At 42.3% G+C, this 72,089-nt stretch overlaps 3 protein-coding genes across 3 annotated transcripts in view; all 3 read right to left on the bottom strand.

Annotated features, from left to right (window-relative positions):
- The window catches only part of LOC139322720 (putative P2Y purinoceptor 10), an 8,114-nt gene extending 1,061 nt beyond the window's left edge, over nt 1-7,053 (bottom strand). The window contains exons 1-3 of the mRNA XM_070951921.1: nt 6,862-7,053; nt 1,450-1,498; nt 1-103 (exon numbers count right to left, since the gene is read on the bottom strand). The exon at nt 1-103 is cut by the window's left edge and continues 1,061 nt beyond it. Of these exons, the coding sequence (XP_070808022.1) occupies nt 1-103; nt 1,450-1,498; nt 6,862-6,983 (274 nt within the window). The 5' untranslated portion in view covers nt 6,984-7,053. The remainder of the gene's footprint in view (nt 104-1,449; nt 1,499-6,861) is intronic.
- A 5,890-nt stretch (nt 7,054-12,943) lies between these two features.
- Nucleotides 12,944-22,211, bottom strand: LOC139322752 (putative P2Y purinoceptor 10). The gene is made up of 2 exons (XM_070951958.1): nt 22,198-22,211; nt 12,944-13,973 (listed from the first exon to the last, which is right to left on the bottom strand). Exons 1-2 carry the CDS (start codon nt 22,209-22,211, stop codon nt 12,944-12,946), a joined length of 1,044 nt encoding a protein of 347 aa, XP_070808059.1.
- A 24,443-nt stretch (nt 22,212-46,654) lies between these two features.
- On the bottom strand, nt 46,655-64,323 carry LPAR4 (lysophosphatidic acid receptor 4). The gene is made up of 2 exons (XM_070951802.1): nt 63,987-64,323; nt 46,655-48,040 (listed from the first exon to the last, which is right to left on the bottom strand). Exon 2 carries the CDS (start codon nt 47,904-47,906, stop codon nt 46,860-46,862), a length of 1,047 nt encoding a protein of 348 aa, XP_070807903.1. The 5' UTR covers nt 47,907-48,040; nt 63,987-64,323; the 3' UTR covers nt 46,655-46,859.
- Nucleotides 64,324-72,089: the final 7,766 nt, after the last annotated feature.

Raw genomic sequence — 72,089 nt, 5'->3', positions numbered from 1 at the left:
GGAAACCCATGGAAGGATCAGAACAATTTTCAGAAGAATTGTCAGCCGGCATCTTGGTCCGGTCACTGGACTTCTTGAACACAGTGGGTGGAAGAGAAGATCCCTGTGGAGGGCAGGAAAAAGAGGAGCAAACATTTTATTTCCTTCTACAGAAAGACGGGTGAGAAGGGAAGGCGGTAGCCTTGAACACACGTGCCAAGTTTATTGGTCAAATCGTATTGTTACCTAAAAGAAACATAGAATCCTAGGACTGGAAGGGACTTTGGAGGTCTTCTAGTCTAACCCCCTGTCAAAGGCAGGAATCTGTCAGACCTATTCACAACTTAAACTTCTGAAATTTGTTGAAAAAGGTATGGTTTCAGGGGTGGGCTTCAGATCCTTTAGCAATGGGTTTGCTGCCCCGTTGCTAGGTGGACGTGGCCATAGTGGGCATGGCCTAGTCAGGTGCCTGAACCACGGTGGGGGAGGGCATTTTTTGCCCTCCCCAGGCTCCAGAGGCTTTTCTTGAGCCTCCGGGAGGGCAAAAACAGTTTCCCCCGGGCTCCGGAGGACAGAAACAATCCCATTTCTAGACTTTCAGAACTTCTGGGAGGCCCGTTTTTCACCCTCCCCGGGCTCCGGAGGCTTTTCTTGAGCCTCTGGGAGGGCAAAAACAGCTTCCCCTGGGCTCCGGAGGCCAGAAACAGGCCCATTTTTGGACTTTCAGAACCTCCAGTAGGCTCATTTTTTGCCCTCCCAGATCCTCCGCGCGGCCCCTGCATTTACCTAGAATGATGAATGGGCCATGTGGAGACTCCCGGGAAGGGAGGGGCAGGTTGGGAGGGGCGGGGTGAGGTGGAAGAGGTGGGGTGGGGTGGGCGGAGCGGGGCAGGAGGGGCTAGCCAGGGGTAGCATTTGGGGGTTCACTGAACCCCGGCAATCCTTGGCTAGAGGATCGCCCGAACCCTGCCGAACCCCCAGGAGCCCAACCCCTGTATGTTTTATTAGAGGTCCAGTGTATTACAGTATTGCAAAGCCAGAAGTGAGAATGGCATGCCAAAATTCACAAGTTCTACTTTCCCTCCCTTTACTATCTATCATTGTCCACCCCATTGTAACCAATCAGATTCAGGCAAGATGTTTTCATAACAGACAGTCCAAATGTGGTTTGGTATGTGGCTCCCTCCTTCTTCCAGCTGGGTGACCTTGAGGCAGCGTCTCAAGGAGATACAGCATTTACTTTCATTTTCCCCAAGCCTTCCCACCTTCATTCCCCTCCCTACGGTTGATGGCAGTCTGTCACTGCACAGCAGTGAAGCACAAGGAAGCATAAGGTGGCAGCTGACATTGCCCTTACACCGTCAGCGAGACGTACCTTACTGCAACTTCCCAAATTAACTGGGATCCCCATATTAGATTGCAACTTTGAAATCCAAGATATCTGGAAATCGAGAAAGCTATAATGCTTACCCAATTTTGTTTTGAAGGCGCAGTTTTCTGGCTTCTTTGCTTCTGCGAGCTCCATGGATTAAATCACACAGAGGAAGGGAAAGAGTGACCAACGTAGGAAAAGGAACCTAAGTTATAATTATTTTTAACCAGGGAGTTAAAATCCTGCTCTGTCAAGGGGTGGGTTGAGATGAATGGGAGGCATGGCCATTCATTTCCAGATGAGCCAGCTTTAAATGAGTTTTCTTCCTTCCTGTCTGCTGATTTTAAGCTGCTGTAATGATATTTCCTCCTGAGGATACTTTGCTGTGAGTAATGAAGCAGAAGTCTCAAGCTCTCATCAGAAACCAGCAGTAATTTCTCAAACCTTCACTTGCCACTGAGAAGCTCCAATTTCTTCCTGCTTTCCTGCTTAAATGAGATTATTATTATATATCGTATGACTAAGATGCTGAGCTTGTCGATCGAAAGGTCAGCAGTTCAGCGGTTCGAATCCCTAGTGCCGCATAATGGTGCTTATCCCGTTACTTGTCCCAGCTCCTGCCAACCTAGCAGTTAGAAAGCACATAAAAAATGCAAGTAGAAAAATAGGGACCACCTTTGGTGGGAAGGTAACAGCGTTCTGTGTGCCTTTGGCGTTGAATCATGTCGGCCACATGACCACGGAGACGTCTTCGGACAGCGCTGGCTCTTCGGCTTTGAAACAGAGATGAGCACTGCTCCCTAGAGTCGGGAACGACTAGCACATATGTGCGAGGGGAACCTTTACCTTTACCTATGGCATGTTCACATCATATTTCAATAAAAACATGAGATAAAAATACAAAATATAAAATATCAATGTATGCCTAGATTTACCTGTTTCATTCCAGGCAGGCTACATTGCTCAATATTGGCAGCTGGGAATTATCAATCATCTTCAGGTCACGAAATGAATGGTTATAAGTCAAGGACTGCCTGTATTTCAGTGCCTGCCTCTAGAATACAGGATAACAGATTTGGAAGGGACCTTGGAGGTCTTCTAGTCCAACCCCCTGCTCAGAATACAGGATAACAGAGTTGAAGGGACCCCGGAGGTCTTCTAAGGCTTCTCCCCAATGACATTTTGCCCTTCCCATCAGGCCTGGCTGAAGGGCAAGTTGTAGTTCCCATTGGTCAAGGAACTTCATTTGAGCCTTGGTAGTACAGGGGTTTAAGGCACCCTGTTATTAAGCTTATTAAGACCAGCTGCCTGCAATTACTGCAGGGTTCGAATCTCGCCAAGGCTCAAGGTTGACTCAGCCTTCCATCCTTTCTAAGGTAGGTGAAATGAGGACCCAGTTTGTGGGGGCAATAAGCTGACTTTGTATAAATATACAAAAGTATGAAGGCTATTGCTGAGCACATTGTAAGCCGCCCTGAGTCTCCGGAGAAGGGCGGCATATAAATCAAATTAAAAAAAAAAAAAATTGGCATGATTCGGAAAGAGAAACTTTTCTGGCATGGCCTCTGCTCTCTGGCACATTATTCCCCCCAGATTGTGATTGGTGGTCCCTACCCTGCCAGCACATGGACAGCATCTGGCCATGATGAAAACTGGGAAATTTGGAAATCGCTAAATAGATTGTGCACAGGCACAGCAAGATCAAGATATTCCTTGAATAAATGGGGAACATTTGGTGACTTCTGCCTACTGTGAATATGGAGATCATACACACACATATACTTGTCCTCTGTGCCCTGCTCAATGGACTTCTCCAAAGCCCCTGTGGGCAGGACAAGAAGCAATGGGTGGAAACTAATCAAGGAGAGAAGCAACTTAGAACTAAGGAGAAATTTCCTGACAGTTAGAACAATTAATCAGCGGAACAACTTGCCTCCAGAAGTTGGGAATGCTCCAACACTGGAAGTTTTTAAGAAGATATTGGATAACCACTTGTCTGAAGTGGTGTAGGGTTTCCTGCCTAGGCAGGGGGTTTCCTGCCTAGGCAGGGGGTTTCCTGCCTAGGACCTCCAAGGTCCCTTCCAACTCTCTTATTCTGTTATTCTCTTACTCTTGAGAACCTCATGACAACACAACAGAATGCAATCAATGTTGCACGTTTCTGAGGGAAAAAGTCTAAATTAGGCTTTTACACATTTTAAATTGTATATTCTTATTATTTGTATTTATAAAGGCAAAGGTTTCACCTGTCCTGTCATGTCCACCTTTAGAGGGTAGTGCTCATCTCTATTTCCTAGCTAAGGGAGTCAGCATTGTCCGAACATACTTTCTGTGGTCATGCATCCAGCACAACTGTATTCCCAAGTGCACAGGACGCTGTTCCCTTCCCACTGAAATGGTACCTATTTATCTACTCACATTTGCATGCTTTCAAACTGCTAGGTGGGCAGGAGCTGGAGCAAGGAACAGGAGCTCACCCCGTCATGCAACACTCGGGTCTCAAACTTTTCCAGCTAACAAGCTCAGCGTCTCTAATTACTGAGCCAACGCTCGCTTCTGTTTGTATTTATATGCATAAAATTTTAATAATGATGCTTCCGACACAAACAAACAAATAAAAAACCCTGCCAGCCCTTCAGAAGACCTTCAGAACTCATCAGATCTGGGAATATGAAGGAAGTATGGAGACTATGAAATGTTTACATTATATATAGTTAGAGTGCACCTTCCTCTGTCTTTTCATTATTGCGATTTTAAATGCAGCTTTTGATATATATTTTTTTGAAACTTGCTTTTTAATGGTCAAAAACTTGGGTTTTATTTGTGTTTTAACAATGCACGCCGCCCAGAGTCCCAGGCAAGTGAGACGGGTGGCCATATAAATTCAATAAATAAAATAAAATAAAATGCAACTAGAAACAGAGGTACTTCGTATAGTATTTGCTGAAATCATCTAAGTCAACCCATTTCTATTTTGGGTCTGTTTGTTTGCAGACTATTTTTATACCTTCATGTCTCAGTTGCTGTGTGTGAGAATGGGGAGAGGGGGAAATCTAATGGTTTAGTATTGCTTGAAACTTTCTACCCTGTTCCTTTTCTTCCTCTGGCTGCTGATTCATCCAAACCCTTCTAGAGCAAAATAGCCACAGTTGGGTGTTGGCTTAATGATTATTTAACTTCAAAGGGTCATCCACCCCTTGCCTGGTTGATTGTCCAACATTCTGATATTCCCAAGCTGCTGTTTTAGAGTTCTATGGATGGTTTTCATTTGTTTATATTTTTAGCAATGGGATGTTTTCCATTGTACCATTTGTAGAGACTTTTCCCCTACAGGCCTGCTCTGGGAGAGAACTTCTCTTCTGCAATGTGGGGTTATGATCTTTTCCAAAAATGTGTAAATAAACAGTCACGTACCCCTTCCTCCCCCTCCCAAAAAAAAATTACGACTCTCCATCCAGGAAACCGATGGGAAGTTGGTGGACCTTGACCTAAACTCAGAACTTATGAAACAGTACAATTTCAAACCGAAGTAAGCATGCAGGGAAAGATTCTTGTGTCTAAAACTACAATTATTAGAACAAATGTTGATGGGGATTTTCAATCATCTGGTTCATGGCTGTCCCGAAGGTGATTTTCCAAAAGGCAACTGAATTTTCTTGGGGGGGGGGTTTCCCCCTCCTTAAAAACATTTCACTTCTCCTCCAAGAATATTCTTCAGTTTCAGAATGGATGAGAAATGAAAGGTTTTCAAGGAAAAAACCCAAGAAAGTTCAGTTGCCTTTTAGAAAAGCACCTTTGGGTTTGGGGTTTATCAGAATAACTATAGTAACAACATCTTGTAGGTCTGAATGTGCCTTCCTTCCTCTTTCTTTCATCTAGATGAGAATTAAGAGGAATGGGGTGCTTTCCAAAGCACAAACCACTTTCTTGGTCTGCAGCCAAGCCACATTTATCTGATGATTGCCTTGGAAATAGATCTTGCCTCTGTCATTCTTCACGCTCTGTTTATTTACTTACTTACTTACTTACTTACTTACTTACTTACTTACTTACTTACTTATTTACTTACTTACTGGTTCGATTTATATGCCGTCCTTCTCTGGAGACTCAGGGCGGTTTACAATACATTAAGCAATAGCCTTCATACTTTTTGTATATACCTGCTTAGTAGAGCTTTCGGGGCCCCCTAAGCGGTGTTCTTTTTTATACAAAGTCAGTTTATTGCCACCACAATCCGGGTCCTCATTTTATCTACCTCGAAAGGATGGACGGCTGAGTCAACCTTGAGCCTGGTGAGATTCGAATCTGCAGTAATTGCAGGCAGCTGGTGTTACTTAACAGCACTTTAATCTGCTGCACCACCAAGGCTCTACAGCTTATTACGGAGGCAAAATGAGGAACAGCAGTGAAGATGCCCCAAATTATACCACAGAATTTTTTGCTGGTCCACAGGAGAAAAGTCCTAACTCTGTAGGATCTCTGGGTATTTTCAGACTCCTTGATCACCCCAGAGCAAAAGAAACTCAGAAGAAGAAAAAAAATAAGCATACTCAGAAATGTCATTTTGCACACTTGAGGAAGAAGCAAGCTGTGGGAGATATTCCAATGATACAGTAGTTCCTGGAGCATTTGAATTTAGGGGACCAAAGTATGGATTGTAGTAGCTTTTCCTTAAGGCTGTTATCCTCAGGGATCAACCCTGCAAGGATCAGATGTCTTGGGGCAGACACCACATCTGGATTACAAAAATTCAGACAGCCACTAAAGGAGAAGGGGAGAAGAGAATTCTTATTATCTGTTTCTTTTTAGAGCTGTCTAATAATTTCTTCTGCATTTTTGCATCCCAAATCTGGTAGACCTTAGATGCTCAGAGACACACATGCCCACAGGTTAAATTAACACTGACTGCCAAGAAAAGAATAAACCGTAATTTGACCCTAATTGTTTCTAGAATAGATGTCATTTTTCCTTTGTCATTTTCCTTTCAGAAGTCACAATTAGCTATTCAGTCCAACAAGGAAAGGACGGAAATCTTTCTAAAGATTTGGTAAACGTTCCTCTTTTAACGCATTGTAAGCTGCCCTGAGTCTCTGGAGAAGGGCGGCATATAAATCAAATTAAAAAAAAAATTGGTTAAACGCTGTTTAAACCTGAAAGAGATCTTAATGATTATAGCAATATAAAGCAGGACATTGTAAAGTTAAAGAGTGAAATGTGGCCGTTACTAAAACAGGCAGTCTTTCTGAAGAAAAGAACAGAGCCTTGCTGCTGAATTGATTTCCTTGGCAGGAAAACCTTGTTTTTCACTTTTAAATCTATGATATGGGTGTAGTTATTTAAGGGTGGGGCTTTACCGCTGATTCGCAAAGCATTCAGAAGTGCTGAAACCCTTTTCTGTAGATCCAATAACGGAATTTCTTTCCTGCAAATTCACTTTGAAATCTGGATATAAGGATGCCCCAGTGTGAAGCTTTTTATCCCTGCTTCAGATTTTAGGAGAACAGCCTTACCTCATAGCAGTTTGCGTTCCTTCAAGAGATGCTGACCGCAGAAAGGAATAAGCCATGAAAAGCAACAGAGGCTTCCTTTGAACGTTGATGTTTTCCTCATTTCGGTCACAAGGTTTTCCCATGCAGTTTCAACCTCTTCGTGGTAATCTCGAAGGCTGAGGAGGGTCTCGAAAAGTTTTTCAGAAAGACGAGTGAAGGTCCAGCGCTGTGGGCTGTACGGAAGGAAATCCTGGCTCTCCGTTTCTCTGTCCCACTTAAAATACAGCCACAGCTTTCTGGAGAGATGCCAAAACAACAGATGACATCACAATGATAGCGTGGCCTTGAAAAATTGCCCATTTCATCACAACCCCATGTCCAAATTTGCTGTATCCGCCTGTTTGCTTTATTTTTTTTAACTTTTTAGACATGAATTGTATTAAAAGGGAACATAAAAATGAACACAGTTATTTAATGCAAAATAACAGAAGTGCAGAAAGAAACCATAACAAGAAATAGTTTATTGATTGATTAGCGTTATGACCATGTCAAAAATATAACACAAAAGTAAAATACAGATATTTCTTAACCTGTGATCACCACTGAGCCCAAAAATTCTGTCGCTAAGCGAGACAGTTGTTAAGTGAATTTTGCCCCATTTTACACTCTTCCTTTCCAAGGCTGTTAAGGGAAGCACTGCAGTTGTTAAGTTAGTGACACGGTTGTTAAGTGAATCTGGCTTCCCCATTGACTTTGCTTGTCAGACGGTCACAAAAGGGGATCACAAGACCTCCCCTCAGGACACAGCAACCGTCATAAATATGAATCAGTTGCCAAGCATCTGAAATTTTGATCATGTGACTATGGGGATGCTGCAACGGACATAAGTGTGAAAAATGGTCATAAATCAGTTTTTTCAACTCTGTTGTAACTTTGAACTGTTGTAAATCGAGGACTACCTGTACAGGATGTAAGTCCAGGGTAAAATAGATAAAAGAAAAACACAGTGACAAAAGACATTAGTGTTAAGTACGAAGAATCAGCATTCAGGTAAATACGCTGTCTTTACAGAATACCTCATTCTCTTCGCTACAATGGGCCCTTTGGTGATTAATGTAATTAATCTCAAAGCTCCACGATAAAAAATACAGAAGAAATTGTCTTCCACGTGGACAGCACTTTTTCGACAACATAGGGGTCTATATCACTGAAACTATTTTATTATATTGCTATATTTAGCTATAGAATAATAGCAGAAACTATAGGAACAAGGGACGTGGTGGCTCAGTGGCTAAGATGCTGAGTTTGTCGATCGAAAGGTCGGCAGTTCAGCGGTTTGAATCCCTAGTGCCGCATAACGGGGTGAGCTCCCGTTACTTGTCCCACCTTCTGCCAACCTAGCAGTTTGAAAGCACGTAAAAAATGCAAATAGAATAATAGGGACCACCTTTGGTGGGAAGGGAACAGCGTTCCGTACACCTTTGGTGTTGAGTCATGCCGGCCACATACCATGGAGACGTCTTTGGACAGCGCTGGCTCTTCAGCTTTGAAACGGAGATGAGCACCGCCCCCTAGAGTCAGGAACAACTAGCACAAATGTGCGAGGGGAACTTTTACCTTTATAGGAACAAAAAAACGTAACCTGACATAAGACTAAAGTAAAATAAGAGATTATTTTGAAAGCTGAAACGTTTCTCGGTCTGTTGAAATGACTATTTTAATCAGAATGTCAAAACAGAAACTGAACAAGGAGAGATTCAACCTGGAAAGAAGGAGAAATTTTCTGACAGTGAGAACAATCAACCCATGGAACAGAAGTTGCCTTCGGAAGTTGTGGGAGCTTCATCACTGGAAGCTTTCAAGAAGAGACTGGACTGCCATTGTCAGCAATGGAGTAGGGTCTCCTGCTTGGGCGGGGGGTTGGACTAGATGACCTCAAAGGTCCCTTCCAACTCTGCTAATCTGTAATTTTTTTTAAAAAATGAAATCTTAACGTTCTGTAAGATGTGTTTTGATCCCGGGCTTGCTGTAAGTGGTTAGATTTAAAGAGGGACAGAGAAAGATGCTTCTGACTTTTTGCTTTTGCGCATATTGTCATATTAGGATTAATTGATTGCTGGAGAAAATTTATCTTTGCTAAGGATCAACGCTGACCGGATGGCACATAATCAACAAACCAGTCCATGCTTAATTTATATCTATAAGTTTGATTTATACATTTCTTGTAACTGTGGAATAGTAAGAAGGATATCATCAGTATTTTTGAAACTTTCCCAAACTTCTTTGGGAAAGAATTTTGTGGTGGACATGCCCCAAAGCCAAAAAATACTGGAAGAAAATACACACATGGCTGGAAAATATGATAGGACAACGAATAGATCTGAAACCTGAAACATTTTTGTTGGGCATGCTTCCAGGAAATTATAATAAGGGGAACACATATTTGGTTCTACACATCCTAACAGCAACTAGGATCGCATATGCACAATGTTGGAAAAACTCAGAAACCCCTGCAGACAATATTATAATTTAAAAAATTCTGGAATGTGCAGAGATGGATAGGTTAACCCTAAAAATTAAAGGAAAAGAAGATTCGGACTATTTCATAACATGGGAACTATTCTATAAATGGTTAAATGACAAATGCCTGGATAGCTCTGCAGACAAGGCACTGTAATTTAACACCAGCTGTCTGCCATTACTGTAAGTTCGAATCTCACCAGGCTCAAGGTTGACTCAGCCTTCCATCCTTTCTAAGGTAGGTAAATTGAGGACCCAGTTTGTAGGGGCAATAAGCTGACTTTGCATAAAATATACAAAAGTATGAAGGCTATTGTTTAACACACTGTAAGCTGCCCTGAGTCTCCGGAGAAGGGCGGCATATAAATCAAATTTAAAAAAAATATATTGAGGTTAGAGGATAAGATAAGGCCAATATTCTGTTCAAAAAAAAGATGTGGGTGAATGTGGGGGGGAGGGGGAAATCAATAAAACTTGTTTTTTTTTAAAAAAAAATATTGAGGTTAGAGGAGTGGAATTGGGTGAAATATGGTTTATAGGAGAAAGAAAAACAGGTGAGTAAATATGACGGTTGTATAATCAATACTATAATGGAAGATAATATATGTTATAATATGATTGATGTTATCACATACAGTATTTGTTTATATATTACCACATATTAGTAAGTATGTATGTATGTATGTATGTATGTATGTATGTATGTATATCTATATCTGATCATAATGACGATGATCATTGTATACTTGTATGTTAACACCTTGGACACCTGGAGAGCACACTGTTCAACATAGAAAGTTAGTGTATGATATAAAACAATAAAAATATATTTTTTAAAAAACAATTGGTGTATATTAATAATATTAAACCATTGTCACTCGTTAGATTTGCTTGCTTTTTAAAAATGTTTTGGCCACAGATAGGCAGCAGGAGGCATAAAATGTGCCTCTTTCCCTTTGTAAAAGTAAAATGGCAAGTATTTCCTGTCGATGGCTGGCTGTAAAAAAAAGATAAAAATAACCCACAGGATGCACCTGACTGAAAAAGAAAAAAAGAAATAACAAAGGGAAAGAACCAAACACCCCCACATAAACCTATGGAAACCAGAACGTAGCTATATATTTGGAAGTGCATAGTTACCCAGATCACACGATTAAGATAGGGATGAGTTGATGCAGTATGGACTGTTCTCTTTGAAAAGCAGTGAACATAACTGACAGAGAGAAGCCTTATTTTCTTTCTCTTTCAGAGCAGTTCTTTTATTTACTTTACTATTCAGAGCAATTATTTTGTTTACTTGCAGAGTATGTACATATTTACAAAGATGTGCGCAATCAACTCACTAATGAAATTATACTTTTGAACAGGACTAAACAGTTAATTTTTATGACCAATAAACTGAAAGTTGTTGATCAAGAGAAGCCTGGAGAATTCCTGTTCCTGTCTATGGAATGTATTTCAATGTATTCCAATTGTTATTTTTTTGCAAATGTTTAGTATGCTAAAACTATCTGAAGGCTTAATGCAAGTTATACCTTTGATTCTCGCTTGAAATCAGTCAGGAATTGCATTCCCAAAGTAATTTCCCATTGCACATTAATGAGATCAAGATGTCACCAGGTCAAAGGTGTCTAAAGGTTGAAACATGGTAACTGGATCAAACTTTGTTAATCTGAGATGTTTCGTTGCTCATCCGAGCAACTACATCAGTCAGAGTAAAATTATTTAGGCAGAGAATTTTGCTCTGATTGATGAAGCTTTGGATAAGCAACAAAACATCTCAGATTAACAACGTTTGATCCAGTTACCATGATTCAACCTTTAGACACATTAGTGCAGTGATGGCAAACTTTTTTGGCACCAAGTGCCGAAAAGGTCACGCGGAAACATTGCGTGCACGCGCTCGGCTGGGCTGCATTCCAGAAAAGCCGAACTTCCGGGTTTTGGCACTCATGCACACCTGACCATCAGCTGGCTGGCGCACATGCGCACACTGGTTTTTGGCATTACCGCACATGTGAAGAACAGCTGATCATCACGTGCGCATGTGCGCCAGAAACCCAGAAGACAAACAGGCAAGGCCGTGCTTGCCGGGTGACATGGCTTCGTGTGCCACTTTGGGCACATGTGCCATAAATTTGCCATCATGGCATTAGTGGGATCAGCAAAAAGCGTGAGTACTTCCAAAACTATCAAAGGATGTGATAAAGCAAAACAAAGCAGGTTCAAGCCATTTGCCTTTCTTAGGCAGGTCTGGGAGAAAGAAATTCATGTCTCTGAAGCGCTGTTTTGGGTTTGTGTAGCTTAACATTTGGTCATCCCCACCCAGTTTGAAATTCTTGATTGGAAATTATGAGCGTCAGGCTAAGGTCATAGAAAAAAAATAATAAAACAAAACAGATCATCCAATGGTTTAGCTATGTGAATCTCATCCTTGAGATTTGTAAACCACGGTGCTACAGATCCCAACTTTTCTCTTCATGAGGACTTCTAGATTGTCATTGAACATTTTTGAAGACCACAATGTTAACTTAGAGCCAGCAATGTATCATCTACAGCTGCTTTGACTCCTGCAACTTCCCGTTAAATGGTTTCCGTAAAACAGATTAGGAACCACTGATCTATCATGTTGTATGAACCAGGGGTGAAATGTAAAATTTGTTACTACCGGTTCGGTGGGCGTGGCTTGGTGGTGGGGGTAGTGGGGGTAATGTGACTGGGTGGGCATGGCCAACTTTTTTAAAAAAAAACTTTTCAAAGCATTTTTTCTAATGCTTTGAAAAACCTCTGCCGATCAGGCAACTCAGCTGGCATCATCAGAGACTTTTCAAAGCATTTTTTTTACCACCTCTTCAAGCCAAGACATTGCAAAAAAAAAAAAAAATGCTTTGAAAAGCCTCTGATGATCCCAGCTGAGCTGCGCGATCATCAGAGGCTTTTTTTTTACCTTTAAAAGCATTTTTTCATCGGAAGAGGTTATAGAAAAAATGCTTTTAAAAGTTTTTTTAAAAAAAGCCTCTGATGATCGTGCAGCTCAGCTGGGCATCGGGGTGGGGGCTGCAGGGATTTTTGCTACCAGTTCTCCGAACCACCCGCCGCCATCGCTACCGGATTGGGAAATCTGGTCCAAACTGGGAGCATTTCACCCCTGGTCTGAACCCAACCAACTATTCAGGGGTGAAATCCAGCAGGTTCTGACAGGTTCTGGAGAACCAGTAGCGGAAATTTTGAGCAGTTCAGAGAACCGGCAAATACCACCTCTGGCTGACCCCAGAATGGGGTGGGAATGGAGATTTTGCAATATCCTTCCCCCAGGAGTGTGGAGGAAATGGGGATTTTGCAGTATCCTTCCCCTGCCACGCCACCAAGCCAGAGCATGCCCACAGAACAGATAATAAAAAAAATTGGAGTTTCACCACTGCAACTATTGCTCCATCAATAGTTGCACCAAAACTAAGCAAACTTTTCTCTGACGTGGTATGTGAGCGCATTCTTATGCTACAGGATATCTGGAGGCGCAGTCTGAACTAGGGCACCTCCTGTAGACCCTCCAATCCTCTGTCCAACTTGAAGTCCAGCTAATTTATTCCTTCATCGAAGAAGCGCTTTCCTTGCTTAACAAACGATTTCTGAAGGACAAGCTCCTGTAGGTTGGTATCCGATCATTGAATTCCCTTGTCACAAAAAAGTACAAGAATGGATCCAAGCAGCAGTTGAAGCTGGCAAGGCTTAAGAAAAAAGGGTGCAGATACAAGACACTTTGTTTTACAGCACAGCCCTTCACCACATCTTCTTTGACCAACATGAAGAAGAAAAACATGAGGTGATAGGGGGCGAAGCACACAAAAAACACGACGGCACACATGGACACCATCCGTAACGCCTTCTGTTTTTCGGCGGTGTTTTGTAAAGGCATTTGATATTCCTGGAGGGAAGCTCTGGTCTTGGCAGTGCAGTAGACGATGATGGCCAGAGGGAACAAAAACCCAACCAGTTCGGCCACGATCAGCATCCCAATCAAAGCCGCCGTGTTCTGGATCTTTTCAATGCTGAGATCGGAGAAGCAAGCTTCCGAACTCAGGGTCTTTCTCAGCAATGGGAAGGTCAGACAAGCTACGCCAACCACCAACCAGACGGTAGCCGAGATGGCAACATCGTAGCCCTTCTTCCAGTTTTTGGCCATGAAGGGATGGAGCAGGAAGAGGTATCTTTGCACGCTGATACAGGTGAGGAAACAAATGCTAGCGTACATGTTCAGGTACTTCAAGTAGAAGCAAAGCTGGCAGAGGAAGAGTCCAAAGGGCCACTTGTAGTTGACATAATAATAAATCCGCAGAGGTAAGGAGAGGACGTGAATGAAGTCCGCGGTGGCCAGATTCAGCAGGAAGATGATGGCTTTGTTCTGCTTTCGGATAAAGAGGCATAGCATCCAGAGAGCGATGCTGTTGGTGAGGAGGCCTGGGATGAAAATGATGGAGTAGGTGGCAGCATAAAAGGTGTGTTGGAAATCTCGTCCAGGTTCCGAGCAATTCATCCCTGGGCTTCCCAGCATCTCAGTTCCATTGCCGGTGAAAGGACTTGGAGAAGTCCCACCTATGGAGAGATTCTGGTCCCTGTAAGGAAAAGATGGCACATTTATAAAGCAATGGGAGTAGCACTTAGACTTATATACCACTCCATAGTGCTTTACAGGACTCTCTCGGTGGTTTACAATGTCAGCATCTTGCCCCCCCCAAAATCTGGGTCCTCATTTTACCGATCTCGGAAGGATGGAAGGCTGAGTCAACCTTGAGCCCCATCAGGATCGAACTCCAGACTGTGGGCAGAGTTTGCCTGCAATACTGCACTTTAACCACTGCACCACCAGGGCTCCCAATAGCACTAGTAATAGCAGTTAGACTTATATACCGCTTCATAATGCCTTACAGCACACACTAAGCGGTTTACAGAGGCAGCAATTTCCTCCAACAATCTGGGTTCTCATTTTACTGACCTCAGAAGGATGGAAGGCTGAGTCAATCTTGAGCCGGTTAGGATTGAACTCCTGGCTGTGGGCAGAGTTAGCCTACAATCCTGCACCACCAGGGCTCATAATGCTAATAAATTTGTAGTTCAGGGTTGAAATGAGGGGTCCTTGGTGCTCTCTGAGCTTGTTCTGAGTAGCACCGATGATATTACCTGGTTTGGGTTATCTATCTATCTATCTATCTATCTATCTATCTATCTATCTATCTATATCTTTATTTATTGATTAGCCCTTGGGCCATATCAAAGTGCAGAGTTCCAGAAAAATAATTATGAAAAAATTTGGTAAAACAATTTAAATGAAATTGGAATAACACACAATTTAAAATGAAATTAGAATAAAATACGATCTAAAATGAAATTGGAATAAAGTACAATAATTTGAGATACAAATTAAATATGATTAGAGTTATATTATAATGTCACCCCTGCATCTACCCAATCAGTCTTAAAACTACTTTTGAAATTACATTATTAAATCAAATGATCTTTCCTACAATCTACCACATTCTGCTGCACCAACTTTGTCCTTTTTTCCATCAACTTTACCGCAAATTTGGCAATCCATTTCACCAGCTGCAAGTTAGAACCTAACAGACAATGTTGCAAGAAGCGCTCTTTAGACTTAGGGGTGCTGGGTATACAAGATCCTGCCCAGCTGATGTTCCCTCAAATCTGAGTACAGGGGGCAATCAAAAATTACATGGGATATTGTTTCAACTTCCCCCGTCCCACATAAACAGACTTTTTCACTTACAGGGATACCCTTATACCTACCCCAAAGCATGTTTGTTTGAAGTTGGTCTAATCTCAATTTGGTAAAAAATCTCCTTATGACAGGAAATAAAGGCACAATTAAATATATTTCTTTCAAATTTAGAAAGAAGTTGGACTAGATGATCTCCAAGGTCTCTTCCTGTTCTGTCCCCAACCACACGCACACACACCAACAGACGTTCAGGAGTTAAAGACCAAACCAGCCGGCAAAATCCTTTTCCTTATGATAACGGAACTTGGCAACAACCTAGTGGCTGCCTGCCAAGAGTTTATTATTTACAAAGAGGAGAGATAACTTCTCCCCACTTCTGATACATCAAAAGAAACAGCTCAATAATTACGGAGGTAATCAAGTCCAGAGATAGTCCAGCTAAGTCTTATAGCAAAAGTCCGGCAATGCAGAATGGCGTGGAAGCTTTCAGCTTTGTTCGTCACAAGGTTTGACTGGCCACCACGCTCCCTTTTATATCCTGTGGGGTGTGGTCCAGTGACTCAGCCTAATCTCGGGCACACCTTTTCTTCTGTTGCGCACGCTTATCTCTGCGACGCTGGTGTGGATCCAGCCAAGACACATTACCCTCATAACTGTCCATCTGTGGCTGCGTGGACGTGCTTGGCCCCGGCCCTATCTCTTGCCCTTTGGCGGACACCGAAGGCATTGCCAGAGAGGAGGGTCCTGGAGAGGGAGGCCTTGCCAACTCCTCTTCTTCACTCTTGGAGTCCTCTCCTGCCGATGACACAGGCTCAGGTAACAGAGCCACAACACTTCCACCTCTGTTACTGTTACTGAAAGGTGAGAGGAAAATGGGGAAGGGGAAGAAAGAGGGAAGAGAAGTGTAGGTATAGAGCAGGGGTGTCAAACTTGATTTCATTGAGGGCCGCATCAGGATTGTGTTTGACCTTGGGGGACCAGGTGGGCGTGGCCAGGGTAGGTATGGCCAGCTCAACATCACTTGTGTTGAAGGCGCTAATGGTGTCCATTTTGCTCTGCCAGCAAAAATGGGCTCCCGAGCTCCGTTTTCAGCTGTGATGGCTTCCTGCAACCCTCTGCCAGTAAAAACAGAGCTTGGAAGGGCCACCTGTGGCCCTCGTGAGCTCCGTTTTTGCCAGCAGAGGCACCATGGGACAGTCCTTCATTGTTTCCAAGGCAGCCCTACAGGCCAGATCTAAGCACCCCATGGGCAGGATCCCATGGCACAGGTAGCACCATCACGGATCTACCCTATTAGCCTAACCTATGGGAAACACACTTCCTTGAAAAACGTTGTTAATTTTAATAAAGTTCTTTCCAAAAAAGAAAAGGAAACCTCTTTTGCTGCTTGAGAATGGTGGAGCCATTTTGCCCAGCCTGTAAATTGTTGTAACTCTCCTTCCACCTACCTGTTCGTTCATGCATTTGCTATTTGCTAAATTGCTCATGCATACTATTCAAGAGTTTCCTGTTTAGCATCTTTGCCAATTAATTCTTATTAAGTCAGCAGCTTCAACTCCATCATGCAGGCGGGAAGTCAATAAAAATCAAATTTCCAGCTTCTGCTTTCCATAATGACACCTCTGGGGGAAAGCTATTCGTATTGCATGTTGGTGAAAGGGCTTCTGTGATTTCTCTCTCCCCAGAGCATTAAATTATAATGAATACACTCAAGATTGTCACTGACCACAAATGTATTCTGCTTGAGTTACTTTTTAAGCTGGCTCTACTGACAGCTGGCTGAATGCAAGCTCTATTATACAGCTAAGAGCTTAATAGAAGAGAATATTTGTATCTCAGGATACTTGATGCTCTCTGAGCTTGGTTGTTTGCTTGCAGACATCTCATTACTCAACGAGGTAACAGCATAAATGCTGGAAGGGAGTGAGGTTTGCCAGGAGGAGGAGGAGGAGGACTGTGGGGTGAGGTCAGAAGCTGGGGAGACTGACTTGGAAGATGGCCAATGAGAAGATGAGAATTGGGGAATGGAAAGGGAAGGGTTTGGGGGGTCAGAGGGTTAGTATCGGCTACGACGAAGTCGGGGCCAGATCTGTCGTACTCAATAAATGGAATATTTCAGCAAAGATTAATTGTTTGGGAGTGCAATTTATTTGAGATGACATCGAAACCTGACATCTGGGAAATCCCGAATCTGAAAAACCCGGGCTTTCCTTCAGTAATTCAAAGCTCCCCAAACCACCCCCTTACTCCTCAATCAATCACATGCTCCAGTCATCGTCCGTTCCACCTCAAGCCAGCCCCTGACCACTCCTCCTCCAGATGCTGGCTCACCCTGACCTTGACAAGATCGCTATTATGTCTACTAACTCCCCTCTCCTAAATCCCCCCTCCTACTATCCGACACATGAAGAGGTGGCAGCATTGAAGCTTCCGGCCTAATATGGCTTCCAAGGCTGACAGATGTTTCATTACCCAACTAGGTAACATCAGTGCTAGGAGTGGGTTTGCTTTCTCTTCATATACTAGTGCAGGGGTGTGAAACTCAAGGCCCAGAGCCAGATCCGGCCCACGGGATGCTTAGATCTGACCTGCAGGGCCACCCTGCAAACAGCGAAGGACCGGCCCGCGGTGCCTCTGCCAGGGAAAACGGAGCTTGGGAGGGCCACTGGAAGCCCTCCCGAGCTCCGTTTTCACTGGCAAAGGGTTGCAGGAAGCTGTCGCAGTCAAAAACGGAGCTCGAGATCCCGTTTTCACTTGCAGAGTGCTCGGCCCACCACAGGCGCCCCCGACACGAGTGATGTCGAGCTGGCCATGCCCCCTGGCCACCTCCTACCCCCCCCCATAAGTCAAACACAACTCTGATGCGGCCCTCAATGAAATTGAGTTTGACACTCCTGTACCAGAGGTTAAATCCAGCAGGTTCTGACAGAGAACCGGTAGTGGAAATTTTGAGCAGTTCGGAGAACCGGCAAATACCACCTCTGGCTGGCTGGCTGCCTGCCTGGCTGCCTGGCTGGGGATTTTGCAGTATCCTTCCCCTGCCATGCCCACCAAGCCACGCCCACTTTCCCTGTTGTTGGCAGCAGTATTTTTGGTGGTTCCTTGTTTCGGTTGTTCTTTACTGTTCTCTTGCTTGTCTGAGATGGTAGTTCCTTGATTGGGAGTATTGTTTGCTGCTTGATTGTTGGCCTTGTGTTAATCTGGGATGATGCCTTTCTTGAATAGCATGCAGGCAGCGATGGCCTTTCCTCACAAAAACAACCCACAGAGATTTTTTCATAAAATGTGACTTACAGGCAGGACATGTACCCAAGAGATGCTTGGATTTCAAAACAGGAACAAACAAGAAACTGAAGCTGCACCTTAATTTCAAAAACTCTCTTTAGACCAGTTCATGCCTTAAAAGGAGGGGCAGTAGAGCAACGAAGCTATCTCTGTGTGTAACTTTTTTAGTTTTATTTCGCACATTGTCAGGAAATTACATTAACATGAATCCAAAATACATATAATGAGGAAAAATAAAAAAAATATAAAAAGTCTATATTAAACCCTGAATAAAGAGAGGGGTACTATACATGTAAATTTTATCATATTTAAAGTGTGTCAAATTATAAACTATTGTTATTAGATTAAAAAGCCAGTTTGTGTAGTGATGAAGGCCTCTGGCTGGAAACTGGGAGAAGATGAGTTCCAGTCCCGCCTTAGAAACAAAGCCAGCTGAGTGACTTTGAGCCAGTCACTTTCTCTCAGCCCCAAGAAGGAGAGAATGGCAAACCACTGCTGAAAAACCTCGCTAAGAAAACTTTCAGGACTTCGCCAGGCAGTTTTTAAAAATCAGACACGGTTGAACAGAAGAAGAAAAAAATTAAACCATAATATCCAACCAAGTTTGATAAAATTGTGGTTCCTGCTTCTGACATTTAATTTCCTTAACTCAACCTGTGATTTTTTTCCCCCCAATGTGGCAATCGAAGAGGCCTTGCTAATCGCAACTGAATTGTTATATTACCTAGAGTTCGCCAATGTTACACAATTATTGTTTGGGTTGCTAAAATTAAATAGATAAATCAATTCTTTATTTTTAACCTCATGGTTTAGTCTTGTAAATAACCTTAACTCTGGAGGACATTCTATATTTTGTTTAATGATGTTATGTCTTCAAAAAAAATTCACCAGAAGGGTATATACCTTTATGAGGTGACCACCACAAATGAAAAAACAAACAAAAAAATAAACCTTTATGTTCTTTAGGCAACCTCTCCAGCATTTGGGAAAATAATTTTAATATATATGAGCCAGCCTAACAGGAGTCAACAACAATGTTTAATTTTCCACTTCACTTTTTCACTTCACTTCACTTCACTGAAACTGAAGTGAAGTGAAGTGAAACTGGTTTCCATAAGTGCTGCCAATTTGTCTCCTGTGTGGGATTACCAAGATCAGTCACCCAAGCTTCCATCCGATAGCTTTCCCTTTTTAAATTACAACAATAAACTATAATCTTTTGAAATTCCTTTTGGATGTTCTGAATAATGAAGTATTCTCAAAATTTGTATAAGGCTGTATTGCCAAAAGTTCTAATATTTCTATTGCCCAGAATTCAATTCAATTTATTACAGACATGGACCAGAGACCAGAACATATAAAAAACACTCAATAAACACACAGTTAGAAATTTTTAGAATAAAATAATAAATAACAACTAAAATCTATGATAAAATCCAGTCTGTCAATTGTACATGGTCTAACTATACTAAAATTGCAATCCATAAACTGTGAGGCCAGTAGTTGGTTTAATACTACAAGGGAAAGGATTAAGCAGTGCAAAGGGTTTGCCACATTTGTTCTATAAAATAGCTATGGTGGGTTTGACACATGTTTCCAATGAATTCCCAGTGCTGCTGTGCAGAATATAACCACCTGCGCTGTAGTTTCGGACTGTTCATCCTTAAGCTGCCACTGGAGATAAGCATTGTCAGAATGGACAAGACATCTAGCAATTATTGGCAGAGTATGTTTTTTCCCCGAATCCCACTGTAAAAGGAACATTTAAGGAGTATGTGACCCACAGTTTCCACCTCTGCCTAGAATTCTATTATCTATTTTACCCTGGAATTAGAGCCTGTATTTTGTTTTATATTTTTGATATAGTCATAAGACTAATCGGTTAATAAACTACCTAGCTAGCTATTACCTAGAAGAGGTTTGAGCTAATACTGAAAAGGCTTCACCTCTTTGTTGTGATATCTGATCTTTATTGAGGGGCTCACCCTGGCTATAAAAATCTTTTAATCTGTAAAGATTATGTGCTCTCAGAGAGTTCATGTTAGTCAAAGGTGCATGTAACTTTTGCAGATCTCTGGTTGGGAATACAGGAAAGTCTGCATGCAGCTTTTGGAGAAAACCGATTTTGTGCCACATGTGACGCGCCTTCCTTCTGTGGTCTAATAAATAGGTTTTTCCTAATTTATGCCGTTGAAATGCAAAGCACAATCCTGGTGAGCATCTATTCCAAAAAAAACCCTAGATTTCTCGAAGGAACAAATTGGAACAAATTTTAAATTGGGAGGCCGATTAATTTAATTTATTTTTAATTATCTTAACTTTTATATTTTATGTTATTTTAATTCTCGGCTGTTCACCGCCCTGAGTCCCTTCGGGGAGAAGGGCGGGATATAAATTCAATTAATAATAATAATAATAATAATAATAATAATAATAATAATAACAACAACAATAACAATAACAACAACAACAACAACAACAACAACAATAATAATAACAAGGATAGCTGTGGGTGACGGCCGTATCTTTGCCCAGGTGTATCTTGTGTGCCAATGGCACCCATTCCTGAACTGGCAGCCCCTGTTCACAGTCAATCCTTGCTCATTTCTTAGTGGGATTATTGCAATGTACACTATGTGGGGCTAGAAGTTACAAGTGGTCCAGAAATGCGGTAACTCATGCAGCGGTGAGTGCCCCTTGGTTTCTCCATATTACACCATTGTTGTATGAATGGCTCCTAATTTATTTCTGGGTGCAATTCAAGTCACCAGTTATCATCTTTAAAGACCTATATCAGTGTTCCTCAGCTTTGGCAGTTTGAAGATGTGTGGGCTTCAACTCCCAGAATTCCCCAGCCAGCTATTCTGGGAGATGAAGTCCACATATCTGCTGCCAAGATTGAGAAATACTGCCTTACATGGTTCAGGACTATGTTATTTGCAGAACTGCCTCTCCCGACTAGGATGGACATTCTCCAGGTCTCTTACCTTAAAATGTTATCAGTGGGACTTCAGAAACAGGCCTTTTCTACCCTGTTTCCCCAAAAATAAGACACAACCGGAAAATAAGTCTTAGCATGATTTTTCAGGATGCTCCTATGGTAGGTTGCCCCCAGTTCTCACCAGTTCTATAGAACCGGTAGTAAAACCAGCGGGAGATCCTGCCCACCGACCCCGATGTCACCAAAACGCTTCTGTGCATGCGCAGAAGAGCGCACGCGTGCACACATGAAGCAAGCATGTGCGCACAGCCCCACTGCGAGCCGGTAGTAAAGGTAAGTAGAACCCACCTCTGAGATGCTCGTAACATAAGCCCTACCTCCAAAATAAGCCCCAGTTACTGTAAGACTGTCAGCCAAATGGGTGCGTTTAGTACCATATTTTCCCCAAAATAAGACCTAACCAGAAAATAAGACCTAATGCATCTTTTGGAGCAAAAATTAATATAAGACCCACTCTTATTTTCAGGGAAACACGGTATAAAATAACCCCACCAGACCTATGAAATCAGATTCTCTCTTCCATATTTTTATCTTTTTGTTACTACCTCAAACAGCAGTTTCACTCATTGTGTTTATCGGGCGACAGTCTCCCCAAATTTTCAGGAGGCATAAATCGATATATCTGCTCATTCCAACTTTCACAAGTGCAGTCATCTGGTAGAGACTAACTTGATCGTAGGAAAACAAGATCTTTATTGCAATTTTTTTTTGTGCTAACTAAAGAGAACCATTCTTCCAAAACTGCAAAAGGGGTGGGGGTGGGGGGATAAAATCTACCTTGTCTAGAATGCCACACTTCAAATTCTGAAAATCTTACCCCATCTGGAGCATCAGTAAAAGCGAGGAGTGTAGAAAAGGCAACCTTTGGATAGCAAATTCTTCCCCGGTTCTCTTTTTGGAGAGTGACTCAAAGAGGAAAGAAAGACTGTTGACTGAATCTTGTTATTGCAACTGTCTAAACAAGGTTCTCTTCGCAGGAAGTTATGAACAAGAGAAGTTTGCATTTTACTAACCACTAACCACCATCAAACAATGAAGTGTTCTGATCATTGAGAAGATACAAAGCCTGAATGGACACCTGGTTATAGTCATTTTTGTAACTGCAAGACACAGCAATCTGAATTGAGAAGGCTTATCCAAACAATAGAGTTTCTGCTGGAGGCAGAAGTTCACTCAGGAAATCAGGCAATGTAATACTTAACATGTAGATAGAACTCTTTTTATTTTCAAATAACCTTCAGGAAGAAAAGGCATTAAAGTGTTTGGGGCAAATGAATCAAGTCCTCTTTGAACTTTAGGACTGTTTTGGAAAACTAGATTTGGATGTCTAAATCAGTTTGAACTGATGCTTCAAATTCCTTCAATTCAGAGAGATTTGAGATATGAAGCCATCTCAATAAATTTGGACGTGTTCAGTTCAAAGCGATACTTCCACAAGATTGTAACACACAAACGATTACCACCAGCACAAAAAAATAATTCTTTGTCAGATGTAAATGCCTTATTCTCTAATGTGTAAATAGTATATGAACGGGGTATCAAGGGTTAATTTATTCTTCACTTCTTAATGTATTCATAATTCACCACTCCCATATCTAGCTCCACCCATTGTATATATAAGGAGCTGTATGCACCCATTTTCCTTGCTTCTATCTGTGAATATTCAGTGAATATAGAATGCCTTATGTAAATAAAGAGAGATATATTTGAACTCTTAATTCTCAAATTATTTATTGAGTCTGATCCTGAAAATATTGCAACAATCTGGTAGCAGAGGATGGTTGAATTGACTCAATAAAAATTTAAATATGTCTAAAAGAGATAGGCCCAACACCAGGGCGTACAGCAAAGAAATGGAAACGGATCAAGAAATAATCGATGAGTCCACGAATGCAATTTCAAGAGAATCTGAAGAATACACCACAGAAGACGAAGAAATAATAAATGAAGATGATGACCAGGAGGAAAACGAAATAGAAAACAACGAACTCAGGTCAGAGATACTAAAGCTTTTAAAAAGCCAAAAGAGCGATGAAATTCTCATTGCGAACCTCCAAGATATACTAAAAAACAACGGAGCAGCGAGAGAAAAGCACATCGCTACAGAAAAGCTAAAAGACTCAAAAATAGTGAGTGAAATGCTTACAGACAAAAACACAGCGAAGAAGAAAGGCAGTGATCCCGCGCAAAATTTCGAATGGCAGCCATCTTGGTTTCAACAGACACCCAAGGTGAGCGAAGCAGAGCCAATCAGAAAGCAAGATTCAAAATTTCTGGCGCGAAAGACCTTACTCGATGAAGAAAATAAAGAAGAAAAAATGTATACCCCAGAAGAATCAGAGTCAGAGAACGAAGAAGATTCAACAGACTTACAAATAAAGTCAGCAATGAAAACGCTTTTTGCTGCATTTGGACCGAAACTGAAGATTACTAAAAAATCCACCAAAAAACAAGCAAGCAAGCCAGAGCCTCAAAATCCACCCGCTCCTATCCAGACGAAGAGAGCACCGACACCGGAACCCAGAGAGCCCTGCAGATATCACCCCACGCCGCAGATTGATCCAAGGACCAGCGTCTTCAGCAAAAGGAAAAGAGCATCCGCTATCACCAGGACTCCCAAGATCGAGCCGGAGACTGATTCATCGGAAGAAGAACAAAGCGAACGAGCTGCAGCAGCGAGAACCTCTCACGACGACTCCAGGAACGAAATGAGCAACGCGCATGCGCAGGACTACGAGGACGACCCAGGAAGACATGAGATGCGGAGAGAATCATGCAGACTCGTTGCGAGCATTCCCACGCCGTTTTGCCATTTCCAGCATTTACGAGACCACGGACTACCCCCGATTGTAAGTAATGGACCCAACAATGTTGGGAATTTACCCAGTGACTTCCCAAAGCTGAGAATAGATGGCATTAATTTGCAAGAGTGGTATCAGCAGCTCCAGGTTGTCTTTATGAAGGAAAACTTATTGTTTTTTATCACTAATCCCCCAAAAAGACCTTGGACTCTAAAGTTAGATTGCCTACACCATAGAGCATTTTTCTTATTAATTTCCAGTGTGTCTCCTGCCATGTATCACAGCATTAAGCAGAATCTGACTGTATCAGAAATTATTCAATGCATGTTCAATTTATTTCACAGTGATAGTGTAGCTACCACCACAAGAATGTCTAAAGATTTTTTCTCTTCTAGGATAAAGCCAGGAGTTACCATAAGTGAACATTTAATATATTTAAACAAAATTAGAGCAGAACTGCATTTGAGGGGGGAGGTGATTTCAGATCAAACGATGAAAAGTGTTATCATCAACTCACTTGACCCATCATGGGATAATTATATGTCACATTTGGACACAATCAATCTAGGATACTTATCCATAGAAAGTCTATCCAATAAGCTAATAGCTGAAGACAATTCAAGGAGGAGTCGCTCTGACAACCATATAGAACACAAACAGTATAGAAAGGTAACATTGCAAGAAAGATATCATGAAACATTTAGATGTCACAATTGTGGATCCAAAGAACATAGTAGGAGGGATTGCCCTAAAATTACAAAAGAAAGACATAGATCAGAATACAGAAGTAAGTGCAACAGCAGACAGTCTTCCATTGATAGACATAGGTATAGAAGTCCACCTAATTATAAAGAACATAGAGGGGGCAGAGGTAATTCAAAGGATAGGAAATCTGGTTCACTGAATGGACTAAACAAACAAGACAACACTAACATACACCAAACAGAAAACAATAATTGGCTCATTGATTCAGGAGCAACTAATCACACTACAAATAATAGAAATATATTGTCTTCATTTGTGGAAGATAAATTTGTGATCAAAGTAGCTAATCAAGAAAAAGTCCAAGTAATAGGTAGAGGGAATGTAACTCTACCTGGTATAGGAAAAATAGAGGGGGTATTACTAATACCTGAAATACCTCATAACATACTTAGTGCCATAAAACTAAGCAGAGAATCTGACACTAATATTGTGTTCTCAAAGGGAAAAGCAACATTAGAGAAAAATGGAGTAGATATAGGTACAGTAATAATCAAAGGAGGTCTACCTTATTTAATGACAAAGGAAAAATGGTTACACAACATTGATTCAAATATGGAAGATAGCATTGAAATAGATAATGGGAACAATAGTAACAGTGACAATGATGAATGTGAAGTTACTCATAATCACAAAGATACAAACAATGAAAAAAAACCTAAAATAGGTAAACCAATTCACGATGAGTGTGCTCATGTCTTACATAGGAAGTTAGGACATGCCAGTTTTCCTGTTGTACAAAAGATGACTGAACACGCAGAAGGTGTCAAAATAAAAAATTGTGAAAATTATTTGGAATGCTCAGTATGTAAGTCCACAAAACTGAAAACTAGTCCCAGACCTAAAAGATCAACAAGGTCAACTAACAAAATTTTTGATTTGGTACACATGGACCTAGTTGGCCCACTAACACCATCAATTACTTACAAAAAACATTACTTTCTAACCATTGTAGATGATTATAGTCGTTATGGATTTGTTTACACATTAAAACATAAAGATGAAACCTTCCAGAAATTTAAAGAGTTCTACAAACGTATAGAAACACAGCACAATATTAAAATAAAGCAAATCATGACAGATAGGGGATGTGAATTCATGTCTAAGGAATTTTCCCAATGGCTAAAGGATAAAGGGATGTTACATTACACATCAAGTCCTTTTTCAGCCTTCCAGAACGGAGTGGCAGAGAGAAAGAACTCAACGTTACAAACCATGATTAGATGCACATTAGAAGATGCTGGCTTAGGCAAACAATTCTGGTCAGAAGCACTACAATATTCAAATTACACACAAAATAGAACCTGGTCCAACATCGTAAATAAGACACCATATGAAGTAATGTATAATAGGAAACCAAAATTAGCACACATGCACATATTTGGAGTCACTGCAGACGTACACATACCTAAACAATTAAGGCGTAAAGGAGAGAACGTATCCAGAAGACTTAGATTTATGGGATACAAAACAGGCACAAAAGGATACAGATTCATCGATAACAATAATAAATTTATAGTTTCCAGAACAGCTGTGTTTCATGAACAGGCCAACTGGTCTAAAATACATCTTAATGAAATATTCACAAACGCCAAATCAGATACCAAGCCCCAAAGAAAAGGGACTATAGAAGAACACAGTAACAACATACATAGAAACAAAACCAAAACATGGACAAACAGTCAACACAAAATAAAGACAGACACTTTAACAAAAAAAGAAGCAAGATATTTACATGACAATGATAGTAAGCCTGAAAGAACAATCAGAAGTAATAGAAATCAAGTACCAAACAAATACAAAGATTATGTAATGTATATGGATGGAGAATCAACAACACCTAATACATATGAGGAAGTGTTAAAACTTCCTCCTGAAGAAAAAGAAAAATGGGAATCAGCAATGACCAAAGAGATGAATAGTTTACGAGGGCTAAATGTATTTACACCTGCAATTGCACCAAAGGACAAAACCATCATTGGCACTAGATGGATATATAAAATTAAAAATTTAGAGGGAGGCAATACACTATACAAAGATAGATTAGTTGCGCAAGGATATGCACAGAAATATCCCGAGGATTATACAGACACATACTCTCCCACAGTAAGAACAGAGAGTGTCAAAACAGCTCTAGTTATAGCATCAGCACTCAATCTCAACGTGTTTCAATATGACATACAGACTGCCTATTTACATGCAGAATTAGATAAAGAAATATATGTAAGAGCGCCTCACAGTCAATACACAAACAAAAATGAGACTTGGTTATTAAACAAAAGTTTATACGGGTTGAAACAATCTGGTAAACGATGGTATGATTGTTTAGTAAAAGTACTTAAAACTATGAATTTTAGTGCCACTACTGCTGACAATTGTTTCTTTGTAAAAAAGGATGGTGATTCCATAGAATTTGTATTAATCTATGTGGATGATATTTTGTATATAGGTAAACATAAAGAGAGGAGAGAAACATTTGTAACAAAACTAAGTGAACATTTTTCATTGAAATCTTTGGGTAAAGTTAATAAGTATCTTGGTGTTCAAATCAGTAAGACCAGAAGGGGATTCAAACTTTCACAAAGAGATAAAATCATAGAGCTCTTGAATAAATGTAATTTAAGTAATGCTAAGCCCTGTGACACTCCCATGCAAACTGATTTTCTAAGGAATACAGACGAATCATCCCCTGAATTCAAAGACAATACATTTTATAGATCAATCATAGGTTCCCTTCTTTACATTTCCAATTGGACTAGACCTGATATTGCTTTGCCTCTCAACTTACTGTCAAGACATGTCAGCAAACCAACACTATACCATTGGGAAGCTGTCAAAAGGATATTAAGGTATTTGAAGAATAGTTTAGACTTTTGTTTGTTATTGGAACCTGATAATATCAAGGAGCCCATCCTCACATGTTACGCCGATGCGGATTGGGCTGGCGATACCTCATGTAGGAAAAGCACATCTGGTTATATATTTCTACTTAACGGCTGTCCAGTTTACTGGTACACTGGCAAACAAGATTTAGTAGCTACTTCAACAACGGAAGCAGAATATGTTTGTCTATCTAAAGCAGCAAATAACCTTGTATGGTTTAATGACTTACTTTCAGACATCTGGAAAAAACCCACCTTACCATTTATCATGCATTAAGATAACAAAGCTGCTATCGAAATATCTAGATCTGATGCCATTGGACAAAGGTCCAGACATATAGATATAAAATTTAAACATGTGAGACAGTTGTCTCAAGATGGATTTATCAAAGCAGTTCATTGTGAAACATCAGAGCAAATAGCAGACATATTAACAAAGCCATTACCGTCCAAACAACATAAGTACTTGACTTCTAAGTTGCATGTTTTGTATTGTTCTGAATCTGAATGTAATTGGTGTGGTATATCGAATTGGCATTTAGAGGGGGATTTGTCAGATGTAAATGCCTTATTCTCTAATGTGTAAATAGTATATGAACGGGGTATCAAGGGTTAATTTATTCTTCACTTCTTAATGTATTCATAATTCACCACTCCCATATCTAGCTCCACCCATTGTATATATAAGGAGCTGTATGCACCCATTTTCCTTGCTTCTATCTGTGAATATTCAGTGAATATAGAATGCCTTATGTAAATAAAGAGAGATATATTTGAACTCTTAATTCTCAAATTATTTATTGAGTCTGATCCTGAAAATATTGCAACATTCTTGATACCAGCTATTAAGGAAGATGGGTCTGCCTAAATCTAAGGAATCTCAACAGATTTTGTTCAGAATCTATTTGGGTCAGATTTCTTCAGGTCTGCATCTGGAGAATGTCCCCAACTTTTGTTAAGGTCTGTCTAGAAGTTTCCATCCAGTCGTATCAGCCCTTTCAGGTTGTCCAGAGCAGGAAACTGACTCCACAAGAAGACTAACAGAATAACAGAGTTGGAAGGGAAGTCTTGGAAGTCTTCTAGTCCAACCCCCTGTTCAACAGGAGACCCTATACCATTTTAGACAAATGGTTGTCCAATCTCTTTTTAAAAACTCCCATTGATGGAGCACCCATAACTTTTGAAGGCAAGCTGTTCCACTGATTAATTATTTTCACTGTCAGGAAATTTCTCCTTTTTTTTTTCTAGGTTGCTTCTCTCCATGATGAGTTTCCATCCATTGCTTCTAGTTCTGCCTTCAAGTGTTTTGGAGAATAGCTTGATTCCCTCTTCTTTGTGGCAGCCCCCGAGATATTAGAACACTGCTATCATGTCCTTCTTTTCATTAAACTAGAATACCCAATTGCTGCAACCCTCCTTCATATGTTTTAGCTTCCAGACTAGAGCAAAGCTTGATTAAGATCTGTTGTATTAACAGGTTCCTAGAAATTTGATTGTACTGTTGCTCCTTCCCACTTATACTTCATTGAGTCAGGGAAGAGTCACTTTGAGTGTCTTTCTAACACTATCTCCTTTCTAGAGGTGGGATTCACTTCCCTTCCCTAAAGGTAAAGGTAAAGGTTCCCCTCGCACATATGTGCTAGTCGTTCCCAACTCTAGGGGGCAGTGCTCATCTCTGTTTCAAAGCCGAAGAGCCAGCGCTGTCTGAAGACGTCTCCGGGGTCATGTGGCCAGCATGACTAAACGCCAAAGGTGCACGGAACGCTGTTACCTTCCCACCAAAGGTGGTCCCTATTTTTCTACTTGAATTTTTTACGTGCTTTCGAACTGCTAGGTTGGCAGAGCTGGGACAAATAACAGGAGCTCACCCCATTACGCGGCACTAGGGATTTGAACCGCTGAACTGCCGACCTTACGATCGACAAGCTCAGCGTCTTAGCCACTGAGTCGCAAATGTGAGCGTGCGCGCCTCCTCTGCACATTCGCACGGCCTTCCGTGCATGCTCTTTGCTTGCACATTACGTCTGGGCGGGTGGGCGGAGCCTCCCTCAGTCGCCATTATCAGTTCCCCAAACTGGACAGAACTGGTTGAATCCCATCACTGCCTCCTTTCCCAGGTCTCAAGCAATGTCTCTGTCCCTGCATTCGTGTGTTTGGGGTGAGAGGAGTAATGGCTTCTGATCATTTCTCATCTCATGCCCTCTACAGGTAAATCTGAGAATATAAGTGTCAGATCCCTAAAAGTGATACTGCCATTCAATTGGGAGAAGGGGGAGACTTGGATTCGATTTACTAGCATTGCCTGTGTCAACAGATATTTTACAACCTATATCATGGCGCCAAAGAGCCCTGAGATCCTCTTAACATGGAGGAATGTTTATGATAGCCATGTGGGTTGTTTCACTTTAAAGGATAACGCTGTGAATGCATGTTTGTTTGGGTTCTCAGGGAAACTAGTAAATAAAACATCTTCACACCTTTGTATTGGCTAAAATCTGCATTCTGACTTAAAGGGAGGGGTCTCTACTGCTTTAATCCTACTTGTCTTGCCTCAGGGTATTCAGATCTTGCTTTAACTGGGTTGTTATCACTTCTGCTTAATAAAAGGTTCCTTTTGAACAACCACTTTTCAAGAGTTTTTACTTTCTTAAATTAGAAGGAGAGGCAATCATTACATTACATTGTGAATATTTCTGGTAAGACGTCTGCAACAACAACAGGAAGTTTTGACCAAGAGTTACATAAGGCGTATGTGATTGTCTCTTCATTAATTCAAAACAGCATATTAAACAAAACTACAGTATGGTTGTTTTTGTATGAAGTTCCTGGAATGAATCCAATATGAATAAACACCAAATTCAATTCCATTTTTGACCTGGAAATCAGGTTAGTAAGCAAATTGTAGGTTGACGAGATACTGCTGAAACAAACAACAACTACTCATTTTATTGTTATTCATAGCAATAACAACTACTCAGTTTCATATTGTTTCCAAGATTGATATGTGGAGATATCCTGTGATGTGCGCTGGAACGGTCTTTTGGGAAAGTGAGCTTCATCCTCCAAGTCCCTTGTGTGAAAAAGTTATTTTGGTAGTGTAGAAAGTTAGCACCCACCCGTCTCCTAGAAGGATGAGATATTGTGAGAAATATTAAAAAGGCAGAATATTACATTTCCCTAAAGGAGAAACATGCTCTTGGAAAGCAATCCCCACTTTTCTTAATAGCCCCAGCAGGACTGGGCCAGCTTATCTGCAAGACAAAAGACCTTCAGCTTCAGGGTGATGGGATTAACCCTCATTCATGATCGAAACCAGGAGAAAGCTATTAAGACACAATAGGAATTGCCCAACACCCTTTCAGAACACAAGCCTCTTCATTACATTATCACCCTCCAAGTTTCAACCGAACCTGGGAGCTGAGACAACCTCAGCTATGACCCCTGCATAGCCCCTTGGGAGTCTGACAGCAACCAATAGAATATATTTCTTGCACAGGAACAGGAAGCTCAAGGGCAAGGCCCAAGAGAGGGTATAAGTAACCCTCACTCTCCACTCCATGTGGTCAGCTGCACCAGGACCTCAAACCCATGTGGTCCTGTCCATCAATAAACCATCTTTCCAATCAGCCTCCATGTTTCCAGGGTCTTTCTCCCTGCTTGGAAATGAACCAGATGGATATTTCTTCCAACAGTAGATTAAATGCAGGAATTACCGAATGTTTGGTACATCACATTCCCCTTTTAAAACTTTTCTTTAAAGAAACCTGCACTTCTAAACATACATCCAGTGGTGGGTTTCAAATTTTTTTACTACTGGTTCTGTGGGCGTGGCTTGGTGGGCGTGACAGGGGAAGGATACTGTAAAATCTCCATTCCCACCCCACTCCAGGGGAAGGATACTGCAAAATCTCCATTCCCACCCCACTCCATGGGAAGGATACTGCAAATTTCCCATTCCCTCCCCAATCCAGGGGAAAGTTACTGCAAAATCTCCATTCCCATCCCACTCCAGGGGAAGGATACTATAAAATCTCCATTCCCACCCCACTCCAGGGGAAGGATACTGCAAAATCCCCATTTCCTCAAAATCCCCAAGTCCCCTCAGCTGGGACTTGGGAGGCAGAGAATAGATGAGAGCGGAGCCAGTCAGAGTTTTTACTACCGGTTCTCCGAACTACTCAAAATTTCCGCTACCAGTTCTCCAGAACTGGTCAGAACCTGCTGAAACCCACCTCTGCATACATCCACTATTTTGTACACACTGGGTGTTCGCACGCAAACCAGTCTCCCCCATCAGCCCATTTCCAACCAAATAACCACACACAAACTTCCCAGATGCAGAGAAACGCTGAGGGAAATTTTCTCCCATTTACTCCACCAGCTCACTTTCCCACCCACCCAGACATCCAGACAGCTCCCCCCTCCCCACCCCCGTTAAAATGGCAGCCGAGCAAGCAAGCAATATAAAGGAGGAGGCTGACACAAAGACACATACACACACCATTACTTTGTGAGTAAGCCCTTCATAACACATGGGCAGTTGCTTAACCATGGATGTTGGCAGGAAATTACTTTACCAAACTCACCTAAATTCTTGGTGTCCTCCACTGATGATGTTACCCAGTTTGGTAATGAAAGGTCTGTAAGAAAACCATCAAGGTCAGAGAGCACCAAGGACCCCGTTGTCTGTGGAGATTCTCAGTCATGCAGGTTCATGGTTGACCCAAAGAAGCTTTTTCAAAGGGAAACTGAACTTTGTTTTTCTCCCTGTATTTCCTATTTTCAGCCACAAGATGGTGACCTCTACCTTTAACAATTGTCGTCTATTTTTTTTTTGCTCTCACCAAAAAACAAAATCAGATGTCAATCAAGGGGAAAGAACAGAGTATGATCCCTGTAGAACTAGTTGTAGAACTTTCAGCTTCAGAAAATTGTTCTTCCTTTACTCCTTTAATTTTTTTTGGAAATGGTTTTCAGAGCGAAGCAATTATTTACAGTACTGTGATATATTTAAAACATTTATACCCTCTATCTACTCCACCCTGGAAAGTTTCCGCCCTTGATTCCAGAGTAATTAAAAACAAGAAAGCCCTTGAATTTTGAAAACTAACAGTCCTTTTCTTTCTTTCTTTCTTTCTTTCTTTCTTTCTTTCTTTCTTTCTCTCTCTCTCTCTCTCTCTCTCTCTCTCTCTCTCTCTCTCTCTCTCTCTCTCTCTCTCTCTCTCTCTCTCTCTCTCTCTCTCTCTCTTTCTTTCTCTGTATGGTCTCCACCATGTCTTTATTCTTTTTTATGTAGTTCATTAATTTTCTACATAAAATAAATATAAACAAAGAATGATTAAAGTAGAAAAAATAGGAGAAGGGGAAGTGCAAAGAAGAAAGAAAAACAAAAAGATAAGATAACTTTACTGTCATTTTTTTTACTGCAAGCACGCTGGCCCACATTAAAAATGACATTCTGTTGCCTGCTGTCAAGAGAAAGTGTATATCTACCAAAACACATACATAACACACATATACACATGCTATATACCAGTGGGGGATTTCAAAATTTTTTACTACCGGTTCTGTGGGTGTGGCTTGCTTGGCGTGGCATGGCATGGTGGCCGTGGCTTGGTGGGCATGGCAGGGGAAGGATACTGTAAAATCTCCATTCCCACCCCACTCCAGGGGAAGGTTACTGCAAAATCCCCATTTCCTCCCGATCAGCTGGGACTTGGGAGGCAGAGAATAGATGGGGGTGGGGCCAGTCAGAATTTTTACTACCAGTTCTCTGAACCACTCAAAATTTCCACTACCAGTTCTCCAGAACTGGTCAGAACCTGCTGAAACCCACCTCTGCCATATACATACATAAATATGTATGTATATACATATTTACATACATAAATATGTATGTACATATGTATCGTGCAGGTATAAATATATACCTGCAACATACATATAAATATATATGTGCACCATACATATGTCATCATCATCCTCTTTTAACGCCCCCATAATCCCTTGCAGGGTGGAGTCTGGGCAACTGAATGGAGCTGAGTGTTTACTGGCCGGATGCCCTTCCTGTCGCCAATGTGGAGTTTTTTAGCAGTTTGCCCAAAGAGAGAAATATCTGCCTTTACCTAGGATCGAACCCACAGCCTTTATCACGGGAAGCTTTCAAGAAGAGACTGGACTGCCATTTGTCAGAAATGGTATAGGGTCTCCTGCTTGGGTGGCGGGTTGGACTAGAAGACCTACAAGGTCCCTTCCAACTCTGTTAATCTGTTAAAGCAATTATAGAAATAAAATACATTCACCCAGTGGTGAAATGCACTTACCTTCGGTACCAGTTCAGGAATGTGAGTGTGTGCGCCTCTTTTGCGCATGCACAGAGGGTAAAAAACAGGACATAATGACCTCCCGGTGGGCGGGCGGAGCCTCTCACCGCCGGTGCTACCGGTTTGCACGACCCGGATAGATCTGGCCGGATTTCACCACTCCATTAACCTTCTGATTTCAAAAGGAGCTCTGGTGGCTCAGCAGACTAAAGCACTGTTATTAACATCCACTTACATCTGCTGCCTGCAATTACTGCAAATTCAATTCTCCCCAGGCTCAAGGTTGACTCAGCCTTCCATCCTTTCTAAGGTAGGTAAAATGAGGACCCAGATTATGGGTGCAATAAACTGACTTTGTATAAATATACAAAAGTATGAAAGCTATTGCTTAATGCATTGTAAGCCGCCCTGAGTCTCCGGAGAAGGGCGGCATATAAATCAATTTTTTAAAAAAATTCAATAATACCCAGTATTTCTGAACTCATGAACATTTCTTAATTGTCACATTCCAAAATTAGTGTTAGTCTTTCTGCCAGCTTCTAGGGAAAAAAGTCCAAAAGTGGTGTTCATGTAGAAAGAAACTTAGACAAAGTCTTTTCTTTAGTCAAGGTAGGATGGATGAGAATCAATTAGACAATCAGCTAATTAAAATCAGGCACAAGCTGGGAAAAATGCAAATCTTCACTTTGTGGCTTGGAATGCAGACTTCAAGCTAAATGTCTCTCAAGTGGTTAAGAATTCCATGGAAGGGAACAGACTATCTTGGTGCCAAACCTTTAATTTGTATCAAACTGTATCTATTGAAGTTTAGGTATACTAAAAGGAGAATGTTGTTTTAAGTGCTGCTGAAGAGAGTTCAGGAGAGGAAGATGCCTATTTCATAGATTTTAAAAATGACTGTTGGAAGAAATATCTATCTGGTTCAGTTCCAAGATGGGAGAAAGGCACTGGAGACAAAATGGAGGCTGGAGGCCAATTAGAAAGATGGTTTAATGATAAAGCAGAACCACATGGGTGGTTCTGGGCAGCTGACTACATGGAGTTGAGAGTGAGGGTTTTTTTATACCTCCCTCTAGGGCTTTGCAATTGAGCTTCCTGTTCCTGTGCAAGAACATATATTCTATTGGTTGTTGTCAGACTCCCATGGGGCCATATAGGGGTCATGTTTGTCTGAGCTACATTTGGTTGAAGTTCGGACTGCTGATGCAATGAAGGAGTTTGTTGGGCAATTCCTATTGTGGTTGAGGGCTAATCCTACCTTTGTTCAGACCTTGCTGCAGGGAATTTTTGCCTATAAATAGAGCTACCTAGATACTTGGCTTCTTTTCAATAAATTCTTTATCTCTTAAGTGCTGACATCTGCTATGGGCTACTAAGAAAGGTGGGGGCTGCTTTCTCCCTCTTAAAAACATGTTTCTCCATTTCTCTCTTTGGGAAATATAATATTCTGCCTTTTTTTAATATTTCTCAAAATATTTCATTTTTCCAAGAGATGGGTAGCTGCTAACTTTCTACACTACGGATGAGGTAGAAGGAGATGGAAAGGCAGAAATATGTCCATCTGGTTTCTTAATGAGCATCAGATCAAATTCTCCATCCTCTTTCTCTCTCTCCAACAGGAAAATCCCACGAAACTCCCCAAAAGACCTATTATTTGTTCTGGACCCGAGATTCTACAAATAAAATGACCCAGTCTTGAACTTAGACCCCAAGCAAGTCCAGCATTGCTGAGATTGGTTTCTCTATCCAATGATTCAATCGCTTCATAGAAGCTTGTATTTCCCTTCATTGGACTAATCTTTGCATTTCCAGCAGACTGAAAAACAAACAGGAGCAAAGCAAAGGAAGGAAGGAGGTGGCAATTAAGACACGTCTACCCTGAAGTGACTCCACCGGGGCAGGAAAAGTCTGTCTCTTGTCCCCCTATTCACCCATTTTGTTCGAGAGATGTTTCTTTCCCAAACAGGATTTTCTGGCTTCCTTAGCTACGAAGATTTCTGCATCTAGCCCCAATTCAAGACAAATTAGAAAAACACAAATCGTTAGGATCACCGTTGTATGTCCAGGCAAAAGTTGCAAAGATTTTCCAGACAGTCCTCAATTTAGGACCGCAACTGAGCCCAAAATTTTATGTTGCTACGTGACAAAATTTGTTACGTGAGTTTGGCCCTATTTTGCCACTTTTTTTGCCACATTTATTAAGTGTATCACTTGTTATTGTTGTTAGTTGCGAAGTTGTGTCCGACCCATCATTAATCTATGGTGATCTGGGTGATGCCCAAACAGGGAACCAATAAACACAAGCGCCTCTCCACCATCAATCAGCACCCAGGTCACCATAGATGAACTCCAAGGTTAACATCAAACCAACAATCAAATAAACAAAACCCCATTCAAGAAACTGCCAAAGAAACCAGCAGCAAACAGCCCAACCAAAGAACCTTGAAAGAGCCTGGTTTAGCTCTGCAGACTAAAGCACCGTAATTAACATCCAGCTGTCTGCAATTACACCAGTTCGAATCTCCCCCAAGGTTGACTCAGCCTTCCATCCTTTCTAAGGTAGGTAAATTGAGGACCCAGTTTGTGGGGGCAATAAGCTGACTTTGTATAAATATACAAAAGTATGAAGGCTATTGCTTAACACATTGTAAGCCGCCCTGAGTCTCCGGAGAAGGGCGGCATATAAATCAAATTTTAAAAACAACAACAACAACAAAAAAAAACCTTTAAGACACCCCACCGACACGGACAGGCAAGTCATCAGAATACAAACCCACAGCAAACAGCACTCCTTACTAGCACTGATGATATTACCTACTTTGGTAATGAAATGTTTGCAAGAAGACAAGCAAGCGCAGAGAGCACCAAGGACCTCTGAGAAAGTTCAGCTTATTATAAAAGTGTAGTTTTAAAATGTGACCTTGTTACACTTTTAAAAGAGATTAAGTTTAATTCAAGGTTATGGCAGTTTCTTGACTGGGATATTACAAGCAATTAAGTCCTTTCATCTGGGATGCTAGATGGCTGGTCACTCAGTTAATCTTGCAATCTTCAAGGAATGGCTGGAAATAAGGGGTGAAATGCTCCCGGTTTGGACAAGATCGCCTGATCCGGTAGCAATGGAGGCGGGTGGTTCAGAGAACCGATAGCAAAAATCCCTGCCCCCCCCCACACACACATGCCCAGCTGAGGCACACAATCATCAGAGGCTTTTTTTTTTTTTACTTTTAAAAGCATTTTTTCTACAACCTCTTTGACCAAAAAATGCTGTTTTTTTAAAAGTAAAAAAAAAAAAAGCTTCTGATGATCGTGCGGCTCAGCTGGGATCGTCAAAGGCTTTTAAAAGAAAAAAAACCCTTTTTTTTTTTAAATGCCTCTGACGATCCAAACTGAGTTGCCTGATCGGCAGGGGCTTTTTAAAAAACCAGTGCCGATCAGGCAACTCAGCTGGGATCGTCAGAGCCTTTTGAAAGCATTTTTTTACCACCTCTTCGCTGAAGAGGTTGTAGAAAAAATGGTGTTAAAAGTTTTTTTAAAAAAAATGGCCACGTGCACCCAGTCACATTACCACCACCCCCCCCCGCCCACCAAGCCACACCCACAGAACCGGTAGTCACAAATTTTAGATTTCACCACTGTTGGAAATGACCCTCTTAATCTTAGAAGCATCTTCATGAACAATTAAGATTTCTTCTCTTCCATTGCAAAAGCTCTATTTTAGTGTGTGTGTGTGAATAACTTTGTGTGTCAACAGATGGCAGCACCAGACAATTTTGTCACAACCTAAGTAGGACTGGAACTGGTTAGTAAATGAATAAGGAAGTTCAGAAGTTGGAAAGTTGAGAAACCATCATAATAGAAGGCAATGGGAAAGCACTTCCAAATTTTTGCCAGGAAAATGACATCTCTCTCTCAATAGTGAGCTCCACTTACCTTCATTACTGGTTCAGAACTGTGAGTGCGCACACTGCACTTATGCACATGCGCAGAACCTTCTGCATATGCGCAGAGTATCCGTGATGACATCCGGGTGGGTGGGCGGAGCCTCCTGCGGCCGCCACTACCAATTTGTCCAAACCGGGGTGAACCGGTAGAAATCCACCACTGGTCTCTGTGCAGTCACCCAGAGAGGAAAATGTTGGAAAAACTCAATGGTGTTACCATTTTTCTACTCTTATTGATGCCAGAATTGCAAATGTGAAGAAAGTTATGGTCTCCATTGACACTCTGGAGTTGAGATACATCTTTCAGCGCATTTCCCTAATATTATTCCCTTCCAACTGTGTTGGGATCATAATTTCTGGAGGACATCAAGCTGGAGAAGATTGGTTTAGAGCAGAGGTCTTCAAACCTGGCAGCTTTAAGACTTGTGGACTTCAACTCCCAGAATTCTCCAGCCAGCTGGCTGGAGAATTCTGGGAGTTGAAGTCCACAAGTCTTAAAGCTGACAAGTTTGAAGACTCCTGGTTTAGAGTAAGGATGTCAAACTCAAGGCCTGGGGGCCAGATCCGGCCCGTGGAGTGCTTATATCTGGCCTGAAAACAGCAAAGGGCCAGCCTGCGGTGCCTCTGCCAGCGAAAACACACACGCCTCCCCCCCCACCCGAACTCCATTTTTGCTGGCAGAGAGCTATCGAAACAAACTAAAGACCAAACAAAAGGAGAAATGTTTCCCTTTTTGCATTTGAGCATGGAAGAAGGGACAGGAAAGGAGAAAGGGAAAGACAAAGAAAAAGATGGGAAGATGGGGAAGAGAGCAAGGAAGGAAAAATAAGGAAAGGGGAAGGAAGAAGAAAGGAGAATGAAGAGGGAAGGAAAAAGAAGAAAAGGGAGGGAGGGAGGGAGGGAGGGAGGGAGGAAGGAAGGAAGGAAGGAAGGAAGGAAGGAAGGAAGGAAGGAAGGAAGGAAGGAAGGAAGGAAGGAAAGAGATTATAATGAGAGAAAGGGAGGGTCTCAGGGAAGTTCTGCCTTAGCACTTGGCCACTACGGGTGCCCCTGACATGAATCCCATGTCACACCCACCATGGCTACGCCCCTGGCCATGCCCCCCCCCACAGCCCTCCAAGGTCAAACACAACTCTGATGTGGTCCTCAATGAAATTGAGTTTGATACCCTTGGTTTAGAGCAGTGGTTCTCAACCTTCCTAATGCCCCGACCCTTTAATACAGTTCCTCATGTTGTGGTGACCCCCAACCATAAAATTATTCCTAAAACCATTGAAAATATGTGTTTTCCGATGGTTTTAGGCGACCCCTGTGAAAGGATCGTTCGACCCCCAAAGGGGTCGCGACCCACAGGTTGAGAACCACTGGTTTAGAGGATCCAGTGTTTGCAGGATATGATGTTGTAACAAGCAGTAGCTAGCCCGGATCCATAAGTATAGGCAACACTAATCAGAGAATGGGCAACCCTGAAGAACGTGGGCCAATTTGGGATTAAATGTTGTTTTTAAAAAAACTAGACACGGTGGCTCAGTGGCTAAGATACTGAGCTTGTCGATCGAAAGGTCGGCAGTTCAGAAGTTCAAATCCCTAGTGCCGCGTAATGGGGTGAGCTCCCGTTACTTGTCCCAGCTTCTGCCAACCTAGCAGTTTGAAAGCACGTAAAAATTGCAAGTAGAAAAATAGGGACCACTTTTGGTGGGAAGGCAACAGCGTTCCGTGCCCCTTTGGCGTTTAGTCCTGCCAGCCACATGACCACGGAGGCGTCTTCGGACAGCGCTGTCTCTTCGGCTTTGAAACTGAGATGAGCACCGCCCCCTAGAGTCAGGAACGAGTAGCATATATGTATGAGGGGAACCTTTACCTTTAGGCTTATTTATTTGGGGTTAATGCTCCTATGCAAAATAATATATATATATATTCTCCCCTTTACAAAGCAATAAAAAAAACCCCACACCTTGAAGACAGATGAGAACTTCTAGTACTGTTCTTTTCAATAACCCTGAATCTTGGGATACATTAAAAAAAAAAAAAACTTCAGCAGAAATGCTGCTGAAAACCACACTGGGGAGTGAAAGAAGCAGCCGCCAATCTGAACTACATTTCCAGATGGTTTGCTGGATGAAGATCAAAGCTACCATCTGACGGTTACGGTCTCATGATCCTAGAGATTAATCAGAAATCGCTACAATGCTGAGAACAACTTCAAATAAAAGTAACGGAGGATCCTGGGATCCTTTGGTGTGAGATTGATGATCATTTTGCAAAAGAAAAAAAAAGAAATTTGTGCAGGGAAGGGTAGAAGGAAGCTAAGAACTGCCGGATTAAAACAAATTCTGGATTTTCAGAAAATGTTATGTCACACAAAGCCAGGAAGATGTTCTTTAACTCTATTTATAAATGTGTGAAGCTGTTGTTTTTGGAAACAATAAACAGAACGATTTCAGTCTTTTTCTAAAAAGGTGCTGATTCACACCTCCACTTTTCGTTTTTCCAAGGACGTTTCTGGACTTGAAGTATTCACTTGTTTAACATCCGAGTAACTAAAGCTAGAATACTATGGCAATGGCAATAGCACTTAAGACTTATGTACCGCTTCATACAGGGATGGGCTGCTGGGGGTTCGCAGGGGTTCGGGAGAACCTCTAGCTAAGATTCTGTGCAGTTTGGAGAAACCCCAAATCCCACTCCTGGCTGGCCTTGCCCACTCTGCCCTGCCCCTCCCAGGAGTTCCCACGCGGCCCGTTTTGGATGCAGGTAAGTGCAGGGTGCGCACGGAGATCAGAAAGGGTGAAAAACGGGCCTACCAGAAGTTCAGGCCTCCAGAGGGCCTCTGGAGCCTGGGGAGGCCATTTTCACCCTTCCGGAGGCTTTCCTCAAGCCTCCGGAGCACGGGGAGGGAACCCTCCCCCACACACATCCTGTTGCAGGAAACTGACTAGGCCACACCCACCATGGCCACACCCACCCAGCAACCGGGCAAAGAACCCCTTGCTAAAATTTTTGAAGCCCATCCCTGGCTTCATAGTGCTTTAGAGCCCTCTCTGAGCAGTTTACAGAGTCAGCATATTGCCCTCTGGATCCTCATTTTACCGACCTTGCAAGGATATCAGGCTGAGTCAACCTTGAGCAAGTCAGGATGGAAGTTCTGGCAGCGGGAATGCAGAGCTAGCCTTCAATTCTGCACTCTAACCACTGAGCCCACCACGGCTCTTTGCTCTGTGGCCCTTAGAAAATTGTCTTATGATGTTTCAGATCTTCTCCAAGATCAGAGGGAGAATTCCGGAGAGAAAATTCCAACCTCAAAAATCCTCTTTCTCTGCAGGGTCTCCAGAGATGACTGTAGGAGTTCCAAAAAGTTAAGATGGTAGCCAAGACCATGCATTTGAAGTCCTGCCCTTTTTTACATGCACATGGCCTAGTACTGTTGAAGTTACCTAGTTGGGTAATGAAATGTCTTCAAGAAAATAGCCAAGTACAGCAAGGACCCCCCAGTTCAACAAAAAAATTCTTCTGTTGGGATACAGCTTCTGTCATGTAATTGGAATTGCCATCCAGATCAGTGATGGTTAACCTTTTTGGTGCCAAGTGCCCAAAGCACGCGCTTGCACGAATGCACGTGCGTATACCCAAACCGCCAAAATGCAATGCATGTGCCCCACCCCTGTGCATGCGCACATGTTCCCCGTGCATGCATGCACATTCCTGCGAATGCACCCCGGCCCCCCGTTTTGGCTTCCAGATTGATGCAGAAGGCTTTCCAGGCCCAAAATGGGGCACAGGGGGCCGTGCGAAGCCCGCCCAGCTCCATTTTTGGCCTGGAAAGTCTCCTGCACCAACCTGGAAGCCAAAATGGGGTGCGAGGGTGCCACGTGAGGCCCCCCCATGCCCCGTTTTGAGCCTGGAAAGCCTCCTGAACCAACCTGGAAGCCAAAATGGGGTGCGAGGGTGCCACGCGAGGCCCCCCCCATGCCCCGTTTTGAGCCTGGAAAGTCTCCTGCACCAACCTGGAAGCCAAAACGGGGCATGGGGTGCTGTGCGAGCCCCCCCCCTCTGCACCCAATTTTGGGCCTGGAAAGCTTCCTGCAGCAACCTGCAGCCCCCCGCACATGTGCCCTGCCCCTCATGTTGTTCTGCCCCAGCTCCGGATTCCCGAGGATATTGACACACACCAACAGTCCTTATCAAATTTATTAAGTAGCAAGAATAAACCAAAGTCCGGCAAAGGTTGGCAACCAGCCCAGAAAACAAGATACAATAAGACTTTTCCAAAAATGCTCTGATGATAATTACAAGTTGTTTCCAGCAAGAAACTTACTAATGGTGTGTGACTTAAATAGGCTAAGGGAGTGGCTAATTATCCTCAAGCCCTACTCTCGAGGAGACCTCCTCCTCCTGAGTAGCCACTCCTGCCTTTTGGCAGCCCTGCGTGCTCGAGCATTGAGGAGAGGCTCCTCCACTTCGCTCTCTCCACTTGAAGGAGCCTCTGGAGGTTCTGAAGGCCCTGGCTGAGTCTCTGCCTCTGGCACCACATCCTCTTCAGCCTCCTCACTGTCTGATGTGAGTGCCGGCTGCGCAGGCTGCTGGCAAGACACCACACCAGCCTTCTCGTCGTCGGGATCAGTCATGATCTGCGCAGGCCGCTGGCGGGCCACAACACATGCATGCGCGAGAGACCCAAAGACCAGTTGGCCGGTGAGAGGCGCGCGGGCATGCATGGTAGAGCTGAGTTGGGGCGATGGCTGGTGTGCCCACAGAGAGAGCTGTGCATGCCACCTGTAGCACACATGCCATAGATTCGCCATCACGGATCTAGACTTTATTTTTAGACAGACAGTCACACACACACACTTATCTCCCTTAGCTTCTGAGGCTAGCACATTTTCTGACCTGGAGAAAATGAGTTTGCTAGGAAATGTGTCTCCATCACAACCAACTTCACCCAAGAAGCTTGAAGTCAGCTTTTATGTGATGGTGCTCTTTCACAACCCTTGTAAGGAGATTATGAGACTGGATTCCAAAATGAGTTTATTGCTGAACAGAATTCTCAGCTGTTCTGCTTAAATCCACTTTCCCCCCCCCCACTTCTGAGCGAAGTTCTATTCGAACAATGATTGCAGCATCTGAAAGGAACAACAGAGCCCCCTTGCCATGAATGCTAATTAGTTGTGTGCATGCCCCTAAAACACACATTTATGCAGGCATTTCGTCTTTATTTCCATTAATAAGGGGGAAAAAAGCCACTCTGTCTTGCTATTTGCAATCCTCAGCAACCCCCAGTCGGATCTCTGGATAAATTTATTGAAGGCCTTTAAATGACAAAATAATGGATCTTTTCAGCGGACGCTTTTGGCAAATGAAAAGAACTTGGGATTATACGTGAGAAAACTGACCACAACTCTTGGCTTGTAAAACTGAAAAAAGAAAGAAAGAAAAAAAAAAGGGAACCTTGTAAGCTTTGGCAGGACCTTGAATTTAAAATAGAAAGCAAAATAAATAAATAAAAAAAAGAGCCGGCATTATGCTAGGATTAGAGTCCCTTTATGTTTGGGTTAACCTGGAGTCTGTCCAGTCCCAGCTGATTTTTTTCCTTTTGCTAGCTTTCAAGTTTCCAGTTAGGGAGGTTAGACGGTGGTGTGTTCCAAGTCTTTAAAGAAGCAGCTTCTCATTCCTCCCCCCCAATTAAAAATTAAATAAACTTGTCAGAAGTTCTGCTCAGAACAATGTTAAAAGCTCTCCAGAGATTGTGTGAGAGGCACTGGCTCCCTTCTCCTTCCCTGCTTTCAACTTTGGCCCACTAAACGCTCTTCCTCTTTTTAACATCCAAAGAGAGGCTTCTACTGTTTTCGTTTCAACTCAGAATGAGGTTCTGGCATCAGACATGGTGACCACGGAAGCTCAAATCTTCTAAATCCCATCTGTGTGAAAGAGAAAGTGGGGGGGAAGCCACTTTCCCAGCCATAGGGGAGTAATGATGAGATATTACCGGGGAGGGGGTGTTATTCTTATTTACTCCTTGTTTCTTTGAGTCCTGACATCCTCCCTCTCCAGGTAGAAACTGGAGGGTGTATTAAATAATCCCACCTTGGGCTTCTGCAGGGAAATTAGGATGAACATCTAAGAAACAGGTTGGAAGTTAATTTGAAGAATTTGCGAATTCAAGGATTATTATTCAATGCTTGATCCTTACCAAGAACCATTTTGTGCCCACTTGCAACCCCCTAAACTCACTAGATGATGTTTTGCCAGGCTTCTTTCTGTAGGGAAAGAGTAGACAGAGCTGAGAGGAGGGGTGTGTGTGGTTGAGTTAAGCTTATGTCATCAGCTTAGTCATTTGTTGTTGTTGTTAGTTGCGAAGTCATGTCCAACTCATCGCAACCCCATGGACAACGTTCCTCCAGGCCTTCCTGTCCTCTACCATCCTCTGGAGTCCATTTAAGCTCACGCCGACTGCTTCAGTGACTGCATCCAGCCACCTCATTCTCTACTGTCCACTTCTTCTTTTGCCCTCAGTCTTTCCCAGCATTAGGCTAGTCCTTCCTTCTCATTAGGTGGCCAAAGTATTTTGAGTTTTAGAGTCATTATGTTCCCAGAAATGGCCCAAGCACAACCCCTTCTGAATTCTACCTGGCACCAATTTAGGACTGAACTTAACTAGGTTCTTGTACCAATAAAGGAGAATATTCGTAGCTCAGGATTGAAATGAGGAGGTCCTTGGTCTTCTCTGAGCTTGGTTGCACTCTTCATATTGGAGAAAGCATCCTCCCCTCAATGTAACTGTGGGGTCCCATGTCAAACTATAGATCACACTGTAACCAGCTGGAAGCTGAGGGCATATACTGATTCGGTATCCGATTCTTTGAATATAAACGCTGCACTTAAATGGTTAGATGGCCTAGACAGTGGTACTTGAACATAGATCTTTTTAACATTTATATTTTATTGGTTTCTACTGGTCTAGATGAAATATCTATATATACAGCCTATGTTAACATTTCATCTACTAGTCTAGATGAAATGTTAATATATATGCCATACGCTAAATAAATAATCCTCCTAGATTCTTGCATATAGGGTTGAATAAATCTTACGTGTTGGCAAACTTAAATGGATGGCTACGATTCTTTCACCTGACATTTTCATGGTTATCACCAATCTTGGGCTAAAATAATAACGACCTATATAACAGTAACCTTATCTAACTAACCCCGGCACACATACTATATAAATACTATTGCATTGTCCCCATGACTGAAAGTCTTAGTGTAGATTTTTCATCGTGATGAACGATGGTGTATTTTGATTCCATCAACTGCAGTCTTCAGGAGAACATTGTTGTGTTCTGAACCAACCCTTCCTCTTGTTTTTCTTAACTAATCCCTTGAATGTCTTTCCCCCATCTTTTAAATTCCTCTGCAAACATTGCAAAAAAAAAACAAAAACCAATTCCTTACATGAAACTGTCAATCTTGATGTTCCTGAGCAAAGACGAACGGAAATTTATCCTGCCAGCATTTGCAATGGAAATATCTACCCATTGTTGTTGGCTGCAATTGTCCTCTTTGCAATTCAGAACCAGAAATAGAGGTAAGTGGAAGAAGGATGACTACATATTAAGCAAAAATGATAGCATATCCTGCTTCTTAAGATCTTTCTAAATGCATGCTAGCTTGACAAGTGCCTCCAATATGACAAACATTCCACTCATCATTTGGATATTTATACATTAATATTCTACCCAAAAAGGAAGCTTTATGTTGGGTTACTTTCATTCTTCATTTCAGAAGGGAAACTGGAGGGGAAGTTTACTTACACGAGCAGGAACCACTCTCTCCATATTGGAGGAAGAGAACTGGGAGAACAAACTTACTTCTACCCCATCAGATTTGGAGGGAAAGGCCACTGCTCCATAATTACACAATGGCCTAGCAGTTAAGATCTTGGGCTTGTTGACCGAAAGATTGGTAGTTTGAGATCCAAGCATTACATGATTGGGTGAATTCCCATTCTTGGCCCAGCTCCTGCCAACTTAGCAGTTTGAAAGCATGCAAAGGCAAGTAGACTAATAGGTACCACTTTGCTGGGAAGGCAACAGCGTTCCGTGGGTCTCAGTGTATGGTCATGCCAGCCACATGACCACAGAAGCGTCTTCAAACAATGCTGGCTCCCTCAGCTAGGAAATGGAGATGAAAATAGAGCTGGTCATGACTAGAGAGGGGAAACCAGGGTGAAATTCAGCAGGTTCTGACAGGTTCTGCAGAATCGGTAGCGGAAATTTTGAGTAGTTCGGAGAACCGGCTAATACCACCTCTGGCTGGCCCCAGAGTGTAATGGGAATGGAGACTTTGCAATATCCTTCCCCCATGAGTGGGGAGGGAATGGGGATTTTGCAGTATCCTTCCCCTGGAGTGGGATGGGAATGGAAATTTTGCAGTATCCTCTCCCTGCCACACCCACCAAGCCACGCCCACAGAACCGGTAGTAAAAAAAATTGAATTCCACCACTGGGGGAAACCTTTACCTTTTTAACAGTAATCAGCAGAGGAAGGAATGAATAAGGACAAGATGAAATATTTTATTATTCTGATGCTTCAAAAGCCAAATGTGCATACGTTACTGGAGTTAAAACACGAGGATATGTTTTCAGAAGGAAGAGCATCTGCTTGACTTTTCATACATACTTGTTCTATCTAATTCCCACCTACTGAGTTAATACCAAGTTCTCTGCAGTTCAATGCCTATCCTACTGTTAGTGCAGAAAGCTTCAGGGTTAAAAATTGGATTCACAGGTCAGGTCTCCCCCATTCGTAATCATCTGGTCACTCATCTCCTCCTGTATTGGTGGCAGGGGAACTTTCGTTAGAGGAGTTTCGGTTTTGAAAAGGGAATCTGTTTTGAGATGAGGAATGACATAGAACGATTTCTGGAAGGATTCCGAAGTGAAGTAGTAGACAAAAGGATCAAAGCAACAGTTGAGAGTGGCAATGCACAGGGTGATTGGGTAGAAGGTTTTGGCGAAGGTCTCCAGAGAACAGTTGGCTACAGCTTGAGAACGTACAAGGGCATAAAGGAAAAGGATGGAATTGTAGGGGACAAAGCACACCACGAAGATGGTGACGTGCACAATTATCATCTTGAGCACCTTTTCTTTGTTCGTGCCAATCTGGGAGAGGGTGGCAGGCTTCCTGAGGGTCCTCAGAAGCAGCGATGAACATGTAAGGTTGAGCAGAAGGGGAATGATAAAGCCAACCACTTCAATAAATATTGTAATCTTGGACAGGTAGGTCTTCCATACGTCTTTGGGAAACCCTTCGAAACATGTTGTTATGCCATTGGTGGTATTCGTTGTGGAAAACAAGGATGCCAGGATCCCTCCGCTGAGTACCAAAACCCATACCCCTGCACACACAATTGCTGAATTGCGTCTTGTCCTAACCAAACGAGACCGGAAAGGGTAGACAATAGCGAGGAAGCGGTCTACACTGATGCAGGTGAGGAATAGCATACTTCCGTAGATGTTGGTCAAGAAGGCTGTTCCTGAGATCTTGCACAGAGGGTCTCCAAAGGGCCAGTTCCTGTTGAAATTGTAGAAGATCTTGAATGGGAGAGTGAAGACGAAGAGCAAGTCTGAGACTGCCAGGTTGGTCATGAAAATGGTTGTCTCGCTCCGCATTTTGATGCGGAACCAGAAGACAAACAAAGAGGCACAGTTGGTGATTAAGCCAAGGATGAAGACCACACTGTAGACAGCTCCATAGAGGTTGTACTTGAAGGAATCATCGATCACGCAGGTATGGTTGTTGCTGTGATTTCCCATTCCAGCGCTGCGCTTGGTGAAGCAAAATTAAGTAGCATCCATGTACTGAAGTTCAGGAATCCCCCACTGCTTCAAGAAGCACCTTCTGTTGGTTGAAAGCTTGCGGCCACAGAATCATGATGTAAACCTTTCTCCTGAAGAACACAAAAAGGTTGGGAAAGAGATGAGATCTCAGAGACTTTAGTCCTACACAACTTAAAAAAAAACACTGATAGAAGAGAACATCTGTATCTTAAGGTTAAACAGTGGGGTCTCTTGGTGCTTTCTGAACATGGTTGCTTTCTTGAAGATGTTTCATTATCAACCTAGGTAACATCATTAGCACTGAGGACATTACGTGGCTTGACAATGAAACCTCTGCAAGAAGTCAACCAAGTTCAAAGACCACCAAGGATCTCACAGAAAACACATTCTATGATGTCCGGTTACAACGTTCAGATTAAGTGAAAATTATTTTTTCCTCCTATCTCTTTCTGCATCTAAGGAACAGAGTTGATGTTGAGTTGATGTACTAGAGCAGTGATGGCTAACCTTTTTTTCCGCGTGATGAAAGCGTGTCTCGCGCATGCCCACACCTACAATTCAATGCCCCCCTGCACACACTGCCCCTGGGCATCCATGCGTGACCCCCCAGCGCTGCCCCCCCCCGCACCCCATTTTGGGCCTAGCAGGCCTCCCCGAAGCCTCCTGAGGCCGGAAACAGCCCGTTTTTGGACTTCCGGTAGGCCCTTTTTTCGCCCTCTCCATGCTCCAGAGGCTTTCCTGGAGCCTGAGGAGGGTGAAAACGGCCTCCCCCAGCCCTCCGGAGGCTGGAAACGACCCATTTCTGGACTTCCGGTAGGCCCTTTTTTCGCCCTCCCAGAGCCTCCACGTGAGCCCTGTACTTACCTGGCATCCAAAACAGGCCATGTGAAGACCTGGCCTGTTTTGGGAGGGGGGGGCGGCATGGGTGGGGCCAGCCCAAAATCAGCTGGCCGGTGCACGCATGTGTGCTGGAGCAACGGCTCGCGTGCCTGCAGATATGGCTCTGTGTGCCACCTGTGGCACTCATGCCATAGGTTCCCCATCATGATACTAGAGGAATTCAAACCCTCATTCACATTTTATGTCTGCTAAGAGAGTAACTCTTGAGTTAGTACTTCTTTTAGACATAATTTGGTTTACTTTTTGTAAGTTTTTATGGCTTTTTTTTTTTTTACTTGTAAACGGCTCAGAGTCACTTAGACTGTGTATAAATTTGATCAACAAATATAAAGCTAAGCTCACGTAACCAACTAAGTTAGGTTAAAATGTAGTTGATTAAAATATGTTGGTTCAATCGATATGGGAACCCAGCTGTGGGCTTAACCTGCTGTGTGTATCAAACCATCACATTAACCCATTGTACCTGTTTGCTAGTTATGCAGAGTGACTCCGTTTTATTAACAGGTATCTAGTTTGTAGTATGAACTCAACCAGACCATCAAGGCAGGTAAATCCCTCAATTGCAGCCAAACTTCAGCCTGTTCGTGTTTGCTATACAAAATGTACATGCATTATTTTGAAAGTATTTGAATAGAATCATTCTAAACTTTTGCCCAGTGCTGTTTTGGCTGCAATGTTATTTGCTATAGAGCAGGGGTGTCAAACTTAATTTCGTTAAGGGCCACATGAGGGTTGTGTTTGACCTGGGGGGGAAGGAGGGGCAGGTAGATGTCACTTGTGTCGGGGGCACCTGTGGTGGCTAAGTGCTAAGGCTCAGACCCTCCCTCCCTCTCATTATAATCTCCTTCCTTCCTTCCCTTCTTTTTCCTTCCCTCTTCCCTCTCCTTTTTTCTTACTTCCCCTTTCCTTCTTTTTCCTTCCTTGCTCTCTTTCCATCTTCCCTTCTTTTTCTTTGTTTTTCCTCTTTCCCTTTCTCCTTTCTTGTCCCTTCTTGGATGCTCCAATGCAAAAGGGGAAACATTTATTTATTTATTTATTGGTTCGATTTATATGCCGCTCTTCTCCGGAGACTCAGGGCGGCTTACAATGCAATAGTAATAAGCTTTACTATTAAGCAATAGCTTAATAGTTATTAATAGTTAACTATTAATAGCTTAATAGTTATTAAGCTATTAAGCAATAGCTTTCATACTTTTGTATATACCTGCTTAGTATATGCTCGGCCCCCCCTAAGCGGTGTTCTTTTTTTATATACAAAGTCAGCTTATTGCCCCCACAATCCGGGTCCTCATTTTACCTACCTCGAAAGGATGGAAGGCTGAGTCAACCTTGAGCCTGGTGAGATTCGAACTTGCAGTAATTGCAGGCAGCTGGTGCTACTTAACAGCACTTTAGTCTGCTGCACCACCAAGGCTCTTATCCTTTTGTTTTGTTTTTAATTTGTTTTGCTAGCCCTCTGCCAGCGAAAACAGGCTCCGGTGGGGTGCACACAGTCCTCCTGAGCTCTGTTTACATTGGTAGAGGTACCACGGGTGGGTCCTTTGCTGTTTCCAGGGCGGTCCCTGGATCTAAGCACCATATAGTCCGGATTCGGCCCGCGGGTCTTGAGTTTGACTCCTCTGCTATAGAGCCTGAGATTGAACAATCTCAATTAGGATATCTGAAGAACCGAAGAAGCTTCTTTGGATGAGAAGCAAAGAAGATGAAAAAAGTCCAATTGGCTTTTGAAAAACACCTTTGAGACTCCGTTAGGCTAAGAAAACTTCTCATCTTTTTATCCTATTGCTAGATAATCATCTGGATCGTAACTGAAGGAAGCAGCCTTTTCTTCTGGGGAAACAGACCCTCTTTCCACCAAGAATGCAGAATTTATTCTTGTAGTGGGCAGATAACCTCCTCCGTGTAATTCCCTTCCCCGTGTCAATGACAAAAGTGCATAAAGCATCTGAAGACAATGCTAGCAAGAGTTGGGTGACTGGCAGAAGGGAAACAAACATCTGGCGCACAACAGCAGAACAGACATTCCAGCTGCTTGTTTCCTGTTGTAAGACAGGCTCTAACATCTGACCCAGTGTGTAAAGCAGCAGAAGGGAGGGGTGGGGAAAGAACCACGTCCGTTGCCATCTGTAGGGATTTGAGGAGCAAATGTTAAGAGACAGACAATGCAGGGTACACAACTTCTCCAAAAGAATTTGAACCATGAAGGGTTTGTTTGTAGGACTTAAGCCCAGGAAGAAGCAAAAAAAGACCACAACGGAGATGTATTTAGTTAAATCTGACGGACGGGGCATAATTTTATTTAAAAGCGGTGTTAGAATAAGTGAGTCCCGAAGGCAAGATTTTTTTTTAAAAAAATCACCTTCTTTTTAATGCTTCTATGATCTTCTTAAAGATTGTGGCATTTTGATAATTGTGGGTATTGCTTTTTAAAAATATGCCAGTTTAGTCTGCAAGATGATAGATAGATGATGATGACAGACAGACAGACAGACAGACAGACAATAGTAGGCAGGCAGGCAGGCAGACAGATAGACAGATACCCGAAAATAAGACTCAATCGGAAAATAAATCCTAGCATGATTTTTCAGGATGCGCCCCAGTTAAGATTGTCAGCCAGATGGATGCATTTAGTACTGTATTTTCCCCAAAATAAGACCTAATCAGAAAATAAGCCCTAATGCATCTTTTGGAGCAAAAATTAATATAAGACCCGATCTTATTTTTGTGGAAACATGATAGATAGATAGATAGATAGATAGATAGATAGATAGATAGATAGATAGATGGATGGATGGATGGATGGATGGATGGATGATAGATAGATAGATAGATAGATAGATAGATAGACAGATAGATAATCTTATATTTATAACTTTCACAAATATTCATAACTTTCACAAAAAAGGAAAGATTCTGGAGCAAGGGTGAGTCATTTCTATCCCAAACCACATGAGGATCCAGAACTCTTGTTTTGTAAACCAAATGACCTCTGGCTGCAGTGACAGCACTGAATCTCTAGAGAAACATTAAAAAAATACATACTGTATGCTGAAAATAGGTTTAATGTAATTCCTGCCCAGGCAAAAGTCAAGGAGAAAGGTTCTTTTCCTCTGAAGTACATCTCACCCCACTCTTGAGCTCTGAGCAAGAGACAAATATTTCTGTGTTCCATTGTATATATTTTTTAAAAAATACACCTGAATGAGCCATAAAACATTAACAAATGATAATAAACTCAAAAGCTTTCTTATGCTTTTGCAATCTTTTGTTGTTGTGAATAGAATAGAATAGAATAGAATAGAATAGAATAGAATAAAATAGAATAGAATAGAATAGAATAGAATAGAATAGAATAGAATAGAATAGAATAGAATAGAATAGAATAGAATAACAGAGTTGGAAGGGACCTTGGAGGTCTTCTAGTCCAACCCACTGCCCAGGCAGGAAACCCTACACCACTTCAGACAAATGGTTAGCCAACATCTTCGTAAAAACTTCCAGTGTTGGAGCATTCACAATTTCTGCAGGCAAGTTGTTCCACTGGTTAATTGTTCTATCTGCAGGAAATTTCTCCTTAGTTCTAAGTTGCTTCTCTCCTTGATGAGTTTCCACCCATTGCTTCTTGTCCTGCCCTCAGGTGCTTTGGAGAATAGCTTGACTCCCTCTTCTTTGTGGCAGCCCCTGAGATAGTGGAACACTGATATCATGTCTCCCCTAGTCCTTCTTTTCATCAAACTAGACACACCCAGTTCCTTCAACTGTTCTTCATATGTTTTAGCCTCCAGTCCCCTGTATCCCAGAGGTGCTTTTTCAGGAAGCAACTGGACTTTCTTGTTTTTTCCTTTGAAACAACCATGACCTGGATGCAGTGGTGAAATCCTCCGCAGATTGCCACTGGTTTGCTGCCTGCGCATGTGCGATGCGCACCAAAAGCATGTTGCACGCACATGCACAGTACACACCAAACGCGTGCTTCGTGCGGAAAAATGAGGCTTAACAATGCAAGTAGAACAGCAAGGGGGGGAGAATAGCTGGTGCCGTGCGATTTAGATTCGTTAGAAAGCAGGATTTCGCCCGAACTGGTAGCTTTCATCACTACCGGTTCACTAGAACCGGTGCGAACCGGTAGCATTTCACCCCTGTCTGGATGACTGAGAATCTCTACAGACTATTAAATTTATATATCCCACCTTTGTGCATGTACAAGTCTTCAGAGGCTCACAAAAACAAAAAATAACAACAATGATAAAATGCAACTAAAATTACTGGGTCTTTGGAGAGGGGCGGCATATAAATTGAATAAATAAATAAATAAATAAATAAATAAATAAATAAATAAATAAATAATGTTTCTTGTTGAGCATGCACACACTTTCAAATCAACTTCACATGCATCACCATTAATAAAGATGTCCCTTAATTACATATAACATTCTAAGTTGACTCTGCGGGGGCTGATATTTCTGTTTTCTATATATTCAAAGCCAGACAGATGCAAATAGAAATGTTGGTTAGCAAGTTCTGCCATTCTGTTTACAAACCGCTTTATATTTGCTACCTACAGACATACAAAAGCCTATTCTTTCATTTTTAGTTCCTTTTGTGAGGGAGCTAGCACAATAGCTATCCCTTGTCTGTATGCATGTGTCCCTTTTTTTCCTGTTGCCCCAGCAACTGAAAACATTCACAAAGAAATTCACTGGCTATGGTAAAGCACAATGCGCACCCTATTAGAACTCAATTCATCTACTCCATATAGAAGTTCAGTCTGGTAGTTTTCAGGTACTTTGTATTTAAACTCACGAAAAGAACATATTTATGCAATATTTTTGGTTTGCTAGTTGGGCATCTACAATTCTATTTTTTTTAAGCATGAAAGTGAAATTATCACCCAAGCCTCTTCTGATTGCCATGGACACATGCATGAAGCTTCCAAGAGTTGAGTTGAGTTGACTTGAAGACTTTTCCTTTCCCTTCCAATTGCCTGTGTCTTATGGGGGGGTGGACCAAAGGAAGTATTATTATTTTTACAAATAATTCAAGGCGGTGAACATATCCAAATGCATATCCAAATAAATGTTTCAAAGATGCATATGTCTTTTATGGGCTCCTCAAAAGCCTTGGGAATGGAGAGCAGACACTCAGAAAATCTAATTATTCATGCAACCGAATGGGGAAGTCATTAACTGTATGACTTGGAGAACAATAGTATTAACAATGTTTAATTTTAATTCGTCAAGAACAGCTCAAATCCACTTTAAAAGTATTGAAGTCCAGGGCAAAATGTCTATTGAAACTGGGAAGGAGAAGAAGCAAATCAGCTCTTAGATATGGCTTGAGTTTAGTTTGGAACTGAAGTGTGTCCAGTTATTCTGTGTTTAGTGTTTAAGAAATTTCAGCTGTTGTCAGAGCCAGCTGGTCTACTGGTTAAGGCACCAGGTTAGAAAGGCTGTGAGTTCTAGTTCTGCCATAGCCATGAAAGCCAGCTGGGTCACTTTGGGCCAGTCCATCTCTCTCAGCAAAATCCACCTCACAGGATTGTTGTTGTGGGGAAAATAGGAGGAGGAGGGTGTATTGGGTATGTTCGCAATCTTATTTGTAAAAATAAGAATGACGGGAGATAGCACTTAGCAATAACACTTAAGACTTATATACCGTTTTACGGTGCTTTAACTCTCTCTAAGTGGTTTTACAGAGTCAAGTCAGCCTCTTGCTCCCAACAATCTGGGTCCTCATTTTACCGACCTTGGAAGGCTGGAAGGCGGAGTCAACCTTGAGCTAGGCGAGATTTAAACTGCCAAATTGCAGGCAGCCGGCAGTCAGCAGAAGTAGCCTGCAGTACTGCACTCCAACCACTGCGCCACCAATGTGTTTGGATTGAGACAAGACAAGACAAGACAAGACAAGCAGCTAGATAGTCAGGGTATCAGGAGCGGGTTTCAAACCTGTCACTACCGGTTTGCTCATGGGCGCGCACGCACAACCCTTCTGCGCATGCGCAGAAGCATCCAAGTGGGTGGATAGAGCCTCCCGCCACTGCCACCGGTTTTCCCAAACCGGGGTGAACCGATAGCAACCCACCACTGCAGGTTATGTCATATATGGGTATGTTTACTGCCTTGAGTTATTTGTAAGAATAATAAAGAAGGGGTATGATAGATGATTGATAGAAAGACAGACAGGTATGTTAATATACGATAAACAGACAACTAAATAGCCAGAGTGTGAACCAGAGAATCTTGATCTGAAATATGAAATGTTTTGGGATGGGAGAATAGTTGTTATACTGTAGATAAAGTTTGCTTTCCATGTTGCATGGGTTCACCTATCGTGCTAGTCCAGCGGTCTGCAACCTTAAACACTCAAAGAGCCATTTGGATCCGTTTCCCACAGAAAAGAAAACACCGGGAGCCACAAAACCCTACCCGTGCCTGACTATTTTTTGAGTGGCCACAAAACTAGCATATGTAGTCGAATTAAACGTTCTGTTTTCTTCTGAAACTTTTCTTTTCTTGGATTTATCCATGGTTGGCCTATGAGGCGCTGAAAAGTTCAATAAATCGCGTCCCAGTGGGTGTTGCACACTGGCGGTTGTGACGCATATTTTGAGTGACAGGGAGCTGCAGCGGAGGGGTGAAAGAGCCACATGCAGCTCCAGAGCCACAGGTTGCTGATCCCTGTGCTGGGGCATAGTTTGTTTAAAAAATTAGAACTGGCTGAGTCACCTAGATCATGAATCATGGCTTAAGTACCCCAATAGCTTCATGCGCTGTGCAACTGGACCAGCTCTAATTTGTTTGCAAAGCACTAAATCGAAAGCAAACAGAAACAACATTATTGCCCAGGATAACAAGCATATCCAGTGGCCGTATTTTTCCTGAACAGAAGGGATTTATTTGCAAGAGGTATCTTTGCAAACTGTTCTGGAAAAGGAACTTTGATCCAGTTCTATTCTAATATCAGATTCGTCTTCGTGTCCCACCGAAATCAACACTATTATGAAACCAAGTAGAAAAAAAAATTGCTTTTTGCCACAGCCAATTTCAAATGTTAAAACTATTTAAAAAAACCAATTGACTAGTTCTTAAACAACTCGCATGTGTAAACATTTGATTTTCTGCTTCCCATTCTGTTTATTAAATGATTATGTACCATCAAATATTTTCAACTTCTAGAGACCACATAAATAGATAGATTATGCATTAAACATGGTATTAAAACCCTTGATGTGGGCATTACACCATGATTCCATAACTATACAATACAACAATATTATAAAGACTGTATTCATTTTAATCTCTTTAGATGCATTGTATTAATAATATAATATGGGTTGGGTTTAAATAATCTATTGTCCTATTTAAAGAAGGAAGAGACAGACAGGGAGACAAATACAATACATTTGTGAAACCATACAGGGTGATTAACAGTTCTCTTCTTTATTAAAAACTCTCAGGGTAAACCACCAATTGCAAAGGATTATTTTTTGCTTAAAGGGAACAGTTAAAAATTAAAATGCATGGTTTGTTTTGAGTTAAACCTGATTACGGTCATAGGCTGGGAACTATTTTCTTTTGAGGAAACGGGAACAACAAGGAAGACGCAGGAAGAAAATTGGTAGGCTTACAACAAATATCAGATTCTGCAAGCAGATTTTCAAAAATTCATTCCTTGGTTTTGTGAGATGGATGACAAACCCAGGTCATGAAACTCTTGAACTCCACTATAGTTAGTCCTCAACTTACAACCATTTCTTTCACCGCCATTCAAAATGATGACCACGCTGAAAAAAGTGACTTACGATTGTTCCTCACCAGCCCGTCTTTGGAACACAACTCCGGACAGCTCGCAACACACAGGCAGAGAGACAAAACTTTATTTCGGTCATGGACCAAAAATAATACACTCAATAAAACAAAAAACACGAAACGAACGATCCCCTAACAACAGGAACTATAGCAATGGTTTGTGGGTGATGCTGAGATATAAGGTAGCCGCATTTTTGCCACTTCGAGAGAAATAAATTTATCTCGATTAACTTTCTCATCTAAAAGTTAATCGGAAACGTTAAAAAAAAAAGAGTAATGAATTCTCACTGAACGTTCCTGGCTACGCAGATGAACCTGGCCTATGGTTTCTATGGCAACCGTATCACAACTCACAACAGCAGCAAAAGCCAAAAAAGACAGTTAAAAGTATCAAACCCAAAAAATCAACCCCAACCACCCTGTGACACAGTCATCTTCTTGGATGCATTCAAGTAGTACAGTGGTAGTACAGTGGTCTAAGGCACCCTGTTATTAAGCTGGTTATTAAGACCAGCTGCCTGCAATTACTGCAGGTTCGAATCTCGCCAGGCTCAAGGTTGACTCAGCCTTCCATCCTTTCTAAGGTAGGTAAATTGAGGACCCAGTTTGTGGGGGCAATAAGCTGACTTTGTATAAATATACAAAAGTATGAAGGCTATCGCTGAGCACATTGTAGGCACATCACCCTGAGTCTCCGGAGAAGGGCGGCATATAAATCAAATTAAAAAAACAAAAAAAATAGAACCATCCACAGATATCCATTTGCTCTAACCCACCAACTGGGAGAAGAACAAGCTCTTTATGAAGGGCTAATGGGTTGGGGAGCTGCTGGATTCTAGGGAAAGCTGTTCCACAGGGCAGGGACTGTTACAGGAAAAGTACACGCTGTCTCTTCTACATCTCCTCCAAACACCAAATGTGGTAGCCACTGTAGACTTTTTAGGATTCAGGATAACCCTTCCACGTAGTAGTAGATCAAGTGATACCACAGCCAAATAGCTTGGGACGGTTATTTGTCGAAATAAAGGTGATCTCAATCCAAAATTTGCTCCAACCAGCAAATTTTATGTTCTTAAATTTGTCATATATATATATATGTCTTTTTCGTAGGCTTTTATGGGCATATTCTTTCTAGCCAGGTTCCACCTACGTAAGCTAAGTTGTTCCACAGCCCTAGTTCTGTGAAATCTCTTTCACAATGAGATTTGTGAATGAGATTTCACAGAATTAGGGCTGTGGAACAACTTAGCTTACGTAAGTGGAACCTGGCTAGAAAGAATATGCATATATATATAAAATTGTATTTTACTACAAACAATCCATCTTCCATTAAACAGTGTGTCGCCTGGGTGCAAATGTTTTGTGCAACAACAATTAAAATTTACAGCCGTATTCATTGTTTATCTTGTATATCTTGTATATAACAATGTATATTATATTGCATGTCTAATACTGTAAAAATTCTCTTAATTTATTTCTATATTTCACTAAACTACTTTTGTTTCTAACTTTCATATTTATTCTCTAGCCATCGGTAAAATAGTTCCCATACATTAGAATATTCAGTTTGTTCCTTCTCTTTAATTGCAAGTGTTAACCTATTCATTTCTGCACATTCTAATATTTTCCTAATTGCGTTCTCATCTGTAGGAATCTCTTCACTTTTCCAGTTTTGTGCAAATACAATCCTAGCTGCAGTTATTATATGAATAATCAAATATACATTCTCTTTACTATAAAGTCCTTAAATTTGTCTGAATAAATGGCTCTAAGAGGGCAAATTTATCTTATTTTCCAGCTAGAAAATAAGATTACTGAGCTGGCCCTTCTCGTGAATGTACTTCCTCTCATGAAGTCTAGCAAAAAGAAAAGTGGAGACTCGCAAAATAATATAGTATTTTGTCACTTGGCTAAGACTTCTCGTCTTTTTTTTCTTACCCATGACAGCTTCCAATTACTCACTGGAAAAGCAGCTGCAGGTAAAAGCAGCTGATCGTATGACCTAGAGCTCGAGCGGCAGCTCTGCTTTTGCAGTTGAAACAAGAATACAAATAGTCCTTGACTTATAACAGTTCACTTAGTAACCGTTTGAAGTTGCAACATGTCTGAGAAAAGCGACTTAGGGCCGTTTTTCACGCTTGTGACCATTGTAGTATCCCCAAAAGTCATGTGAACAAAATTCAGAAAATTGGCAACCGTAACTATGATGGTTACAATGTCCCGGGATCCTGTGATTCTCTTTGGCGACCGTCTGACAAGCAGATTCAATGGGGAAGCCGGATTCACTTAACAACCGGGTTACCAATTTAACAAGTGCAGTGATTCACTTAACAACGGTGACGAGAAAGGTCATAAAATGGGGCAAAACTCACTTAAGAAATGTCTCACTTAACAACAAAAATGTGGGGCTCCATTGTGGTCGTAAATCAAGGACTACCTGTATTCTTTATCCTTTCAGTCCCTTTGGCCATCACCAACATTTTCAGAGCTATTCATTCCCCCTCTTAATTCCCTGCAATGAGCAATTAATTCAGTGCAATGAGCAAAAATGTTATTTAGGCTACCAAGGTCTAGTAAGATCCTGAACGGATGTGGCATTCTGTGGATTGTCCCATCCTATATTTCTGTAAAGACATAAAACTGCCAGTTGTCTTCTATTAAAAATGTAACAAAAATATATAGTTGTTATTATTTATATATAATAAAAATATATGAGATATTGTGGAATCTATCTATTGTCCACAATACAAAATGCTTCACTATAGATCTCCTTTGAGTTTAATAAACAATACAAATGCGTTTGTTTTTTCAAAAGATTACCTATAATTCTCTCTTGGGAGCTAAGACGCAATAAAATAAACTTATTTTTAAAAGGGCAGATAAAAATCCTTTAGTTACATAGGAGCGTAGAACATTAAGGACTACTATTTTTGGATGTCAAAGCAGTTTAGTATAATAATTAATAACAACATGAATTCCTCCATAGACTTTAGTTCCTCTTTTATTCTCAGATTTATCCAGGGTGTTATTTTATTGTCTGAATCCCCTTCTTCCTAATGGTTTTAAGTTGTAAGTACAAGGACTTTCTAGAAGAGGTAGAGAAATAGGAATTTACACATCCATTATGTGTATCCATTAAATTTAAAGAGTGCCTTGAACTAATCTTTCCAGCTGCCCCAATGACTATGACTAAACCCGAAGGATGGAAGTTGTAATGCGGTAACATCTGGAAAGTACAGATGTTGTACTCCTGAATGATATACTATTGAGTACGTTAATGGTACTCAATAGATTCTTAAATATGATCAACAGCTGTGATCATCGCTACTCTTAAGAAGAAACAGAAATTCATGGGGCATTTGTAGTTATAGCAGAAACAAGGCACAGGAATATTGAATCAGCTGCAGAAGTTGGTGAGGATACAAGCTGGTTCTAGTTTTTTCCTTAAATTCTACGGGTAATCCTCAATTTACAATGGTTCATTTAGTGACCATTTGCAGTTACAACAGCACTGGAAAAAGTGACTTATGCCCATTTTTCACACTTATGACCGTTAGAGCACACACACCCCATGGTCATGTGATTTGCATTCCGATTTTATTTTATTTATTTTATTTAATGCTTGTCAACTGACTCACATTTATGATGGTTGTGTTGTCCTGGGGGGGGTCACGTGATCCCTTTTGTGACCTGACAAGCAAACTCCACAAGAAAACCAGATTCGCTTAACAAACGTGTTATTAATATGACAACTGCAGCGATTCCCTTAATAAATGTGGCAAAAAAAAGAAAAAAGGTCGTAAAACGTACTTAACCAATTTCTCTCTTAACAACATAAATTTTGGGACTCAATTATGATTGTAAGTTGCGGGCTACCTGTATTAAGGGTCAGGCCACCTGAATATCTGGTTTAAATCAGAGAGATTGCAATTATTCTTAGCTGGTTTGGTTTACATGAGAAAACTTTTTTATTTATTTATTTTATTTATTTATTTATTATTTATATGCCGCCCTTCTCCGGAGACTCAGGGCGGCTTACAATGTGTTAAGCAATAGCCTTCATACTTTTGTATATTTGGCTCTGCTAGACCGGCAGTCCTCGACTTACCACAACTGAGGCCAGAATTTATATTGTTAAGCGAGATAGCTGTCAAGCTCTTTCCTTCAGACAGGGATGGTCCATGCCAAATTTGAATGGAATCTGATGCAGGTAGTCTTCAACAGAGCAGTAACTGTGAGTGGGACCTTGGAGTCTTAGTGGACAACCAGCTAAATATGAGCCAAAGTGTGAGGAGGCAGCCAAAAAAGCCAACGCAATCCTAAATTGCATTAACAGAAGGATACAATAAAGATCAAGGGAGGTACTAATAACACTCTATAAAGCCCTAGTAAGACCACAGCTAGAGTACTGCATCCAGTTTTGGTCACCATACTATAAAAAAGATGTTGAGACTCTAGAAAGGGTGCAGAGAAGAGCAACCAGGATGATTAGGGGACTGGAGGCTAAAACATACGATGAACGGTTGCAGGAACTGGGCATGGCTAGTCTAGTGAAGAGAAGGACCAGGGGAGACACGATTCCATATTTTAGGGGCTGCCACAGAGAGGACATATTTTCCAAAGCACCCGAAGGCCAGACAAGGAATAATGGATGGAAACTGATCAAGGAGAGATTCAACCTGGAAATAAGGAGAAATTTTCTGACAGTGAGAGCAATCAACCCATGGAACAGAAGTTGCCTTCAGAAGTTTTGAGAGCTTCATCACTGGAAGCTTTCAAGAAGAGACTGAACTGTCATTTGTCAGAAATGGCGTAGGGTTTCTTACTTGGGCAGAGGGTTAGACTAGATGACCTACAAGGTCCCTTCCAACTCTGTTAATCTGTCAAAACACACGAACGATTCATTTAGTGACCGTTCAAAGTTACAACGGCACTGGAAAAAGTGACTTATGACCGTTTTCCACACTTAACAGCCGTTGCAGCAATCTCTATGGTCACATAATCAGAATTCAGATGCTTGGCAACTGACTCACATTTATGACGGCTGTAGTGTCCGGGGGACTGTCTGACAAGCAAAGTCAACAGGGAAGCCGGATTCACTTAACAGCCCTGTTATTGACTTGACAACTATAGTGATTCACTTAACAACTGTTGGCAAGAGAGTCATAAAACGAGGCACTTAACAACTGTCCCACTTAGCAACAGAAATGTTGGGCTCAATTGTAGTCGTAAGTTGAGGACTACCTGTAGATACCTGAATTCATTATCACTCGTTTAACTTGAGAACCCCACTCTCCTTTGATCAGACACATTGCTAGCAGATATAACCTTAACTTGACTCCAGTAGTACATCAATTCTCCTTTACTACTAGGAAACAGTTATTATTCTGCTTTGTCCTAACTCTTATTATAATGAGACATGAGATGCTGCTTTATGCCCTTTTTCACGCATTCATTACCACACTGAAGAATCCACTAGATTCCAGATCCTAGAGCACCCCTCCAAAATTTTATTCCCAATCAGTTGAATGCTCCCATAAACCTTTGATAAACTCTACATCTGGAAAAGTTCAGAAAAGTGTAGACCCTTAGTGATTTGCCAACTCTGGTCCTTGGCAGGCTAAGGACAGTAATATCAATAGCAATAGAAAATGAGTGTGGTCTCTTAAAAACATTTGCATATATAGAATTTTCTTGAAAGACAAATACCAAAAATCAGAATAGTCAGGATCTGGCAAAGCTGAAGCATTTAATCTTGTAATTGTAAACACGGGCATTAGGAACAGAATCCCTTGGATGAATGGGAATTAATTGTGGATAAACCTTTAATAAATATTCAGCTTTCTCCAGTCGGAGAATATTCAGCTTTCTCCAGCCGGAATGAAAAAAAAGCTTAAGATCCATGCATAATCTTCTATATTTCAATGGGAAAACCGACTGAAATGAACAGTGCCTTGTTTGAACTACTAAACTGTGGCCCAGTATTAGATTTCAAAACATCTGGAACCTGGATCCAATTTTAGCCTCCGCTCGTTTTATTTGACCTTTAAAAAAATGGCAGAAGATCAGTAGCTTTTACCTATACAACAGCTCCTAGAGAAAAATAATAACAGCAAACTGAAACCTTGACTCACGAATACACACAGAAAAAAAAAGCTACTTCAGAAAAACAAAAGTAAGTTTCACACAATGTTGTTTCTTCTTCCTAGGTTGTTGTTTTTTTAAAAAAAAACTTTGTTATAGTATCATAAAAGAGAAATAGAACATTTCATGGCTCTGAGTGATTTCTGTGGTGTGAAAAAAACTTCACTGTTCTTATGGGGCTAGGAACTTAAAATTTAGCCTTTAAAGATATTGGGAGGGGGCGTTTCAGCAGGGGTGGGGGAGAGAGAGAGAGGCTAAGTAGCCCAAAGGCCTTCTGCAAATATGGGACCATGCCACTATTTGGATTTTGCAGTGGGGAAATGGGAAAAGTAGCCACGTTAGATCACTTCAGGTTCCAACTTCTGTGAACTTTCCCAGAGGGAAAGTTTCTCAAAGGGAGCCTTCGATAAGTTATCTCCCATGAACATTTTGGAGGGCTGCTCCAGGCTCTGGAATCTAGTGGCTTCCTCAATTCTTGATCGAAACGGATTTCAAGAGTAAGTTACTTTAAGGAGACCAGACGGCCAGTACTCTGATCTCTCTAAGCTAAGCAGCTTCAGAAACGCATGATTAGAATATACAGTATTTTCTTGGGGAGGGGGAAAAAAAAGCGATTTTGCAAATATTTTGGAAAGCACAAGAGAGACAGAGAGAGAGAGAGAGAGAGAGAAAGAAAAAGAAAGAAAGAAAGAAAGAAAGAAAGAAAGAAAGAAAGAAAGAAAGAAAGAAAGAAAGAAAGAAAGAAAGAAAGAAAGAAAGAAAGAAAGAAAGAAAGAAAGAAAGAAAGAAAGAAAGAAAAGCGTTCGGCTCGGCTGGTTAGTTTTTGCCAACTTCCCAGCAAACAAGAGCCTTTTTTTCCCCCTTCCTACTCCCCCTCCTCCTCGCTCGGATCCCGACCCCTCACCCTTCTGTACAGGGACCCCCGCAGTCGATCCCCGCAGTCGATCGAAGGGCGCGGGCGGGGCTAGGAAAAGCGCAGCTGAGACTTTTTAGAAGGAATCTCGTGGGGGAGGGGGGGAAAGGCAGAAGGATCCCCCACCCACCTTCCTCCACGCGGACTTCTCCAAGAAAGCCCCCGCCGCTTTTCCAAAGGGTCTCTCCCCCCGAGGATCGGGCTTGCAGAGGCTCTCCACGCGCGCCAGGGAGGCAGGCAGGCAGGCAGGCCGCCCCCTCCACTCCACAGTAGATCGCTGGATCGCCTTACCCAACAAAGGGAAGCCGCTCAAGACGGGATCCCCGGACCCTGGAGATTCCCCCTCGCTCCGGATCGGCTGCAAAGAAGCTGCATGCCAGGCAGCGCCATCCATCGATCTGCTCCCGGATCCCTTGCTCGGATCTCCGGCCAGGCTCGCTCGCTCTCTCTCTCTCTGCGCTCCGTCCAGCCCCGGGTTTAGGAAGGGGAGCCCTTCATCCCGGTCGGAGAGCAACCACCAGCCCGAGCTCGACTTCCTTTGTTCCCAAGCCGGGCTGGAAGGAGCCGCCGGCGGAGCCTGGGAGAGCGCGCCCCCCCGACCCAATTCCGTGGGCGCCGCGCACGGGGAGGCGAGGCGGCGGAGGAGGACGAGGGGCTGCAGCCGGGATCGGAGGGGTGGGTGGGGGGAAAAAAACGGGGTCTTCGAAGGGGATTGGATGGCGAGCGGATCGTGGCAGGATCCGGGGGGGGGGCGGGGGGCGGACCGGCCCTCCTTTTGATTTTGCCTTCTTGTCCCCGCCCCCATTCAGGGCTGAGATGAGAGGGGGGAGCTCGCGGAGGAGGAGGAGGAGGAAGAGGAGGAGGAGGAGGATCGGATTTCTCTCAACACCCCTCCCTCCCCCGGGTAACTTACTCCAAGGTTCCATTGAGTTGCCCGTTGAGTGGGAAACTGAAATTGGATGGGGGGGGGATCCTTGGCCAGATCGATGGCAAAGGAAAGGGAAACGGGACTGGGGGCGCGCGCTCCGGACTGATGGCTCTCCGTTTGTTGCTTGATTTTTATTTTTTTTTAATTTGATTTATATGCCGCTCTTCTCCGGAGTCTCAGGGCGGCTTACAGTGGGTTGAGCAATAGCCTTCATATTTTTGTATATTTTATACAAAGTCAGCTTATTGCCCCCACAAACTGGGTCCTCAATTTACCTACCTTAGAAAGGATGGAAGGCTGAGTCCACCTTGAGCCTGGCGAGAGTCGAACTTACTTTAATTGCAGTCAGCTGGTGTTAAATTACAGTGCTTAGTCTGCAGAACTATCCAGGCTCCTGAATTGAAGATAGATGGGTTCAGTGGTGGGATTCAAGTAATTTAACAACCGGTTCTCCGCCCTAATGATTTCTTCCAACAACCAGTTTGCCAAATTGCTCAGAAAGTTAACAACCGGTTCTCCCAAAGTGATTCGAACTGGCTGAATCCCACCACTGGATGGGTTTAAACTAAGGATCGGTCTTAGCCCGGTGTTTTTTTCAACCTTGGGAACTTGAAGTTGGGTGGACTTCATCTCCCAGAATTCCCCAGACAGCCACGCTCATTTGGGGAATGCTGGGAGTTGAAGTCCACCCATCTTAAAAGTTGCCAAGATTGAGAAAGTCTGCTCTGTCCAGATGCACGCACACCAGGGGTGAAATGCTCCTGGTTCAGACTGGATCATCTGATCCGGTAGCGATGGTGGCGGGTGGTTCGGAGAACCAGTAGCAAAAATCCCTGCCCCCCCCCCCACCCCCAACCCACCATGCTCAGCTGAGCAGCAGGATCATCAGAGGCTTTTTTTTTTTACTTTTAAAAGCATTTTTTCTACAACATCTTCTGCCAAAAAATGCTTTTAAAAGTAAAAAAAAAAAATGCTTTGAAAAGCCTCTGCCAATCAGGCAACACAGCTGGGATCATCAGAGCCTTTTCAAAGCATTTTTTTACATTTGCAGAAAAAATGCTTTGAAAAGTTAAAAAAAAAAATCGGCCACGCCCACCCAGTCACATTCCCCCCCATACACACACCAAGACACGCCCACAGAACCGGTAGTAACAAATTTTACATTTCACCCCTGACGCACAAATAACATAACATAACATAACATAACATAACATAACATAACATAACATAACATAACATAACAGCGTTGGAAGGGACCTTGGAGGTCATCTAGTCCAACCCCCTGCTCATGCATGAGACCTATACTAGAGATTCCAATCGACAAGCTCAGCGTCTTAGCCACTGAGCACACACACACAGACATAAACACACACACACCTACTTCCCTGATCTTCATTCTTTTACTTGAACCCACAAAACCTTTCCTTTCTCTTGAGTGGTGGGTTAGAAGCATTAGATGGGTTGAGGTGCTTGGCATGGCCCAAAGCCATTTAACCTTCCCCCTTAAACATTCAGAGTAGTGGTGAAGAGTTTTTTCCCCCACCCCCTTTTCCTAGGACAGTCTGTCCCACCCAACTGGGGAAGTATTGAGGGTGTGCAAAAAGTTGCCCGACTCCATAGACAATTTTCAGATTGCCCAATTCCATGCAGATTCGTCTCTCCTACTAGACCTGTTGGCAGAGTTTGTGACACCACACACTAAGCCTTAAACTGTGGTTAACCACCCATATGGGGTGGGTTCAAGCATCACATAAAGTCATGTTAACCCAGAGGCCAGCAACCCGCAGCTCTGGAGCCGCATGTGGCTCTTTCATTTCTCTGCTGCGGCTCCCTGTCGCTGGTCGGTGGCACAATTTTGAGAGGAGCTTCAAGTTAGGGAGGGGGGGAAGCATGGTGTGCCAGGAGGAGACTCTATGGCAAGGGAAGGGTTTTCCGGTTGGCTCCACAATTGATAGGGCTTTTGGTTAGGAGAGGTAGAGGAAAAAGGACACCGCACTAGGAGGAGACGCTATGGTGGGGGAACTGGGCTTCCGGTCGGCTCCAGAATTGAATGGGGACTTCTGTTAGGACTTTTGTGGCTTTTTAAGGGTTTAAGGTTGCCGACCCCTGTGTTAACCCAAAGCTGGATCTTCTCTAGGGTCAATTGCATCAGTAGATTTATCAATCCAAGCTTTGGTTGATCAATCTACTAATCACATTGGCTCTAAGGAAGAATTCACATCACATCACACCACATCACAGAATAAAATTAGAATGGAATGGAATGGAATGGAATGGAATGGAATGGAATGGAATAGAATAGAATAGAATAGAATAGAATAGAATAGAATAGAATAGAATAGAATAGAATAGAATAGAATAGAATAATAGAATAGAATAGAATAGAATAGAATAGAATAGAATAGAATAGAATAGAATAGAATAGGAAATGGAAATGGAAATGGAAATGGAAATGGAAATGGAAATGGAATGGAATTCTTTATTGGCCAAGTATGATTGGACACACAAAGAATTTGCCTTTGGTGCACATGCTCTCAGTGTACGGCATGCTAAACTCTAAACTGTGGTTAACAATTCATGGCTTCAAGCATCTCACTAAGTCATTCTGAGATCCAAAGCTGGATCTTCTCTAGCATCAATTGCATTAGTAAGTTAATCAATCCAAGCTTGGTTGATTTATCTACTTATGCCATTGTGGCTCTAAGGAAGAATTTCCATCAAGGAACCCAAAGGAGCAATCTTTATTTTTTAATGTTCAATTGAAAAGAGTCTCCTTTTCTCCAGTCTCTTCAGGTGTAAACAACCTACAGGAGCTCCGTGTCTGTGTGTGAGTGTATATACTGTATGTGTGCAGCTGGAAGAGAGAGCAAAAGAACTCCAGACTAGCAAACAAACACTCCTTTCTGCCCGTCCTCAACAGCCTTTGTGCGTCTTTTCCACAAGAACCTTGAAGCTACCTCAACTCTTCTCCAGCAGCTCCAAGTAATTTCCTGGTCCTGATTTACAGGAATTGCATTGCTCTTTCCTGTACCACCCCATCCTGTAAGGCCAGCTCCTTAAATGGGAGCAAATTGTTGATGGGTTTGTTTCTCTACAATAAAGACGTATTTCTAGACGGTGTACGGTAATAAGAGTGTCATCTGTTGAAAATACCGGCAATCTTGAATAAAGTTATTCGGAAGAGCAAAAGAGAAGAGGTCCCTCAAGCCTGAGAATTTTAATAGATTTATAAAGGAGAATAATAATTTGTGACTCGGGGTTGAAATGAGGGGGTCCTTGGTGCTCTCTGAGCTTGGTTGTTTTCTTGCAAACATTTCATTACCAAACTAGATAATATCATCAGTACTAGAAGGGAGTGGGGTTTGGGAGGAGGGGGAGGAAGGGGAGGAGGAGGAGGAGGAGGAGCAGTGGGTGGGAAGAGGAGGAGGACTGTGCTTGGTGCTTTCTAAGTTTAGTTGTTTTCTGTTGTGGCCCGTATGCGGATTGTACAGCTAGTAGCTGATTCAGACAGTGAGGAGGCTGGTGTGGTGCTGCGCCAGCAGCCTGTGCAGCTGGCACTCGAGTCGGATAATGAGGAGGCTGGAGAAGATGTGGTGCCAGAGGCAGGGATTCAGCCAGGGCCTTCAGAACCTCCAGAAGCTCCCATAAGTGAAGAGGACGAAGAGGAGGAGCCTCTTCTCGATGCACGGGCGCGCAGAGCTGCCAAAAGGCAGGAGTGGCTCCTCAAGAGGAGGTCTCCTCGAGAGTAAGGCTTGGGGCTAATTGGCCACTCCCTTAGCCTATTTAAGGAGGAACGCCAACTGAAGCAATTTGCAGGGAACAACCGTTCACTCTCCTTCGTGCCTTGATCTTAGTTCTTTGCAAATTGCTTCTGGGCTTTCTGCCAACCATAGTAAGATTAAGATTATTTATTCTTTGGATTCTTGCAGGCTGTTAAGAAAGTTAATTAATTTTCTTTGTTTGAAGAAAAAACTGGTTTTAGTTTAGTAAACTAAGGTTTGTACAGACTTTGTGTGTGCTGCGTTCTTTGGGGTCCATAGCTGGGGCAGAACATTTTCTTGCAGACATTTCATAACCAAACTAGATAATATCATCAGTTACTAGGAGGGAGTAGGGTTTGGGAGGAGGGGGAGGAGGAGGAGGACTGTGCTTGGTGCTTTCTAAAGTTTAGTTGTTTTCCTGCAGATGGTTCATTACCCTGATGATGCTCTGATGATGTTACCTACTTTTTAACAGTAAAAGAGTGGGAAGGGACCTTGGAGGTCATCTAGTCCAACCCCCTGCTCATACAAGGAGGCCTATACTAGGGATTCGAACCGCCGAACTGCCAACCTTTCTGATCGACAAGCTCAGTGTCTTAGCCACTGAGCCACCTAGTTCAGGCTTTTTTTCATTACCTAGGTCAGGTAATGAAATTTTAGGAGACTCGTGAAGGACGTTGGACCAATGGGGGTGACACATCAGGTGCCTAGGGAGACTTGAATTAATACGCTCTTCCTTCCCAAGGAGCAGCTTGGTAGGAATTGTTCTCCTAACCACAGGGCCATTCCACCCCTACTTTCTATTTAGTTTTGGCCTCGTTTGCAAACAATTCCAGTCTTTGTGGAATTGGGTAGGATCTATGGTGCAGAAATAAAGGCCTGCTGAGTTCAGGTTAGCCTTCACATGCTCATTTCCTTTCCAGATTAGTGAAGAGTAAACTAGACTTGCTTACACTTAAAGGGATATGAATCTATCTATGCAGAGCAAGGTCAAAATGGGACTCTATCACAGTTGATCCATAAGAGAGAGATAATTTGCTTTACTGTACTTGTTGGTTCCTTCTTGGCATTTACTCATATATTTCTCTTAATCAAGGAGGGAGACTCAATAAAAATATTTTGCAGGCAAGGGTCAGAGTGGGACAGAGAGCAAGATTGCTTCTTTCCAACTTTTACAAATCCAGGCAGGAGGGTTGATGGGGAGCAGGGGTGAAATGTAAAATGTGTTACTACCGGTTCTGTGGGCGTGGCTTGGTGGGGGGGGCAATGTGACTGGGTGGGCGTGGCCAACTTTTTTTTTTTAACTTTTCAAAGCATTTTTTCTAATGTTTTGAAAAGCCTCTGGCGATCAGGCAACTCAGCTGAGATCGTCAGAGAGGCTTTTTAAAAAATGCTTTGAAAAGCCTCTGAGATCCCAGCTGAGCCGCGCGATCATCAGAGGCTTTTTTTTTTTACTTTTAAAAGCATTTTTTCGTCGGAAGAGGTTGTAGAAAAAATGCTTTTAAAAGTAAAAAAAAAAAGCCTCTGATGATCGTGCGACTCAGCTGAGCATGGGGGGGGGGGCAGGGATTTTTGCTACCGGTTCTCCGAACCACCTGCCGCCATCGCTACTGGATCGGGCGATCCTGTCCGAACTGGGAGCATTTCACCCCTGATAGGGAGTACTATTTTCTGCATGGTAGATTAATCCCCCCCCCAAAAAAGGAACTTGTTAGACTTCTTGTTAGACTTCTTATTCCTAACAACATGAAAACCTGCCTTATGCCAAGTTTGAGCCAACAGTCACATGGTGTGTTTAACTTGGGTGGTAAAAAGAAGCAGATTGCATAATTCAATGAAGGAGAATATTTGTAGCTCAGGCTTGAAATGAGAGGTCCTTGGTGCTGTCTGAGCTTGGTTGTTTTCTTGCAGACGTTTCGTTACCCAACTAGGTAATACCATCAGTGTTTAGAATGTTAGCTAGTTTGGGCAATGAAACATCTGCAAGAAAACAACTAAGCTCAGAGAGCACCAAGGGGTTGTATAATCCTTGAATTACTCTATGCCCATCAGGGGTGGGTTCTAATTTTTTTTACTACCGGTTCTGTGGGCGTGGCTTATTTTGTGGGCGTGGCTTGGTGGGGGGAGTAATGTGACGGTGGGCGTGGCCAACTTTTTTTTTTAACTTTTAAAAGCATTTTTTCTACAACCTTAAGAGGTTGCAGAAAACAATGCTTTGAAAAGCCTCTGCCGATCCCAGCTGAGCCGCAGGATCATCAGAGGCTTTTTTTTTTACTTTTAAAAGCATTTTTTCGGCCGAAGAGGTTGTAGAAAAAATGCGTTTAAAAGGAAAAAAAAGCCTCTGATGAGGTGGGGTAAGTGAGCAGCAACTGGGCCGGGGACCAGTTCGGGGGCGTGGCCAGCCAATGTTATTACCGGTTCTCTGAACTACTACAAATTTTTACTACCGGTTCTTGCGAACCGGTGCGAACCGGGAGCAACCCACCGCTGACGTCCATCACAAACAGCACGGCCATGTTTTTCTGACAACGTTACACCGCATTGCAGAATAGGAAAAATATCAGTATCCTTTGAGTCTCAGGAGTTTTCTTTGTATGTAGCAAACAGCTGGCAGCTGAATTCGGTTCAAAACGATTCTGCTTTCAGCATGCCTCCTTAAAACACAGTGTGGCCATAACCCTTTGTTTTATTGATCCTACATTTTATATGGTTTATTTTAGAAACTTCAGATGTTTTGCATAAACAGCCTTGGCAGAGGCTTCTTTCGTGAAATCACTAATCCTACCGATGCAACCAGGAGGGTGTCAGTCAAAAAAAAATATGTCTCCAGCACAGTTGCATTTATTAAACATGGCGTTCAACTGCGACGTTGCACGTTCCTTTCTTTGTAAGAGGGGAGGTGGGGGAGGTTTTCTTTAAAAACGGACAAACAAATGGTCGATGTTTTTTCTCCCTGTTGTTCCCTACTTCTCTCTGTAGCTTTCATCTGGGACCTTTGTCACAGAGTTGGACAAAATTGGAAACTTGTGGACTTCATTAGTTCTTCAAATGTTAGTTGTACTCCTTCTGAAAACAAGGAGGTGGGGGAAAAAAATCATAAGACTAAATTTGCTTAGCCACAAAGTTTCCAGGGCCAAGAATACTGTTTGAAGCTGCGGTCCTGATTATTTTTTTTAAAAAGTGATCTATCCTGTGATGGCAACTTTAAATCCAGAATTTCTTGAATTATATCGGATGTGTGGATCCTTATCAGTTCAAGAATGATTTTTGGATTGGACCTGCTTCTAGGCCAGTGATGACGAACCTATGGCACACGTGCCGGAAGTGACACGCAGACAGTGGTGGGATTCAAGTAATTTAACAACTGGTTCTCTGCCCTAATGATTTCTTCCAACAACCAGTTTGCCAAACTGCTCAGAAAGTTAACAACCGGTTCTCCCGAAGTGGTGCGAACCGGCTGAATCCCACCACTGCACGCAGAGCCATCTCTCTGGGCACGCCAGCCGTCGCCCGTTGCTCTTTTGGGTTCCGGCGTGCACATGCGCGCCAGTCAGTTGGTCTTCACGCACATGGGAGCACCGGAAACCAGAAGAGTTTTATGTTTTTTTCCAGATTGTCTGAACAGTAAAGTGGGATCCCACAAAATCTATGTACAAAACCCAACCTAAACCTGATTTTGAAAAATTAGTCAGATGTGGTTAGTGC

Source organism: Pituophis catenifer, unplaced genomic scaffold (genome assembly GCF_029215685.1).
Source record: "Pituophis catenifer annectens isolate HBS135680 unplaced genomic scaffold, rPitCat1.0.hap2 SCAF_11, whole genome shotgun sequence".
Lineage (NCBI taxonomy): Eukaryota > Metazoa > Chordata > Lepidosauria > Squamata > Colubridae > Pituophis > Pituophis catenifer.
Note: the sequence above shows the minus strand (reverse complement) of the source record. Positions and strands in the feature narration are given on the sequence as shown.

Coding starts and splice junctions, on each gene's coding strand:
- LPAR4 (XM_070951802.1), bottom strand. CDS start 47,906: ATGGGAAATCACAGCAACAACCATACCTGCGTGATCGATGATTCCTTC.